We start from the raw sequence: 72089 nt of genomic DNA on the forward strand, positions 1-72089 counted from the left end.
ACAATTTTCTTTTTGTGTTCGGGTAGTCGATAGGGGCGGCTACGTACCACCACCCCCAGCTCGGTCTCAATGTGGTGATGGATGAGGTTTGTACATCCCGGTAGAGGGGAGAACACATCTGCAAACTCCTGTTGCAACTTAGCAACCTCCGCGAGTTGGCTCGGTGAGAGGTGGTCTCCGCAAGTGACTGGGGTGAACTGTTTATGTTTTGAACTCACCTCCGGTCCGAGCTCCGCCTTCTCGGGAACCACCGTAGCCAACGTCACGGGGACCGCCTCCCTCCACAATTTTAGGAGATTTGAGGTGGTATATTTGACGTGCGTCCCCTCTATCGGTTCGTTTAACCTCATAATCGAGATCTCCCACTCGTCGTGTGACCTCAAAGGGTCCTTGCCACTTGGCGAGTAATTTAGAGCTCGATGTGGGAAGCAATACAAGCACTTTATCTCCCGGTGCAAATTCCCTTAGCTGAGTTCCCCTGTCATACAGTCGGCGCTGTCGTTCTTGAGCTTGGAGCAAATTCTCCTGTGTTAGTTGCCCCAAGGTGTGGAGTTTTGCTCTAAGATCAAGAACGTACTGAATTTCATTTTTACTGTTTGAAGGTCCTTCCTCCCAGGCCTCTCGCATTACATCAAGCACGCCACGTGGGCGTCGCCCATACAGCAGCTCGAATGGGGAGAAGCCAGTGGAGGCTTGCGGGACCTCTCGTACTGCAAATAACAGGGGGTCGAGCCATTTATCCCAATTTCTAGAATCATCGTGCACAAACTTACGAATTATGTTTTTGAGGGTTTTATTAAATCGTTCCACCAGGCCATCCATTTGAGGATGGTATACACTGGTGCGAATCGATTTAATATTTAATAACTCGTACAGTTCGCGTAGTGTTCGTGACATAAATGTTGTGCCTTGATCGGTGAGGATTTCTTTCGGAATCCCCACCCGGGAGATTATTTTGAAGAGTGCCTCCGCAACACTGCGTGCTGAGATGTTGCGAAGAGGCACTGCTTCCGGATATCGCGTTGCATAGTCCACTAGGACCAATACAAAGCGATGTCCGCGTGCTGACCGTTCTAATGGTCCGACGAGGTCCATTCCAATTCTCTCAAAGGGGACCTCGACCAGAGGGAGAGGGCGCAATGGCGCTTTTGGGGTGGCCGGTGGGTTAACCAGCTGGCATTCGCGGCATGCCGCACACCACCTGCGGACATCGCCGCCAATGCCCGGCCAATAGAAATGGGCTATTAGACGGTTCAGTGTTTTCCTTTCTCCTAGATGACCTGCCATGGGATTATAATCAAAAGTTGGGTTGTATCCTCTTTGGTCCGAGTGTCCTGTGTCACTCGATACAACCGCTCATTTATAATTGCAAAATAGGGGTATGAAAGTGCAATGTCAGGTTGGAGTCGTTGACCATCGATGACTCTCACTTGGTCAAAGGCGTGTTTGAGGGTTTCGTCTCACGACTGCTCCAAAGGGAAATCCCCGTCAGGGAATTCCCTGAGAAGGGGAGGGGCTGCAGCCTCTCCCCCCTCTCGTCATCTTGACGTGGAGCTGTCGAGGACGGCCCCGGCTCCGCCTCCCTTGCCAGAGCATCACACATCACACATCTCCCTATTTTCACACAGGACCCATCCGCGCAAATTCCCTTTAATAAAACTCTAAAATCAGGCCAATCAGTCCCCAAAATCAGCGGATGGGTGAGGCGGGAACTAACCGCAGCCTCCACTCTATGCTTTTTCCCCCGAAATTTAATTGTCAGGGTCACCACCGGATACTTGTGAATATCCCTGTGTACACACTTCACCTTCACCGTTTTGGATGTGACCAATGCCTCGGGTTGAACCAGGCGTTGGTGGATAGTGGTTTGATTACACCCGGTATCCACCAACGCTTGGTGAGTACCCCCCTTGACACTTACCGGTATCCGGTACGCTCCGGCCCGGTCGGGGGCAGCCTGTGGGAGGTCAGAGACCCGCACCACCATCCCCAGCTCCATCAGAGGGCACTGATCTCGGAAGTGGCTCGGGTCTCCGCACCTCCAGCAGTCCGGCCCAGGCGCTACGCCCACACTTGCGTCGGCGGGCGCCCCCCCCTGAGGGGGAGAGCGGCGGGGCATTGGAGTAGGGGAAGGTGTTGCCTCCCACACCCGGGGAACTGGTCTCAGGGGCTGAGTTCCTCCTCGTCTGCGTGGGGCAGGAACGGGACCTGGAGAGACAGCAGATGAGAGAGAGAGAGGGGAGGGGGAAGAAACAGAGGGAGGAGAGAAAACGTAGGAGGGATCTTCCGCCCTCGGGATCGCCGCCATGTGGTCCTCCGCAAGTCGGATGGCTTCCTCCAATGACGCCGGGCGGTGGCACTGGACCCACTCCGTCCCTTTTGGCAGTCAAACTATAAACTGTTCCAGTACCACCTGGTCGATAATTCCCTGGACGTCGCGATCCCCCGCTAGCAGCCATCTTCAGCAGGCGTCACGGAGCCGCTGGGCAAAGGCAAACGGGCGGTCGGAGCTTTCCAACTTCAAGCTCCGGAAGAGTTGACGACTTTCCTCCGGAGTGTGACCAACCCGTTGCAAGATGGCTCTTTTTAGATCTCCGTAGGCCAGGAGGCTCGACGCTGGCAGTTGTTGAGCCGCGAGCTGGGCTTCCCCGGACAATAGTGGGATCAATCGGGCTGCCCATTGGCCGAGCGGCCAGCCCCAGATCTCGGCGGTCCGCTCAAACAAATCCAGGAAGGCCTCGGGGTTGTCCGCCGCCCCCATTTTCTGTAATGCTGGCGGGGGTAATGGCGTGGGTGTGTCCGGGGTCGCGGCTGAGGATGCCCCCTGGCCGAGGAGGCTCCGGATCGCCTGCTGGTCCTCGGCTTGAGCATGCATGAGCTCGACAAACCGGCGGTCTTGATCTTGTCGGAGCTCAAGCAGCGTTTGTTGGTTGTTCTGATGTAGGCTGGCGAGGGCTTGGAGGATCTCCGCCAACTGGGAGGACTCTACGGGACGACCTCCATCCATCTTCGACCCAAACTTCAATCCCGGGTTTCGGCACCAGTGTAAAAGATGAGGCGAGGAGCAGTTTTTCCTTCTTCAGGTGAGGCTTTATTTTCCGCTCTTGGCGACACCACTTTACAGTTTACCTTCACACACTAAACTGACACTAACACACACAGCTTTCATAAATAAACTTTCACTACTAGAAAAATCCTTGCTCTGGCTCGGCTCTGTCGTATCCAGTCTCTCTCGACTGAGTGTTGTGTCACTCTATTTATGCCGCTCTCCCCGTGCTCACTGAAATTAGAGACAGGTGTTAGACATAATTTAGCTCAGGTGTAAGCGCCCTTACCGCTTTCTCTCTCCGGAGAGATGCTTGACCACGCCCCCGCTGCCACAGAGTGATTAAAAAAAATTGTGCAGTAGTTCAACTGATTGAGCGTTGCACTCACGACCAGGGTACGAGTCCTAAAGAGCATGTGAGTCGACATTTCACCTCGGAACTGCCGTGATACGTGTAAGGAACCACGCAGTATCATTTTGCAAAAATGTCGACACAATCACATAATTTTCTGGTGGTAACTACACCATTTTGCCAGCAAAAGGCATGTTTCTCCATTGACGGCCATTTAAAAGTAGCTATGTATTCTGATGAAAACTATTTTTGCAAATAACTTATAAGTAAAAAACAAATTTATTGTATCATAGTAGATGTTTCAACAGGACCAGGTTTTTTGGAGGGCTCTTAACTGTGTGAAATAGACTTGTTTGATCAAGGGGTTCTAAATAATAGAGCTGTTCATGTTGTAGTCCATAACCTAGAAGAGAATTAGCATTTTTGATCCATGGGTTCACTCTTGATTTTCCTATGGGTTTTTATGATGGCAGTTTTGGATTTATAAGTAAAATAGTGGCTGTGGTAAACAGTACTTGAAGATACTTGGAGGTTTTGTCCTACAACACAAATAACACACAGTTATACCCCAAACATGAATTTTAAAGCCATCATGTGTTTTAAAAAAGTTTGTTGCTAACAAGTTGCTAAATAAGGACAGTTTTCAGTTTCGTCAGGTACGTCCACTCACATGCTTGTGGTAGTTGCAGTCCTTATTTTTGCAACTTGTTAGCAACATAAAAAAAATAAATAATTTATCATTTAGTGTGACAAAACGTCCAAGTAACGGACAAAGTAAAGGTTACCACAGACTTTATTTTACTTAAATCTCCAAAACTGCCCCAAGCTATAGGAAAATCCTGAGGCAACCCATGGCGAATTAGCCTTCCGGCCTCAATTTGAGGTCATGGCAGAACAGCTCTTCATTAGTTTAGTATTAGAACAATTGGGATGAGGCAGTATTGACAGTGGTCATGTGACAATTATGTGGTCATGTGACATCACTTTACAGAAGAGGGCCTGCAGAGGTCAGTAGAGGGTCGGGCTGCTTCTGATGAGGAAGAGGAGGAAAGAGGGGTGGATGAAGGACAGTGCTGCCTCCTGGAGGTGAAACGGTTGATCAACAGATTGCACAGCTGTGCCAGAGGGTGAATATATATATATATATATATTTCTTTTTTTTTTTTTTTTTTGTCACAAACATACATTTTCATGTTTGTGATCATCCGACAGTTTCATGTGCTTGTGCTCTCCTACAGGTGTCAGAAAACTGCTATCTGTCAGTGGCTCGTCTCTCAGACTTCAGCCCACAACAGAGAACTCCAAGGATCTTCTGGAATGAGAGAAACCAAAAGACAAGTGTGGATTCCTCGAGCAGATGAAAAGGCAAACAAACCTGTAAAGGTAAGAGCTGAAAAAGAAACTAATGGGCGCCTACACCACCATAAAATCTAATCTCTCTTCTTTAACACCATCTGTCCTCTCTGTCTCATCCTGCAAATACAGCAGAAAGAGGAGGACCATTTAAGACCAGAAGTTCAGATGGTGGAGACAGAGAAACGGCCTCTGCTGGAGGAGAGACTCACTGATGCACTCACTTTACTACTGCAACTACAAGATAAGGTAAGAGTTAAAGGAATAGTTCACCCAAACAATTACAGTTCTGTCATAATTTACTCACTCTTATGTTGTTCCAAACCTGTATGACTTTCTTATGCGGAACACAAAGTGACTCACTTTAAAACCTTAAAGGACACAAAAGTGTCATAAAAGTAGTCCATGTGACTAATGTGTCATATTTAAGTCTTCTGAAGGCATTCGGTTTGGTGAGAAAAGACTCGAAATTCATTCGAGTCATCGAAGTCACAAATCTTAATGTCCACTGCGCATTCATGTACGCTATGAGAGAAGCTCATTCACAGTGAGAACCTGCGTCCTTTAGTGCTAAAAACAAACTCAGATCTCGCATGAAAACTCATCCTGTGAATGAGCTTTTCTCATAGAGCTCATGAACATGCAACAATGTCAAGATTTCAGCTGAAAAATTACTTAAATTTCAAGTTGTTTCTCACCAAAACCTATTAAATGCAGAAGACTTGAAATATTAGCTACATTTTAAAGTCTGCACAAATGAGAGTTAGGAAGCACAAGTGTTAACGCAGCCGAAGACATATCGACTGACCATGTTTTGCTACTTGCTAATGCTAGTCAGTGGTAGATGGTATATAATTTAGGAGGAAGGGACATTCTTATTCTAGAGAACATTATATTAAATTTGTGTACACCAATGAAAACAAAAAGAGTCTTCAATATTTTTCCCAGAAGAGACTGTAAATATTAAAAGTTTATCTCACTGTTAAAAGTGGTAATGTACAATTGTTACCATAAGGATATTTCTACCTGATCTTACCCTTAAAATTTGTTTTGTTGGTGTAACCTAAAACCAGTTCATTTAGACTTTACCACATGAAGCACATTTTTAGATAAACATTTTTTCCCAGTGCTGCTTAAAGTTCTTCTAGTCAACTTTTAAGAGTACACTAACATACAGATGACTGCTAAGCTAACAGACATAGACTCAAAGCCACACTCCTGTTTTGATTTCATGAAGTCTTTAATAAGGTACACATCTACATAAAAAGATCACTGATAAACGATTGCTGTAATAAAGAAATATTCAATACACTTTGGGAATGAGTATGTCCACACTCTCACCTTGTGGTTTAAACTATATAATGCACTTTTCCTTCAATAACAAGTCTGTTTTGACCCTCATAGAGAGTCTCTCGCAAAGTCTTGGGGAAAATTCTAATCAACACGCTAGAGCTGTGTACCAGAAAAGGCCACGGTAAGTTCCTTTCCCTTCTATTCATTTAGACTTTTCCGAAAATCCTGGATAACACACTCATCCCTTCTTTTTCCTATAGAAAGCACCCCAGTTTTCATGGTAGTGGACACACTGTGCCAGCAGCTCATTTCCAGTCACCTCCTAGATGGAGAGGAGGTCAGCATAGGGGCGCGACCTCCTGTGACCCCAGGTCAACGAAATACGTCCAACACCCACATGATGTCCTGCTGAGAGCATCACAGATGTCCCATCACTGACAAAGGTCATAACTTAAACTGTTCTTTGGGGCAGAGAACATAATTAGTCTAACACTATGGTGTGTCTGCACTCAACAACTTAAGGAAAACATTTCCATGCAATTTAATCAAATTTTTTCATCAAAAACGAATATATTTGAATGAATTTGATCGTCATTTTGTACAAACTTAAATTCATTTTGTCACATATACTAGACATAGTCATTATTTTAATTACATTGAGGCAACTTTATACCACTTCTGTTTTTTGTTAAAAATGTGTTTTGTTGTAAGTGTAACAAGCTGTGAGCTTGTAGTCTCTGCAATAGGGAACGATATCTTGCCGATGAGTCTTAATTCAAGCTTTCCAACCAGGCATGCAGGGTCTTTAACATCCAACGCACAAACCACAATGACGGTGACACTCAACAATCATATTTTTGGAAACAGATGGATTCACATGACACAAAACCCAAAGGGACAGCAAACACAACACCACCAGTGCAAATACTGCAATAAAAAGCAAATATTAAGACATTTTCAGTTTTTACTCAAACTTACACAAAATAATATTTAAAGGTGCAATATGTAACAATTTTCTTTTTTTTTTTGCCAATGTTTGAACGGCTTGTAACGCAACTTAAAATATGAGTCCTTCCCAGACTTCCTAGGTTGCCTATTAAAGCCTGTAGACTGATTTTCATGTGAAGGGAGCGGGTCGCTTTTGCCAGGAAAATCCAAAGGATGTGACTTATGCGCGCTCCCGAGAGCCTTGCCTCAGACAGTAATAGTTTCTCTTCTGCTATTCAACAGCGACAACAAACTGCAACACTAGGTAACATTATCTTAGAGATGGAATCCAGCAAACGTCCAGCTCCCAGCACAACACCGACTCCTACACAAACTCAGAGTAAGCAAAAAAAACAAAACAAAAAAAAAAAACATTTATCTACTGAATCCAGTCTAGCTAAGCAGAAACATGATCATGGTCAAGTGAAAACTGGAATGAACACCGACAGGGCATTTGATTCCTGGAGGGACCTTCATTCAGTTTTGGGGATCAAAACCGACCCTGAATTGGCATTCTTCTTATTAGACAGGTAAGCTTGCATAACTGCAAAGCATGTGAAATATAGTGCCATGAGGATTGATCTGTGTAATTTTAGCTGACTTGATCTTGACTGCTAATGCTGATGAATTGCAAGCTACCTTGCTTCGTAACTTTCAAGTAATTTCAACGATCTTCTCTTTATATTAAAAGTCAGGTATACGGGATAAATTTAAGCAAATATGCTGGTTTCTTATTCGTAGTACAACATATGACATACAAAACATACAATAGTGCAACATAACTGAAGTGCAACAGTAAACTGTCTGGTATAGTTCGGTAGTATGTAGCTGTATGTGTGTAGCAGTATGCTATGTTAGCTGATAAGTAGTTTTCGTTTAGTCTCAAAGTCTGTAGTAAAACAATCATAACTGTGTAATTTTAATTATGCTACCTCATCTGTCAGCATGATGCTGGTGGATCACGTTCAGTCTCTTTGTACATTACGTCATTGTTTTGGTCGATGCTCGCTTGCGTCCGTATGGAGTGTGTGCACGAGCGTGAGCATGAGCAACAGGTAGCTGGCTGCAGTTCACTTAACGGCCACAAGTGTCATTAATAACAAGGGTTTCTGAATCTTACATACTGCACCTTTAAGTTGTCCAAACGCAAATGGATTAAGTGAACTTCCATTTTACAAATTTAAATTTACTGCACACTATGAAATTAGGTTGTGACCAAATTCAAGAATTGTGTTTCATTAGATTTAATTAAATTCAACAAGAAACAAATTAATTTGAGTGTGTGTTTGTTTTTGTACATACTGTATAAGTCTGCATCAGATATGATGTGTTCTCATGGCACTTAATTTGTTTAAATATTTATGTTATTATTTGATATATTTGATAAGCTAAAAGCAATTCTATTTTATTTTATACTTGTACAGCACATTGGTCAACTACTGTTTTAAATTGTGCTTTATAAATAGACTTGACATTGACAATTTTGTACAAAACTAATAAATATATATTTATTCCAAAATGATTCCAATATTCATATTTTACATCTTGTCAAATGATTCAGCTTGCAATGTGAATGTGTCACTGATATTTGTGGAATTGTCACAGTAACTTATCTGTGATGTTATTTTGTGTCACATTTCCATTCCTCACTGTTACAATGTGTCAATGTGTAGGCTCATTGTCAAGACAATGCATTTCCTTATGAAAGTCTCACAGACAAGGCACACTCTGTTCAAGACGCAGTGATACTTTGTGGATGCCAGAACGTAAATTCCCTAACTCATCAATATTCTTGAAGACAGAGCAAGAATCATTTATTTCTCTCGAAAAATCTGGAATGTTTGTCCAAGTTCACCTCCCAGTCCATGTCCATGCATGCTCATTGTTATCCGTGTCAATCCCATTTATCCTTCCAATCCGACTGAGCCTCTCTCATGCTGGAAACAAATCTGCTGAGTTATGCACCTCGATAATTCGCTTATGTTCCTTGAATTGATTGATATGGATGTGAACATTGTCGCTAGTATAAACTCTGATAGTCAAGAGCCAGTAGAGTTACATTGTGATACACCAGAAAAAAATTCCTGATGCAAAGTCGTTGGAAGTGACATCAATTTAATTGGTTCTTGTGTGAAACAACACTTCAAGGTTTACTCTTGTTATCTTGTGGGAATGTTTCGCTTACACTGCTTTCTGTAATCATTTTGATAGGCCAATTATAGCATTCTGTAGTTATATTTTTTTCTGCATTCTTTGGTAAACATTTTTTTACCTCATGCAACTGATATTATTCAAGTCAAAAATGTTATTTAACATGACTAAATCAACCTGAAAAATGAATTTACACCAACAAAAGTAATTTTACCCCTTTTTTTTTTAGTGCAGACAACCGATTTGCTACATACTGTAGCTGTGCTAGTTTCTTGTATCAGTCTGAGGAAATAAAATCAATATTTCAAGTCCATTTACAGTACTTATTTGTCTAATAAACAGGATAATACAATCGGTCGTTCATTATCCAAATAAAACTCTTCAGGTTTTTTTTTTTATCATCCCTAATTGATCCCTTAACCATTAACTGTAAATATCAGTAGGCTGTATGTCTCATTTTTTTTGTTGTAAATTTTGACATTTGTCCTTTTAATTTAATCAATATTTCATCAAGTCATTCATTTTAGTCAATTTTATCCTTTTTTTTATTATTATTTGTTTTTAATTTGATCCCCTTTTCTTCCAATTTGGAATGCCCAATTCCCACTACTTAGTAGGTCCTCATGGTGGCGCAGTTACTCACCTCAATCCGTGTGGCGGAGGACAAGTCTCAGTTGCCTCCGCTTCTGAGACAGTCAATCAGTGCATCTTATCACGTGGCTCGTTGTGCATGACACCGCAGACACTCACAGCATGTGGAGGCTCATGCTACCCTCTGCAATCCACGCACAACTTACCACGTGCCCCACTGAGAGCGAGAACCCCTAATCATGACCACGATACCCTCCCTAGCAACAGGGCCAATTTGGTTGCTTAGGAGACCTGGCTGGAGTCACTCAGCATGCCCTGGATTCGAACACGTGACTCCAGGGGTGGTAGTCAGCGTCAATACTCACTGAGCTACCCAGGCCCCCAGTCAATTTTATTCTTGACTAAAATAGCATTTAACTATAGACCAAAATTTCATTTTAGTTGAAAATAAAAAATTACAAAAACATGTATCAAAATGTAGTAGACCAAACTTTAACCAAATATTTTGGTTAAATATGCATAAACCACTTACAATTCTTCAAATGTACCAAACATATTAAAGAATACAGCTGCAATCAATGATTGGGGCCAATCCCTGCTGGCATTCACTAAGCACAATGCAAAGAGCTCCAGTACAATGTGAAGACTAGTTTATGCAGGCTTCAAACCAATCTCACCCAGTGTTCTGAACCGAAGTCCAGAGCTTAAACCACTGCACCACTAAATGTACAAGTCTGAAAGATGCCAAACAGAGAAGTATTCATTATGCAGTGAAGTACGGCCTACATTGTAGTAAGCTCAACATAAAGACTCAGATGTCAACAGAAGTACTACTTTTAAAACTGTTTTTTGCTGGACTCATAGTCCCATTCTTTTTACCCGTAACACCCGTAACAGTTGACATACCACAACAATAGCAAAGAGACATGACACTAGCGCGTAACTTAGTTCGCTTCTTTGTCAATGCAGATGTTTATGTTGTGGATTTAGCTGATCAATGTCACATATACAGTACAGGATGCATTTGAGTGAGGTGATTAACCCGTTAATAAAGTTGTACAGGTGTTCAGCTCACGTCCTTCGCAGCTCAAGTGGTGAAATCCTCAACATACTTTGACTGGATTATTTCCATCAATTCATTCGAGATTTTTCTTTCTTCAAAAAATAAATAAATTAAAGTGTTATTGCATTGTTAATATCTTACAATTTTTTTTTATCATTTTCGTCAACAGTATGTTTTAATTAAAACCATTTCATGCGTGAACGAATCAGCATTTTTGACAGTGTTTTGACGATCATTTGTCGCCACCTACTGGTGTAAATATGTAATATCACAGGGATGAATCAACATTCCCATCTCTAGCTCTCTGCACTGCTCTCAATACTCTGGTTTTGACGCTGACTACCACCCCTGGAGTTGCGAGTTCGAATCCAGCGTGTGCTGAGTGACTCCAGCCAGGTCTCCTAAGCAACCAAATTGGCCTGGTTGCTAGGGAGAGTAGAGTCACATGGGGTAACCTCCTCGCGGTCGTGATTAGTGGTTCTCGCTCTCAATTTGGCGCATGGTAAGTTGTGTGTGGATCACGGAGGGTAGCATGAGCCTCCACATGCTGGGAGTCTCCGCGGTGTCATGCACAACAATCCACATGATAAGATGGAGGCAACTGAGACTTGTCCTCCACCACCCAGATGAGGACCTACTAAGTAGTGGGAATTGTGCATTCCAAATTGGGAGAAAGGGGATAAAAAATAAATAAATAAAATTAAAAAAATACTCTTGTTTTGAATGCCACGAACACAAGTGGAGTGAAACAAACAGTAAAGCGTCCCAGCAGAGGTTGCGCTAGAAAAAATCTTTATCCGTCACTCTGGCAGACTGAGTTGTAAAATTTCTGTCATGGTCTATTTTTATTCGTCATACTTGTTTGTATAGTATTGCATTCAGGGGCGTATCATTCATTATAATGGCATATACATGACAGTGGATAGGCTTAAATTGTAGATTTTTTTACTCCCCAAGCACAAGTTCTACCTGTCAATCAACTGCTGCGCTAAAAAAGTTTTTTTAAACTTTGCCAGTTATGTGTGGCTTTAAAAGGAAATAAACGTCCGATCTAAAAATTTGAAAATGGGCATACATACATAAAATGTCACAGATGAGAAGTACACACATCTCTGAGGCTTTAATGCAAGTACTTGACTACAATAATTGATAATTATTTTGTGGAACTGGGGTAAGATGAGCCTGTATGTAATGGTGCATATTGTTTGTCATGTGACCTTGTAAGCAGGAAGTATCCATTATTTCTATATGGCTGTGAAGGGAAGCACATTAGAAATTAGTATGTTTTTTTTATTGTTTTTTTTTTTAGTACAGCTCTATGTTTGTATCAAAACATATTTGTTCCAATAACTGTTCTGTTTATAATGTTTGAAGTTAAAGGTGCACACAAAAGTTCCGTGCAAGGGGGAACAAGGGGACAACGTCGTTGGACGTACCGGCAGGTGGGGCCTCGCGGCGGGGCGGAGCTCGAGGTGCCACACCACGTTGTGGCCATGCTGAGTCTAGGGACATCGAAGCACTTATCTGGCTCCTTGTGACCACCCCCGGAACAGCCTGGGACGGGGGAGGAAGACGCCTGTCCTCGTAACCTGTGGAGACTGCCACATCGGGAGTATTTTCATAACTTTTGTCTTTGTGTCATCTTGGACTTGTAACACTGACACCTAGTGGCTTGGATGCAGCATAATTTAAAATCAATAGTTTTCAGTTTCAGATGCCATTGTAGACATGTAGTATTCACAGTCAGCCATGATTACTTTATCAATGAGTGAAAATGTCAAATAACAGGATGGTTACTGAGATTAAGCGAGTAGTATTCAGCTGGTCATGTGATTGTAACATGGCGACCCCCATGTGCGGACCCTCTCCATGTAGAATAGAACAGCTTTTATAAGGTTACTGATATGACTGGAGTCTTCATTTTAATGTTAGTTGTCATGATTTCCTACATAAACTCAGCAAAAAAAGAAACGTCCTCTCACTTTCAACTGCTTTTATTTTCAGCAAACTTAACATGTGTAAATATTTGTATGAACAAAACAGTTCAACAACTAAGACATAAACTGAACAAGTTTCACAGACATGTGACTAACAGAAATGGAATAATGTGTCCCTGAACAAAATCAAAAGTAACAGTCAGTATCTGGTGCGGCCACCAGCTGCATTAAGTACTGCAGTGCATCTCCTCCTCATGGACTGCACCAGATTTGCCAGCTCTTGCTGTGAGATGTTACCCCACTCTTCCACCAAGGCACTTGCAAGTTCCTGGACATTTTTGGGGAAAATTGTCCTAGCCCTCACCCTCCGATCCAACAGGTCCCAGACGTGCTCAATGGGATTGAGATCCGGGCTCTTTGCTGGCCATGGCAGAACTCTGACATTCCTGTCTTGCAGGAAATCATGCACAGAATGAGCAGTATGGCTGGTGGCATTGTCATGCTGGAGGGTCATGTCAGGATGAGCCTGCAGGAAGGGTACCACACGAGGAAGGAGGATGTCTTCCCTGTAACGCACAGCATTGAGATTGCCTGCAATGACAACAAGCTCAGTCCGATGATGCTGTGACACACTGCCCCAGACGATGACGGACCCTCCACCTCCAAATCGATCCCGCTCCAGAGTACAGGCCTCGGTGTAACGCTCATTCCTTCATCGATAAACGCGAGTCCGACCAGATGTTCCTCTAGAACTGGTCTCCAGGCGTGTTGTGGTCATGACAGACGCCTCCAAAATGGGCTGGGGTGCTGTTTGCAATGGGCACGCAGCCGCCGGCCTGTAGACGGGCCCGCGACTGCATTGGCACATCAACTGCCTCGAGTTGCTGGCAATTCTGCTCACCCTGCGGAGGTTTTGGCCGTTGATCCAGGGCAAGCACGTGTTAGTTCGGACAGACAACACGGCAATGGTAGCATATGTCAACCGCCAAGGCGGTCTGCGCTCTCCTTGTATGTCATAACTCGCCCTCTGTCTCCTCCTCTGGAGTCAGCAGCACTTCAAGTGGCGTCTGTTCGCTAAGTGGTGTTCCTCCTGACGGGAAGACCCCCAGAGATGCGCAGTCAGATCAGTGCTTTCCTTCCTGCAGGAGAGGTTGGAAGGGAGGCTGTCCCCTTCCACCTTGAAGGTGTACGTTGCCGCCATAGCAGCACACCACGACACAGTCGACGGTAAGTCCTTAGGGAGGCACGACCTGATCATCAGTTTCCTAAGAGGTGCCAGGAGGCTGAATCCCTCCAGACCGCACCTCATTCCCTCATGGGACCTCTCTGTAGTTCTTCAGGGTCTACAGAGAGCCCCCTTTGAGCCTTTGCAGTCAGCCGAGCTTAAGGCATTCTCCTTGAGTCTGCCCTCCTGACTGCGCTCACTTCCATCAAGAGGGTAGGAGACCTGCAAGCGTTCTCTGTCAGCGAAACGTGCCTGGAGTTCGGTCCGGGTTACTCTTACGTGATCCTGAGACCCTGACCGGGCTATGTGCCCAAGGTTCCCACCACCCCTTTTAGGGACCATCAAGCGCTGCCCCAGGAGGAGGCAGACCCAGCCCTGTCATTGCTGTGTCTGGTGCACGCTTTACGCATCTATTTGGATCGCACGCAGAGCTTTAGGATCTCTGAGCAGCTCTTTGTCTGCTTTGGTGCACAGCGGAAAGGAAGCGCTGTCTCCAAGCAGAGGATCGCCCACTGGCTCACTGACACCATAACTATGGCATATCATGCCCAGGACTTGCCGCCCCCGGTAGGGCTACGACCCCATTTTACCAGAGGTCTAGCAGCTTCCTGGGCCCTGGCCATGGGTGCCTCTCTAACAGACATTTGCAGAGCAGCAGGCTGGGCAACACCCAGCACCTTTGCAAGGTTCTACAACCTCCGGGTGGAACCGGTTTCGTCCCAGGTAGTGGCACGCAATACAAGCGGATAAGCCCTGGGATAGCCGGCCGGGTGTATCGCTTGCACATAGCGCCTTCCACCTCCCTTTGAGCTGAAGACGTGTGCCATTAATTCCCAGTAATGTTCACAAACTTTGTTCCCTGGTTGACTTCCTCCGAGCCCTGTGGCAGTCGAGTTTTCGGAGAGACTCACTGCTGGCCCAGTACACGTGCTAACTAAGAGTCCTGTTCTGGGGTAGGTGCTCCGCATGTGGCGGTTCCCTGTAAGGCTAACCCCATGTGATATATATCTTCCACTAATTCGTTTCCCTATTGGCAAACTGCGTCTTTCTTGGGCAGAGCCCCTCTGCCCCAGTCTCCATGTTTGTAGTAACTCCTCCCCCATTGGGTAGAATCTACCTTGAAGACTCTCCACATGGTTGGAAAGACCATGTGACGTCTTCTTCCACTTAAATATCCCCCCCCTTTGGGCGAGGTGTGGTCTCCGCGGTGTCTTCCCCTTGGGAGGGACACCCCCTGACTAGACCTGGCGGCCAAGTTGGATAATCCCCCTTCTTTTTTAGGGAGTGGAAAAAGAGAAGGGGAAAAGAGGCCACGACTGGGTTAAGCCTGTCTCTATCTCTTGAGTAGTCGACTTGTCCCCAAAGGGCCATTCGACACTCATAACTATGTTGGGGGAGGTTACGTGTCGACCTGGTGTGCTGGCTATGAGGCACACAGTAGTCTTTCCACCACACACCGCCAGTTCACGTAACACAGTTCAGCCAATTGTGGCGTTTCGTATAGGGACCCCTAGTGTCACTACATCAACACAACGTCGAGGGAACGTCATGGTTACTTGTGTAACCTCCGTTCCCTGTTGGAGGGAACGAGACGTTGTGTCCCTCCTGCCACAATGCTGAACTACCCGCTGAAATGGCCGGACCTTATATCGGCTCCTCAGCATAAAACCTGAATGAGTGGTTGCATACTAGCTCCTTTTATACCCGTATGTCCGGGGGAGTGGCATGCAAATACCACTTGCCAATTTTCATTGGCCTTTTATCAAAGACCAGAGGTGTCTCAGGCTCCCAAGAGTGACCCCTAGTGTCACTACATCGACACTGTTACACAAGTAACCATGACGTTTAAACCCTTTACAATAAAGATCTGTAAAGTTATTTGGAGTTTATATTGCAAAATTATAATTCATGTCTTTAGGAGTTAAACTTTTTTTAATGAGGAAAAAATGACTGAGTGCACCTTTAAAAAAAGACCAGGCCTTTGTTCAGGCAAAGGCTTTAGGCATTTACTGTAGGCTATGCTAAGTAATTTATCCAAATCATTCCATCATTTACTAGGGATGGGCACGAGTACTCGGGTACTCGAACATGGCAGCAATGATCGATCATGAAAACGATGTTAAGAACATGTTATTATATATACAGTTTTGAACATGTAATCGCCCCTCGAATACTCGACAAGTACTCAAGTAATTAGTCCGAGTACTCGAGTAGACAAAATTACCAAAATGCCCATCCCTATCATTTACATGCAATAACAATCATCAGTGCAAGGAAACAAGAGTAAGGTAATAAATAGATTATAAATTAAAATAGATACATTTGTGATTTGTGGAGTTTTATTCAGTGAATCACAGGGAAAATTCAACTGGTCAACTTACCCCAAGATGATTCATCTAACCCACTGACCCTAACCTGGGGCAAGTTGACCAAGGGATCACATTTTTTAAGAGGCCAGCTGTTTGTGGCTTTCTGTCACAACATCAAGTGATAGCAGACACCTAGAAATAAAGGTAGCTCTATATGTTTTACCTCTGTCTAATTTTTCCTTGTATAGGAGACAACATAAAATTTGGCTCATCTTACCCCACTCTCCCCTAAATATAAGTAAATCTCCCTTGGTCCTTGACAGCAGTGGCAAATTCTTTGACAAAATGAATAGAAAAGCAAAGGGCAGTGTTACGAAATATAATCTTTTATTTCCAGCAATTTACAAGTACCTCTGTTAAATCCCCTTGACAGTGTAAAATTGAAGCAACCTTGACAGAATTGGTGGGGTAGGGTAGAAACACATTGTAAAAATAATGTGCAGGCAGTGTAATACATCAGATAATCAGGCAGCTACAACTTCTAGCAGTACAGTCTAACTTTCTTTGGGTATTTTAGTCCATTTCCTCTATAGTCATATATGGGCTCAATTTAACGTAAGGAAGGTTAAATGTTCTTGTAGGAAGTTCAAATGACATCAATGTTAATCTGTTCTAAATTTGCAAAGGTAAATACAAGGGAATATGTGACAGATTAGACAAACCACTAGCAAATAATCCTAATTTTCCTTAATCTGGGATTTTCAGTGGTGTTGCTTTGGATAACGTTACCACCGGTACATTTGTCCTGCCAGAATACAGCACACAGTGTAATTAAATCAAATGAAAACAATATGAAAATCAACTCAATGAATTAAAAAAGATCATATACAAAAAAGAAGAAACCAGAAATCCTATACAATCTATGTGTCAAGTGCTTGTGATTGGTTAAGGCATATTAAAATCAAATTCACAGAACCAGGTTTGAGCGTGAGGTTTTGCTGGAAATTAGGCACCAAACTTTGATATATTTGTTAAAGTTTACCAAAGAAAAATAATTACTGATAAAGGTTCAGTAAACATCTCTACTGGTCCAATGCAAAGAAGAAAAAAAAAAAAAAATCATAAATGAGACTCTGAACAAAATGAAAAATAAACAAATTATTTATAGAATAAATATATTATGTACAAATAGCTTTGTCACATCTATAGAAATAAATAAAACAAAGCCTCCCATCCCCTGAAGAAATATTCACAAGTATAGAGAGCTGTCATGATACAATGGCAGCACCAGTTCAGCTGCACAGTAATATTCAGGATGTTTGAATGCATTGCTGATGGGTATGGATATTGGATATTTCTGACAACGTGTCTATGCATACGACACACATGATTTTGCACAAGTGCGACCTCTTGTGGCAAATCATGACATTACAGTACATCTTGTGCACAGTGATCTGCTGTATTCTGAAATTAAACATGCCTGTCAGAATGGAAGATATCACACTATAACGGCCTACAAACTAAAAAAACAAAAAAACAAAAAAACAAACAAAAAAAAAAAAAAAAAAAAAACATACATTTTCAGACATAAAAAGTTTCAGTTTTCCAGAGTAACAGACAAGGATTTGTCATTTCCAGTAAAAATAGGGGGATTTTTATTACAAACAATGCATTTTTAATGTTATGTGCCCAGCACAATCCATTTTGTTGGCCCCGTATTTGATATCAGCCAGAGTATCTGCTAAGAATATTTGATGTGTGCAAACTGGTGAGATACCAACAAATGGAGCATTGTTTCTATACAGCCCTTTAACAATGAGAGGCTAACATGACAATTAACAAACACATTGTACATAACTGGAGGTAAGTTGCTTTTATAAGGCCTGTCTAGTTGTTAAAAAAAAAACAAAACAAAAAAAACATATATACTGTACTGGCAACTACTATTAGGAGATTTTATTAATGGCAGAGTAGTACCAATTTACAAATTAGCTGTTAGCCATCCTGTTAGCCCTTTCAAGTGTTTCCGAGTGGCATTAATGTCCTAAAACAGTCAAACGAAATCAACTCTGCTTCCTTCCTGTATGAAAGGAAAGCTTTTAGAGATTTTAAACAAGGTTGGCTCCAAATTACATTCTGAGAGAGCTTAAAACAGCATTTCTGCAACTAGCCTATAGTATGCAATGGTACACTGATATAAATGTCAAAATAGCCCTTTTGCTAACAAGCATTTTTGCATAATTCTAAGTAAATTCTTCATTTTAAAAAAAGCTTTTAAAGCAGTGTTTCATGTTTCTAGTCATAGAGCAAGTGCTTTTTGTTCAAAGTAACTCAGGCCTGTTTCACACTGCATGCGTTAACTAGCGCGCAAGTGGTGCGTATATATTTTGGTACAAAAATGCACTGTAAACCTATTTATTTACACAATCTGTGCAATATAGGCTTTAATAAAGCAACAAAGAAGAAATGGACTAAACTACTCACCCATTGAAAACAGGCATCTGTAACGCTTGATGCAAGTACAGTAACACATGCAATGACACTGCTAATGTGCGCGGTGTGAAAAAGGCCTTAGAGTTCACAAATCGTAGGGACGTTCTCCCTGGAATAAACTTCGAAGTCTTGATTAAGGGCATAATGGTAAAAAGGCTAGTTCACAAACTATCCTTTTAACTGTCCCAGTATTTTGAGTCCAAGGAAAAGATGTTGTAGATTTAACAGACATGGACTTCAATATAATGGCCTTCGATGTGTGTACATTACAGAAATGTACCTACACAACTGAGGCAAAGTCTGTTATTTTATTCTTAAGGTGATGAGTGTAAAGAACCCAGAAACCTTTCTTAATGCATCACGCAACTTTAGGATTTTAGGGATTTCAAAAAACAACGATTAACTTATAGATGTTTTGACTATTACTTCTGTCTGTAACTGCTTGAAGAGTTGTGGAAGCAGTTTTAGACTCTGAAAATGTATTTTTAATCTGTTAAATGTCTAGGGGGATCAGTGCTTTGTAATTTTACAGTACTTTACTGTACATGCAGTGTTTTAACACAAAAGGTCACCTTTGAGGATTAGCGTCTGCTATTAAGACCTTCTTATGGGGATGTTACTCAATATGCTCCATCGCTAACCTGAACCACCATGCCAGGGCTGGAGGATTTGAAATCTTTTAGTCCTTGTAATCTTAAAGAGAAACAAACGTAATGCACGAAAGGTAGTCTAAGGATATTCAGGTCACTCTGTGATGGTCCAAAAATGTTTACTCTTTCATTAGTTAATGGTGAAGTGTGTAATTTCTGCGCCACCAAACAGAATCACAAAAATAATGGCCATTTTCAAACATATTTCCTTCTTTGTTTTCCATTGGTCTACCAAATAGATAGACCTGCCACCAACCTAACACCATTGGCGGAGCCAATGTTTCTGTGTTGGGCTGTTCGGGATGCTCAAACAATGATCTGAAAGCACCACAGAACCATTTTTTGGGGAAATCTACCTACAAATGGCTTACTTGTGTCATTTTATTTATATTAATTATTTTAAAGTTGCAAAAGGTACACACAAGGTTGTGAGTGCTGCCCTCAAAACACATCAAATAATTTACATTTTAATTTTATATCCCTAAACCATTTCATAGCACTTGGCGATTATGCATTCTTTTTGTTTTTGTTTTCTTGAAAATTTTCAAGTTTAGGTTGATCTCATCTTTACATACAGTCAATGCGACTGGCCATAAAACGGGACGAACAACCCCATTGAAAAATAATGAGGATCCTTGTTCTCCCACTAGCTAAACAACAACATAATTACTGTACATCTCAATACTAAAGCAATAATGTCTTAAGTCATCAATAGAATCATGGTAGCCCATTGTAGCCATAACAATATAGATATTATTTCTTTATGTGGCTTTCCTGTTGCTTGGACAGAGTCAAAGGGAAGCAGTGTGGATCAGTCACCCACATCTCCATCTCGATCTCCAATTAGCCACAGGATATGGAAACACAGAGCCAGGAAGCCCGTCCCCAGCAGGTCTCCCAGGGCTGTCAAGTATGGGATGGAGAAGTTGTCTGGGTCCATCCCTCGACGCCACATCCAGTTAACCATCCAGTCTGCCAGGTACAGCAGGATTATTACCTAGACGGAGAGAGAGAGAGAGAGAGGGAGAGAGAGAGAGAATGTGTCAATGTGGCATTATTCCTGCAGGGAATACAAGAAACTTGTAGGGTGATGACATCTGGACTTGTTACAACATAAGAGTTTAAAAAATAACAAGGACAAACAACTATGACAAGTGGGTGAATGCCACAAAAAACTGTCAAGAAAATGCAGGGCCATATTTCACCTCAAAATCAATAGGAAAAAAATAAGAATGAAATCTTGCATAAAGAAAAAGAAGCAAATTTTTTGCATTATGGCATTATCTTCATAAGAATCAGGCAAATTTAAACCCCCTCATCCAATTTCTTTAGTAGCCTACTCTAATGCTGATAAATCACATTGTCATTCTCTAAAATTATGAGAATTATTATATATTAATTATTGCTAATAGAATTATTAGAGCTGTCAGAATTAACGCATGCGATTTAATTGAAAAAGTTTAACGCGTTCATTTTAATTAATTGCGATTTACTGTTAATACAGCATAAACCAGTATAAACACTTGTTGGGAGGGCAAAACTTTATAATGTATCTGCCCAGAGTCATTACATTCACGCACATGTCACAATACACACACACAAAAGCGCTTCCCTGTCAGTGATACAATAATGGAGAAAGGACCTCTTAATGCTATTTGATGTACAAAACAATTCCAGATGGGACTTGTGATAGAACGTATCATGTTTTTTTTCAGTCTATATAAGGCACATTTTAGTTACCACAGAAGTACAGCAAGTCTTAAAGATGCACTCAGTAACTTTTGTCTTTGTGTCATCTTGGACTTACACTGACACCTAGTGGCTTGGATGCAGCATCATATAAAATCAATAGTTTTCAGTTTCAGATGCCATTGTAGAAATTTAGTATGCACAGTCAGCCATGATACCTTTAATCAATGAGTGAAAGTGTCAAACAACAGGACGGTTACTGAGATTAAGCAAGTAGTATTTGGCTGGTCATGTGATTGTAAAATGGCAGCCCCCATGTGCGGACCCTCTCCATGTAGAATAAAACAGCTTTTATAAGGTTACTGATATGACTGGAGTCTTCATTTTAATGTGAGTGGTCATGATTTCCTACATCTATTGCAAAATTACAATTCATGTCTTTAGGAGTTACATTTTTTATTGAGGAAAAAGTACTAAGTCAAGTCATTTTTCACAGCAGCTTTACAGAAACTGAGTGCAACTTTAATTATCACCAAAATGCAGAATGAGACGTTTTTGTCAGCAAGCGCTTTTCATGTGGAGTTCAAAGCGGTGCTTCACACTGGCGCTCTGACACAAATCATGAACGCGGCTTCACGATTGCTTTAACAAAGCGGACAGCCACGGATAACCCGCTGATTAATATTGTGGGGGATTAGCGTTTAAGAGATTTAATGCCTAATGCAATGAATATGCAGAATATGGGAGGACTAGTTCCTTCAATTAGTCAAACTCACACACAGACTTTGGGAAATGTTTAATGTTACTTGAATTGGTGCTATTTTGGTGCATTTCTATCTTCATACTGTCAAAGGCTTTGCTTGGAAAATGTTAATAAAGTATTATATTGTTACATATTGTTTTATTTTCTTCCCTAAGATGGAAATAAATGCATTTTGACAGGCAGAGAAGTATTATTATATTATTTAAATTAAAGAACATTTGTGACAATTGTAAGTATATATTTTGTTTATATATATAATAATTATTAATTATTGATTATTATTAATATCAAATTATTAATATACTGTATATACTGTTATATAGGGATGTCAATCTATAAACATTTTAATATACACTGGAGGCCAAAAGTTTGGAATGATGTACAGATTTTGCTATTTCGGAAGGAAATTCATACTTTAATTCACCAAAGTGGCATTCAACTGATCACAAAGTATAGTCAGGACATTACTGATGTAAAAAATAGCACCATCACTATTTGAAAAAAGTCATTTTTGATCAAATCTAGACAGGCCCCATTTCCAGCAGCCATCACTCCAACACCTTATCCTTGAGTAATCATGCTAAATTGCTAATTTGCTGTTAGAAAATCACTTGCCATTTTATCAAACACTGCTGAAAGCTATTCGGTTCATTAAATGAAGCTTAATATTGTCTTTGTGTTTGTTTTTGAGTTCCCAAAGTATGTAATAGACTACCAGAACAGAAACAGCTTTTTCAAGAAACTCGTCAGTCAATCATTGTTTTGAGGAATGAAGTCTACACAATGCTTGAAATTGCCAAAAAACTGAAGATTTCATACAAAGGTGTACACTACAGTCTTCAAAGACAAAGGAGTACTGGCTCTAACAAGGACAGAAAGAGATGTGGAAGACCAGATGTACAACTAAACAAGAGGATAAGTACATCAGAGTCTCTAGTTTGAGAAACAGATGCCTCACATGTCCTCAACTGACAGCTTAATTGAATTCTACCCACTCAACACCAGTTTCATGTACAACAGTAAAGAGAAGACTCAGGGGTGCAGGCCTTATGGGAAGAATTGCAAAGAAAAAGCCACTTTTGAAACAGAAATACAAAAAGAAAAGGTTAGAGTGGGCAAAGAAACACAGACATTGGACAACAGATAATTGGAAAAGAGTGTTATTGATCTTAACCCCATTGAGCTTTTGTGGGATCAGCTAGACTGTAAGGTGCGTGAGAAGTGCCCAACAAGACAGCCACATCTATGGCAAGTGCTACAGGAAGCGTGGGGTGAAATGTCACCTGAGTATCTGGACGAACTGACAGCTAGAATGCCAAGGATCTGCAAAGCTGTCATTGCTGCACGTGGAGTATTTTTTTATGAGAACTCTTTGAAGTAGTTTAAGAAGTTCTGAATTTTGTTTTAAAATTGTAATATTAATTTTTCACGTTATTAATGTCCTGACTATACATTGTGATCAGTTGAATGCCACTTTGGTGAATAGAAGTACCAATTTCTTTCCATAAGAGCAAAATCTGTACATTATTCCAAACTTTTGGCCGCCAGTGTAATTAATTACATGATATACCAATTAATTCATCACAATTAATCGCATACATCAATATTTGCAGAGAAAGGCCCCCAAATAAAAATAATTCAATATACTGTATAAGGATTAAATAATTATAGTCAAATAACTATACATACTTTATAATATAAGATAAATATAATAATTCAGATAATTAAAATACATTACATTATTGTGGTAGACGAGCAAAGCATTGAATAGGCAATACAAAAAGTGGCTTTAGAAGTCAATATATTGTTAATTTCCATATTACTGAACATAAGCCTATCATAGGACTACGGTCAACAGCAATACATTTCACAACTGAATTCGTCAATCTGTCCATGGTATGGACATAGATGCGTCTATGTATGTACAGTTGTGCTCAAAAGTTTGCATACCCTAGCTGAAATTGTGAAACTCTGGCATTGATTTAGAAAATATGAATCTTTTATTTAAGGATAGTGATCATATGAAGCCATTTATTATCACATAACCACACTGTCTTTTTCCAGAGCAGCCTGTATTTCTCCTGAGGTTACCTGTGGGTTTTTGTTTGTATCCCGAACAATTCTTCTGGTAGTTGTGGCTGAAATCTTTCTTGGTCTACCTGACCTTGGCTTGGTATCAAGAGAGCCCCAAATTTTCCACTTCTTAATAAGTGATTGAACAGTACTGACTGGCATTTTCAAGGCTTTGGATATCTTTTTATATCCTTTTCCATCTTTATAAAGTTCCATTACCTTGTTACGCAGGTCTTTTGACAGTTGTTTTCTGCTTCCCATGGCTCAGTATCTAGCCTGCTCAGTGCATCCACGTGAGAGCTAACAAACTCATTGACTATTTATACACAGACACTAATTGCAATTTAAAAAAACCCACAGGTGTGGGAAATTAACCTTTAATTGTCATTTAAACCTGTGTGTGTCACCTTGTGTGTCTGTAACAAGGCCAAACATTCAAGGGTATGTAAACTTTTGATCAGGACCATTTGGGTGATTTCTGTTATCATTATGATTTAAAAAGGAGCCAAACAACTATGTGATAATAAATGGCTTCATATGATCACTATCCTTAAATAAAAGACAGTTATTTTTGCATGATCAGTCATATTTTCAAAATCAATGCCAAAATTTCACAATTTCTGCCAGGGTATGCAAACTTTTGAGCACAACTGTATGTGTATACATCAATGAGCCAAAATATTATGACCTCTCACAGGTGAAGCGAATAACGTTGATCATCTCCTAACAAGGCCACATGTCAAGGTCAGGGTATATTAGATGGTAAGCGAACAATCAGTTCTCATAGTCAACATGTTGAATGCAGGAGAAATGGGCAGGAGTAGAGACCTGAGCGACTTTGACAAGGGCCAAATTGTTATGGCCAGACGACTGGGTCAGAGCATTTCTGGAACAGCAAGGCTTGTGGGGTTCTCCCAGTCAGCAGTGGTGAGTACCTACCGACAGTGGTCCGAGGAAACTATAAACCGCAAACCACAAACCGGCGACAGGGTGTTGGTTGCCCAATGCTCATCGATGTGCGAGGGCAACGAAGGCTATCCTGTCTGGTCCGAACTGACAGAAGGTCTACTGTGGCACAAGTCACTGAAAATTTTAATGAAGGTTACGGGAGGAATGTGTCACAACACACAGTGCATCGGACCCTGCTGCATATGGGGCTGCGTTGCCACAGACCGGTCACAGTGCCCATGATGACCCCTGTCCACCATCGAAAGCACCTACAATGGGCACGGGAGCATTGGAACTGGACCTTGGGCCAGCGGAAGAAGGTTGCCTAGTCCGATAAGTCCCGTTTTCTTTTACATTACCTGGATGGCCATGTATGTGTGTTTACCTGGGGATGTGATGGCACCAGGATTCACTGTGGAAAGATAACAAGCCGGTGGAGGGAGTGTGATGCTCTGGGCAATGTTCTGCTGGGAAACCCTGGGTCCGGCCATTCTTGTGGACGTCAATTTGACACATGACACCTACCTAAACATCATTGCAGACCAGGTACACCCCTTCATGGCAATGGAATTCCCTGATGGCAGTGGCTTCTTTCAGCAGGATAATGCGCCGTCACACTGTACACATTTTTCGGGAATGGTTTGATGAACATGATGAAGAGTTCAAGGTGTTGCCCTGGCCTCTAAATTCCCCAGATCTCAATCCGATTGAGCATCTGTGGGATGTGCTGGTCCAACAAGTCCGATCCATGGCGGCTCGACCTCGCAAATGACAGGACTTGAAGGATCTGCTGCTAATGTCTTGGTGCCAGATACCACAGGACACTTTCAGGGGTCTTGCAGAGTCCATGCCTTGGCGGGTTGGCACTGTTTTGGCGGCATGCGGAGGACCAACAACATATTAGGCAGGTGGTCATAATGTTTTGGCTCATCAGTGTCCAAGGTAGACTTAAGAGATGTTCTCACAGGACGTGTTCTTGTGGTCTGTCTGTACACATGCGTCAGATGGATGCCTTAGGTGCGTCTCACTGTGGTTGTATTGCAGTTCACTGATTTTCAGAATCTCTAGCCATAAACGCTGCATTTGTAAAACACTGTCAAGTTAAATGTAGTTTGAAACTTAATTAAAAAACATCTCTCAAGACCCTTGCACTTTGCTCTGTCCAGCTCGCTTTGATCAGCTGTCAGTTGTTGTCTTTACAGCTGGAGTTGCGCTTATTGCCCCCTGCTGACTGACACTCGCAACAATTGGAAGTGGCACTTCATGCTTCAATTGCTCCGTTGATAGGAAACAGGGCCACGCTAGCTATAGGCAGACTAAAGGATTGCCTAGCGCATTGCAACAAATCTTAATGTTCCAAAAATAGACTTTCTTTATGCAAAATATAATATCTTATTTTGTTTGTTTGATTTTGGTATGAAATATGATCCAGCTATTTCTTTGTACACAATTTCATTCCATTAGGTCACAATCATGATTGAGCAGTAACAAGACAGATACTTGGCTATACCTGGAGCAGAGCTGCGGCCAGGTAAAATGCAATGAATACGTAGGTGAGAGTGGTGTGCCCACCCTGCCCCTGCATAGAATTAATGGTGTACAGGAAGATCAGGTGACCAGGAGCGACCAACAGGAAGAGCACTCTCGCAGAGCGCGTGTTGACACCTGATTAAAGAAAAACAAATACGTCATTCAGGTGAGTCAGAATATGTATTGTTCTAGAAACATGACCAAAGTCACTGAGAGACAATACAGGCAAATACACAACAATCAATATTTACTAACACCTTTGCTAATAAGAGGACTGATGTGTATGTTCAGGGTATGTTTACTCTGAGTGCTATATCTTTTCACTCACCTGACCCGAAGAAGGTGCTCCAGGGAGTGGGACATTTTTGTGGAGCTGGGTTTGGCTCTGCTATGGGCAGTGCATTCATGTGCAGGTAGGTGGAGATTCGACTGGCTTGTACCGCTACCAAATTCCCACCCACACCTGAAGCAGGGCAAAACAAATACAATAGTACACAATGATCATCTGGGTCAAACCTGGCATAGTGACTCTTGTTTCAAAGTGTGGGCTAGAGCTTGGCGACATTGCTAAAAAAGCATATCTTTATATTTTTCAGCCTTTTCACAATATTCCATATCTCAATATTGATCTATTGCTCTGAAATGGCTTAAATGATGAAATGGTGATTTTTCATTTATCAATCAGAGGAAATATTATTTCAACCAAACAGTCATTGTTGGGAAGTAGATTCACAATGTTTAATGCAAGAAGTAAAAGACAGTAAAAATCTAGTTAAAAACAAACAAAATAATAATAATAATTATTAATAATAATTTATTTAAAAAATCAAAACATGGAAGTTATATTTTATCATTTTCAATTACATGCACCAATATAACAATACATAGTAATAAACAGCAATATTTGCCTACATTTATTTTTACTAAAACATTTAAAAGCATGTAAATATTCCACATAAGAACTTCTGTGAACATTTTTTAGTAATGACAAAAGAATGTTTAAATCAGAGTTTTAAATTGATTCATTGAAATGGATATTTTAAACTTATCAGCGATAAATCAAACTTAGCAACATTATTTCTGCGACTAAAGTTTAAATCTGTGGTGCTATTAACAGCAACTTTAATGCCTTTTTTGCTACTAAAGTTGAAATCTGAGACGCTGTTTACTAAGCAACTCTCATGCCATTTTTGCTATTAATTTTTACATTTGAGACGCTATTAACTTAGCAAATCCAACAGCATTTTTGCTACTAAACTTTAAATCTGAGACGCTATTAACTCAGCAACTCTAACGGCATTTTTTGCAAAAAAAAAAAGTTTAAATTAGCTTAGCAACCCTAACAGCATTTTGTGACAAAGTTCAAATCTGAGACGCTAATAACTTGGCAACTCTAATGCCATTTTTGCAACTAAAGTTAAAATCTGAGATGTTATTAGCTTAGACAATCTAACAGCATTTTTGTGACTTAAGTTTAAATGTGAGACGCTATTAACTTAGCAACTCTAACGCTATTTTTGCCCCTAAAGTTTAAATCTGAGATGCTATTAACTTAGCAACTCCAGCGCCATTTTTGCGACTAAAGTTTAAATCTGATTCGTTATTAAAACATCTTTGTTTTGACGCTCTCACAAATCGTGAGGTAGAATCCTGAAAATCTTTAGATCTTTAGGAAATTTCAAAAGCAATAAAAAGCACATTAAAAACACTGCAATATTCTCAATGTTGCCTAATGTTATGTTACCAGCAAAATCCTCATGAATATATCATAAATATTTGGTAACACTTTACAATAAGGTTCTATTCGTTGCATTAGGTATCATGAACTAACTTTGAACGATGATTTTTCACACTATTAATCTTCGTTAATGTTAATGTATCAAAATACAAAAAAATGTTTCATGCTAATGTATATTGCATTAACTAATGTTGACAAATACAACTTTTAATGTAAAAATATTATTAGTATGTGTAGAAATGAACATTAATCCACATTAATAAATGCTGTAAAATTATTATTCACTGTTAGTTTGTGTTAATGTATCTAACTAATGTTAGTGAAAACAATCTTATTGTAAAGTTTTACTGAATATTTTATATATCAGCCAGCCCTATTGTGGGGTAGTTTAAACAACCAACGGAAACACTGAATCATGTGACACAACGTCATAAGGAAACTCACCGTTGATTACAGGAGTGAATACCGCCATTCCAGCAAAGTTGGGGTTGGATACCGTCTTATCCAGAATGAGGCCCCCAACACTATTTCAAAAGCACATAGAAGATACACATTACAGTGTTACAAATATTCTAATTTGAACAACAAAAGATAATCACAGTTATGGCGTTTGATAAATGTGTTGATGAATGACAGATTGCTGTCACTCTCAAGTCAGTAATCTATCCATCACTGAGAAAGATGAAATGGGGTTTGTCCTACCTGCTGATTGCCATGGCGATAATTACAGGCTCCCAACCCGAATAGAGAACTTCCCTGGTGGAAGGTATTCGCCGGGCAATCAGTACCCAGATGGGCGTCAGGGCAACGAAGAAGGCACACACCATTGGGTTGGCATAATCATTGAATTCTGTCAGGAAAGCAATCTACAGTTAGCTTAATTGAATAAGCTTTCATTTGGCCTTATCCAGCAATGTTTAATCTATACATATCTACATCCTTGAGGCACAATTGTTATGACTGACATGCTCTAATTATGATACAGCTTAATTCAAAGCAAGGTCAGACAGTTACAAAACCAAAGTTGGTTGAGAAATCAACAATACTCCACAGTCTTTTATGTGTAATCTGAGAAACAATCTGGTGGAATTGGGCAATATGAAGGCTTCACCGAATATTGTCACTTCTGGAAACCGCGAATGTTTACATCCACAGGGTTTGGACATGTAAAGCTTGATAAGACATGTTCAAGAACACAAACATTCAATTATTCTTTACCATAAAAGTTTCCATGTGCTTACTCTCACTTTAGTGTCACCACAAAACCTCTGAACTAACAACAGATACATTACTGTGAACTTTCCTTGCCATGCATAATCAAAATGAACATATTTGTTTCAAGTATCTGAGAGTGGTGTCTCTTTACAAGCCAAACCACTTTAGAAGATGTTACTGTGCCTTTATCTCCAATGACAGCGTAAAGATCTTCAAGAAATGAGATGGCAATACAGTTGCATACAATTAACATTGGGCCACATATGCTGACGATATGGTGGCTGCCAAGCTAAAAAAGTCTCTCTAAACTGCTAAGACGAACTATAGTTCTTTATGTGCAAAAACGACAAAAAAATTACTAGTTCTGTGTAAAAGTACTTAAAACAGGCTTTAGTTCCTGCAGTGGGAAAGGGCCTATTGACACACACAGTCTAAGATCAGTTGTGTAGTGTGCGCACCAACACGTGTGCACTAACATGACAGAAAACAAGAGACTGCAAGTCTTTAAGTGTGCATAGGATGCCAGCTTTTAGTCCTGTAGTGTGTTTGGCTTAATGGATACTATAAGATACAACAAGCACCCTACGATGGAAAGCACCATCTGCACACCAAAGAAACGCAGGAAACAGGTGGCGTTCACAAGCCCAGACATGCCCCAACAAGCTCTGCTACGCTATAATATGACTCAGCATGATCTTTCAGGGAAATCTGACTCCACGTATTACTCATGAGATTTAAGAGTAAACAAAAACCACACGCTGACCCACAATAGATCCAAGAGGTGAATGACACAGATCAAAAACCACAGGGACTTTTGCGTTGGTTTCAGAGAATATTAAGTGAGAACCAAATAGTATTAGCACTACTAGAGAATATGGTACAACAGCTGTCTTGGAGAACAAGTGTATATAAAGTGCAGTGGCGATTTCTTTAAGACTTCACCTGAAGCACGGCTTCCCTTAAAATTTCATTAAAATTGCGCAATGGCATGTTTATCAAATTGAATCTAATCTCTCTATAATTCAGATAATTATTGTCCCAGTTCAATATTTTAGGTAAAAAATATCATACAACACTTTTGCGATGTTCACTCCATTAATGTTTAAGGCAGAAACAAGTCCCGTTGAGTTCAGTGGAGCCAAAGATCGATTTTCATTGGACAAGAGGCTCTAAATGCGTCATTTTGGGTCCCGCCCAGATACCGTGCTTCTCTGAGAGTCTATGGGAGCTACATGAGGGAAATGATTTGATTGTTGATTTGACAGTGGGCTTTCAATCAATGTATTTTTATCCCACCTAGAAGCCTGGCTTCACTATATGATGGTTGGTTGAGCTCTCAAACATGCTGAACCACATAACAAATTGGCAGTCATTGAAATGGTGGTGTATGTGAGTGACAGCATTTCAAATTAAAACACAATCGCTGTCATTCAGTAGGTGCAGAGTGATCTGTGGTGCAGAAGAAGTTGGTTGTGGTTTATTTAACAAATTCATTTAGTGATTATAAATCTTCACTTTTGCCATTGACATTTGTATATGTTGTAAATACAATTGTAAATATAAGGTTCGGTATTTTTGATATTTTATTTTCATTCAGGAAGTTCTCTAGTTATTATTTTAACAGTTGGCTTATGGGGACAAAATGGCAGACACTGCCAATGTTGCTGACTTGGAGAAATCAATCAAATCAAAAAATGATGCAAGTACACTTTTTTCAACCAACATCTGTGCTTCCCCTCTTTTGAAAAGATGTACAGTGGGGTCAAAAATCTGAGACCACATTAAAGTTATTTAGGAAATTTAAGATACTATATGTTTGAGTCAATCGTTGACATTCTCTCATGCTGTCCTAGTTTAGCCATTTTTTCTTTTATGAGGGAAGTTTAAGTAAATTAAACCTTTATAACCATTTCAAATAAAAAATCTTCTGAGGAAGACCTTGGGGTTTCCAACTAAGAAAAAGAAAAAAGTACCACAGTAAAGCTGAGTTGGTGAGCGGAAGTTTTAGAATTAGTAATAAGGTTGTTGAAGTGGCTTGGTGGGTTAAAACAGGTTATGGGAAGTTTTCTTGCCTAAGTGGGTTTATTGCAGTTAACCTGTAAAATGTTATGTTAGTAAACTAACAGAACTGGAGGACATCTAAGCAGAAGCCTGGCAACTTCATTTGGCATCTTCATTGAACTCAACATGGCCCAAGGATAAAATAATTTTGTTTCTAGGTCACTTGGTTTACCAGTTATTAGCTAAAATGGATGTGAAATTCGAACCGCTGGTGGTGCTAGAGAGTTTTAGAGAGAGAGCTCAAAATTTGCACCAGATATATTCTGACACACCCTTATTAGTGTGCCAAATTTCACAACTTTTTACCATACATTTCTATGCATAGACTATAGAATCCCATGGGAGAGGATGCAGTATTATTAGAAAACCAACAGATACAATAGATGTCCATGAACCTTGATTGCTTAGCTCCTTAACAGTCAATGAAGTGACCTTTCTTAAGGGCGCTATGGTAATAGTCAATGGATCATCCATTACAGGGTTTTAAACTACAAACTTTGTGGTATTAGCCAAGATATTTTATGACTTAGCACATTCCCTAGCACTTTCATAATATGGACTGACAGTAGATATCTGAATGTTCTAATGTATTTGAATAGCTGAGCCAAAGATTTGAGACATCCACTCACCAAGCTCTTTATACAGGCCCGTACTAATGCCAGCCAACAGGGCCAGGGTGATCAGGTCACCCAGGCTGGCAGCGATGGGGGTGGCCACGTTGTCTGGGTTGATGCCAACCTTCCTGGATACAATGATAACCCCAATCATGATAAGACCTTGGCGGAAGAGGAAAATAAAGATTTGCTGCATTAGTGTTGAAATGCTAGAATTAAAACAGGACATTGTGTTAATCCCAAACAATACAAAGGCTGAGCTTTTGATACCTCCTGTTTGGAAAATATATTTCCACTACAGTGTTGAAATGAGTCCAGGGAGCCGCTTTGTCTTTTCAAGTCTGGAATTAGCATTTTGGACGTAAGCCTATTAGCTGGTATTCATCCCAGTTAGCACATTGTAAACAGTTGTGTGAAAAAGTTTGTGATTACCCTACGTCCTTAATACAACAGATTGTAATTTTTTTAATCTAAATATATGTATTTTCATAATGTTGCCAAAACATTGTTGTGACATGGTTAGCACATTCATTTAAAAGTTTCCATGTATTTTCAGGTGGCACACACTAATACAGTTTCACAAAACTGTATTTATAACGTTTCTTGCACATGCGTGAAAAGTGCCTTGAACATCCATTCTAAAATGTATGTTTTTTTTAAAAACCTAAACAAAACATTCCACTAACATTGCAGTGTGGTCTGTTTTTGTTTTCTTAATTAAAAATACATTATGGTATTGATATTTTTAGGCTACTTTATATACCATTTATCAGAAGGATATTTTTACAGTGTTTTCACATTTTCTTTTCATTGCATTAAATTGAGATGTATTGCCAAAAAAATTTACTGTAACTTTTCTCAAAGTCGCAGTTTGTTCTTTTATGAATGCATTTTGGACATACGTGAACTGTACATCATATCTTGATTACATTGTTTTAACTTAGATGTGGTTTCTAGAATGTTTTTAAAACTTTAAGGCCATGTACACTTATCTGTTTTGTTTGAAAACTCAATTTTCAGTTTCCTAACATCATCGTTTTCTAAAGTCTGTCCACCGGCCTGAAACATGATGGTTTATCTAGTCCTGTCGGTCTCGGGCTGCACACCTCTATTACATGTGTAGAATAACCATATAGTGACTTTGGTATTCGAATAGAGGTGCGTTGAACGGTTCACCGAATGTCGACTATCTGTGCACATCGCTATCGCAAACTTAGCCAAATTAATGCATTTTCAGACTGTATTAGTGTGCATATGGCCTAAATCGTAACTCAACGGCAGACAAAATGCAACGTGAAAATGGTATGCACTTGCTGATTGCACGTTATTTGGTTACTCGTGACCCAGAGGTAGAATACTCAATCCTCTCACCTAGCAGCAAAGAAGCGATGAACGCTGTGGCCATGCTGCTAGCACAGAGCAGGACGGCGTGACCCATCTTAAAATTGCCCTCTGGAATCCAACCAAAAATGACTGCAGCGATGGAGGCCAGGAAGCCGACCACAGTGGCCTGAACCTGAAAACAGGAGGGTCACTATGAACTCAGACACCTCTTTTTTACTCATCACACAATCCTGCTAAAGATCAAAGTCTTCCGTTCTGTTCCTGTCAAGTTCACTTTGTACTCTTTCATCATTAGCGTGCACATGACATAACTGGGCTTCAAGGTCATTTCCAAGAAAAAGATCACTCGATCATTATTACATAATTTGTTTTGATTAATTTCACCATGCCATCTGAAAAAGACAAAGCTCGCATAATTTGAGACTGAATTAAAAAAGGGTAAACTGCAAAAACAAGATTGATATTTTTAGAATGTCTCAAACCTGAATTAGCGCGAGGTTTCCCATGATCATTTTCCCCATATCCTTGACTGTATCCATATGTCCAATATTAGCCTGGTGAGTGGGGGGCAGAGAACACAGGAAGTCCATTTACAAATGTTCCCGTTATATCTTAACCATAGCACACTTTCTTCTGAGTGAGCAGGACATTACTGTTCTGGCTTAGTCTAAGTGTTAATAACTGCAATCAGACATGACTTTTCTAAACTTAACCTTATAGACAGCATGAAATAAAATTGACCCTATTCACTTTCTTAATAAATCTCCTGTGTGCAATTCATTCTGTGCATGTTATTCTAAAGAAAACAAATCATAGGCTTATCTTTCATCAAAATGTAATAACTGCCTTCTGCCTTCTCAGTGTTTTTTTTCTTAAGTAACCAAGGCCAACGGGCAGGCCAAAACAATATTAATCAGTATTTATTTATTATAATAATACTAATTGAAATTATAATAATTATTACAACATAGCACAATCAAATCTTGATGGATAAATCAAATCTCAACATTATTTCCTAAGGCCACATCAGCACTAATAGGTTTGAAAACATTTTCGGTGAAGGAAAACACCATTCTAATGTGGATGAGAGGCGTCAACGTAGCATTAATTAATGTGTTTAAAAAAAAAAAAACTATAAGTGTGGACGTAGCCTTAATATTACTAAATATTCAATATCATTTGGAAATTACGGAACACATTACAAAAGCTAAATAGGGATTGGAATTAAAATTTCACAAGCCATTTGTGACCGTGAAGAAAACAGAATTGCAAATTCCCATCTGCCATGTTCGAAAACAGATAATCTCGCCCCCAAACTCATGCCATTGGTTGAGCTAATGTTGACATGTTGGGCCGCTTCAACAAACAGAGCGCAATGTTGTGACAGCACCACAGTGTTTATACATTTTTGGGAAATCAACCTACGAATGACTTACTTATAGTTCTTTCTGCACACATACTGTATGTAGTGGGATATAAGAAAGTATTTAACATTGAAAAAATTATACACATTAGCTTTGTGAATTATAAAATAAACAATAGTGTTGATAGAACACAATAATGAAGCGGTAATCTCTCCATGAGCATAAAACAATGAAACATACAATGCGGCATGGGGTGGGTATGTATGTATTTTGCTGGTAGTGAGAACATCCAGTGCTCAGGCGCCTTTTAGCGTGTCAGCTAGAACAAATAGTGGTCAGTTCACTGGACAAAAGAGGGTTTGATGAGCTGGACAGATGCATCTCATCCTCCTCTCTCTACTTATCTCATCCCTCTCAGCACACACACACACACACACACACACACTAATGTTGAGTGTTTCTGGCCCTACAGAGGGGCTCTGTACCATGGATGAGGCTCGGCCTGACCTGGACCCACTCAGCTAGGGCCAAAAGTACCTGCCTATAATCAACAGAATCTTTGTGTAAGACCACTAATTACACCCATGCATTAAAAAAATAGTGTTTAGTCCATGTATGTTAGCTTTCAGGTCATTAATATATGTTAGCGTACTCCTAAAAAGTGGACAAAATAACCTTTAAGCAGATATATACGCATTTACACAGTCTTTCTCTTCTGGGAAAATGGACCAAAAGAGTTGATTACATCTTGTACGCACAGCTATAGTATATACAAATTTTTAGGCAATAAAAATGTGAAACAGAATGGTTGTATTCAGGTTCAGGTTGTAGTCCAAAAACCCAAAAGCCAATTAGCATTTCTGAGCCATGGGAATTATTATTATTATTTAATAAATGGCAGTTTTAGACCACATCCACACTAATATATTTTCGTTTAAAAGCGCATTTTGCTACGATTACGCCTTGCATCTACACTAGAACAGCATTTCTCTCCACTGAAAACAGCGTTTCATAAGCTCTCTCAATTACCACATACTTTGGAACAATGACGTTAAAGGAAACTGAAAACCGAGTGTTAAAAAAAAAAAAACTGATTAATGTGGATGTGGCCTTAGATTTATGAGTAAAATGAGGTCTGTGGTTAAAATTACTTGAAAAGACTTCCAGAACGTAAACTTTGAAGCCACTGTGTTTCTTAAAAATGCACAATGTCACACAATGTTAATTAAAGACTACAACTACCATGACAAAATGGACAACTGTTGCAATCCATATTTATCGATGGGTTAGCAACATACGTTTTTAAAAGACGCAATAGCTTCAAAATCCGCGATTGAAGAGATTTGTTCTAGAATGTAAATTATACAGTCGTACTTTAAACATACAGTTTAAGCTGCTGTGTTTTTTTTTTAAATGAACGTAGCTGTCACAATGAAAATTAAGGACTACAACTACCATGAGCATGTGAGCTATGTGTTTGACAAAATGGACGACTGTTGTAGTCCTTATTTAGCGATGGGTTAGCAACACCCTTTTTTAAAAGACACAACAGCTTCAAAATCCACAATTGAGGTATGCATATGTGTAATTTATGTCCTAAAACAAAATGGGAAAGTCTCTTTAAGCAATTTTACCACAAATCTTACTTTACTTGCAAATTTAAGATTCCTATTCTAAAAACAAATCTGAAACTCCAGTAGGAACCCATGGTGAATTATGTGGCCTTTGAGTGGAGTCGGAAAAATCTTAATTACGAGTTCCGAGCACATGAATGACCAAGCGATGTTGTATTTATAAGTGGGAAACTTGGAATTCTAGATGATACCCAAGTTGCTGAGACATGTCGACATGAAAGATGATGAAAAGCAAGGATTTAGCAAATTATTTCAACTTCAGCGCTTTATTTCATTAATATATTTTTTGTTGTTACTGTATATACGACAGATATTATAGTTAACTAATGTAAAGCTAAAGACTCGAACTTTGCGGTTTGTTTCATGCAAATGTATTAATATTTTGCTATATACCATGTATTAATAAATAATATAGGTTGCGTAAAAGTCATGCAGGTGTATTCACTTTTGCTTATTAACGATACAATGGAAAAAAAATCTTTTACCGTATCGTAAGAACCATTTTGTCAAGTTTTTTTACTGTTTATTGTGTATTTGTTTTAGTTTTGCTTCTTTCAAATTTTGTTTTTGACTAGACTGCGAACAAGTCGTAATAACGAATGACCAACTTGGACGTACTGAAGGAGATTTCCAAGTATACGTGAAGGCAGCATTGTCCTTCCAGGTCCGCCCACAAATTGACGTCACGACTAAACAGCTCATTGACTAGCACTAACATGTAGCAAATCATGGTTAGTCAGAGTGCTCTTTGCTAAACATTGGTTCTTTAAACACTATGCATAAAAATGCAATTTTGATCATATAGACTGGCTGAGACTGCATATTTAGTGCCACTTACTTTCAGGTATAAATTCACAATTTCTGAAAATGTAAGCAACTTCTCAAATGCATTTCTTGGTACAACAGCCTTACACACAAGCGTGGAGAAACAAGAGCTTTTCTTAAATGAGACAGGAAGTAGAATAGCCCAAATACGTGAGTAGAATGCATTTCATAGAGGCAGACAGCCCAGCCGTTTCGTTTAGACATTCAGTCCAACTCACTGTAGCCTTTCATTATGCTTCAAAAGAGCTGTAGTACTTCTGAGCTTCCTGTGAACTCAGCCACTCAACTGCTTTAAATAAAAACTCAATTACACATTTTCAGAGTGACAAAAGAAACAACATTTTTGCTTGTGCTTGTCCTTGCGAAGTCGTAGCCACAATATTAGGGTGTTTGTGGACAGTTGCCAGGATGTTGCTATATGGTTGTTAAGCTCTTAGGAGTGGATTTTAGCATATTGCTATGCAGTTGTTAGGGTGTTCAGGGGGTTGCTAGGGAATTGCTAAGTGGTTGCTAGGATGTTTAGGGTGGCTGCAAGAACATTAAAAAGTGGTTGCTAGTAGGGCTGGGAGATTTGACCAAAATTCTATATTTTTTTATATTTTTTATGCTTAACTTGTAATGAACCCAAAACCCGAAACAATCCTTTCATTTTTTTCATAAGAAGACTTATGAATCTGGCCCCTGCTCCTTAAATATGGCTTGGATCCCTCCTTCAGTACAAGTCTATAGGGATTTTTTTTGTCTGTTTTATCATCCATCAAGCAAAAACCACAAATCCTATCACTTAAAGTAATAACACACCTCTCCTTAAGAAGCCACACTATTTAACGTACTGTATCATTAATGTCCATAGCACAGCGTGGGATGTGTTGTGCACCAGTGTTTAATAATTATGTTTAGAGGCTTATTCAAATCCCTAACCCGAAGTTTGAGCAATACAAGTTCTCAATACGTTTGCCTACAGTACAAAACAATCTAGTCTATTGCATGTTCAAGGAGGAAAAAACAACAGTTGCATTCTTTCTTTTTTCCTGCAATATGATTTCTGTTTTGGCTCAAACTACAATGACAGCAAATTAGCAATGCTACTACATTACAAATATCCTGCGCAACAGGATAAAGGAAAAAGCAGGCAGTAGAGGCCATTAGAAGGGAGGTGGTTGCCTATGTGCAAGTAAAGTAAATGCATTTATGTGTGTGTGTGTGTGTGTGTGTGTGTGTGTGTGTGTGTGTGTGTGTGTGTGTGTGTGTCTGTGTACGTGTGCAGGGGCTCTGGGAGGAAAGAGCTCTTGAGTTGGTGCCAACTGCCTGCTGCTCACCGAAGTGACCTCACTCCGGTGGTCACGGCGATTCTTCGTTCTCACACAGCGTGAGGGGAAAAAACAGAGCTGGCTCAGGACTGCGGCTACTTCTAATGCTGATGTCAGGTTACCAGGCTGTCACTTACTGATAAGTGGGGGTCTAGGCCACGTTGATAATCTCTACACAGGTCATTCTGTGCAAAACAAGGCAGGGATCACGCACAAAACACATTCGCAGGCCAATAAACCACATAATTCTGCAGTAGACATGGGACGTGCATTACCTGCACTTCTCTAATTTTGTCTACAGAGTACCGGCAGTTTTTCTTGCATACCACCACTTCTCAGAGTGTCCTAGTACGATGTAATGTCTTTATTTAATGTAAGTCGGTGACTTGATGCCAATCACTTTTTTCTGACCTTTTGGATAAAATCGCGGTAAACAGAGCGCTCGCTGCGCACAACTCAGCGGTGAGTTTTACAACTCTCAACGTGTGCAACAGCATTGGTGGTCAAAAAAGGAGAAAGGTGCCTCTGGTTGTTCCTTGCAGGGTACTCAGCCTCACAGGCTCCATATGGTTAGGATTAGGGTGGGGGTGGGGTTAGGGCATCTGCTGCCTCCCAGGAACAAACTGAGGCCCCTTTGTACATTGGGCATCGGTGGTCATCAAATGATTCGTGGTCCAGTTCTGGACAGCAGTGCGTGTGTTTAAGCTTGTCTGGGCTCATATGGTAGAAAAATCCATACTTTTATTACGGAATTTACATACGTGTCAGGGGGCATGATTAAGTGCGTTAATTAAAAAAAAAAAAAAATGTGTTATATAATAAATCACACTAAATTAACGCAATAAATCGACAGCTCTAAAAAAATATATAATAAAAGTCTCATTAAAAGCTTAAATTCTTCAAAAAAGAATGTTGGCATAAGTAGTTTTGAATACTCTTTTATTATTTCTTAAAAAAAAAGCAGTAAAACAATTTGGGTTTAAAATATTATTAATATTTATATATATATTATTAATGTATATAAATGTATATATATATATATATATATATATATATATATATATATATATATATATATATATATATATAAAATGCAATTTAAATAAAAAGCTCTTGAAATTCTCTATTGCATGTAGCAAATAATGGTTTGATGGTTTACCCTAAACTAAAGGCTATCGGCTTCAAGGAAAGTATGTCCTTTGGTATGTCCTAACTTCCTGTTCCAATATTATATACAGGAGCACTTTATTAGGAACACTATGGTCCTAATAAAGGGCCTGGTGTGGTCTTCTGTTTTTGTAGCCCATCCGCCTCAAGGTTCGATGTGTTGTGCATTCTGAGATGCTATTCTACTCACTACAATTGTACAGAGCGGTTATCTGAGTTACCATAGCCTTTCTATCAGCTCAAACCAGTCTGGCCATTCTCTGCTGACCTCTCTCATCAACAAGGCGTTTCCGTCCACAGAACTGCCGCTCACTGGATGTTTTTTGTTTTTGGCACCATTCTGAGTAAATTCTAGAGACTGTTGTGCGTGAAAATCCCAGGAGATCAGCAGTTACAGAAACACTCAAACCAGCCCATCTGTCACCAACAATCATGCCACGGTCGAAATCACTGAGATCCAGTGTTTCTGTTAGCCGGTAAATACCGGTTTTTGACCGTTAAAATGTTCTAATGTCCAACAAATTCAAACATAGTCGGACACAATGTCCAGTAAAAATATTAACAAGAAGCATCGGCTAATTATTTAGTTGATGCCACAAATGCACAGCGTGACACCATCCCAATGATTACAGCGCTTCACTGCCACAGAGGTTTAAACTTTCCCGAAGCTTGCAGAGTTCTAATCCACGACTACAGCGGGTTTTAAACCGCATGCTGGCAAAAGCAGCCTGCGTTATTCCTGTCTAACGTAACCACAATGAGAAGCTTTTCATTTCAGAAAAATTACATTAAAACACCCTTGTGTTGCCATCATCTGGAGGAGCTTTTATGCTATGAAAAATCTGAGGAAAATATTCATAAAAATAAAGAGTCAAGAAAATTGGCCAAGGTGAGAACTTATATGACATAACTAGGAGTGGGCGATATGACCAAAATCTTACATCACAATATGAGTAATTTTATATCACGATGATATATATCACAGAGTGCAGTAATTTTTTAAAACCAATTAAAATGGGTTTATATATTAAATAACTATATTGTAATGCCTATTTTTTGGGTAATCCATTCAGAGAATGAAATACTTCCTCTTATATAATTTTCCCTTTATTTGCAACTTGATAATAATAAAAGTAAAAAAATAAATAAAAATAAACACTCAACTTGGTTTTAAATCATTACCATAATGCTAAATTTCACATTATGCCACATTTCAGTCTGATATGTTGAGGACCTTATTATTATTAAAAACTTTCCTCAAGAAATTCAAGATCTTCCCAAAGCAATGGAACAAAGAAAATAATAGGCTACAAACATATATATAGGCCTATAAAAAACGGAAATAAACACTTCTTGCAGAAAGTAACCAAAATTATGTAAATACTTCTTTTAGAAAATAAATTTCAAATAATTATAAACCCTTCTTGCAAAAACATAAATGACCGAAATAATGTGGAGCACATCTTTTGCCTTTATAATATTCTTTTGCGTGCTTCATTTTGAAGAAGTAAAATAGATTGAACCCACACCAGATGTCGCACCTGTTTTAATAGCAAGCTCCTCTTAATTTTCTTGACTTGTTTGGGAGTCGTCCCATCTGTAGAGATGTTTTCCTCTTCAGGGTTTTCCCTGGGTCAAAAGTGAATAAGTAGCGAAAGTGATCCTGCTCTGGCTTTCCTGTAAATTTCGGGAAGCCTGCTGGACTCGCCCACGCTTGCGTGCTCCAGAGAAAGCGCATGCAACACATACATTAAACACAGATGCGTGTGTCAGATAGAAGCATATTATTCACAGCCCTAGACATGGTTTTAGTTTTTTTAATATTTCTTTGTAAACGAAAGGACATGTGGCAAATTTAGTTACATTACAGTTTAGTTGCATTGCCCATTTTTGCTCCCTGGTGAATTATTATTATTATTTTTTTAGACACTTATTCCATGACAGCCGTTTTTTTTCAAATACAAAAGCAGCTATATAGAACACACGTTTGCTGTTTTGTGTCGTTATTATATCACATTATTATGCATAGTGCATCGCGTTATGGCGCAAAATAAACACCTAAATGAATTGACCGGAATTCTTCCAATTTGTCCGGCAAACGTTATCATTCCTGGAAAACGTTGGCAGCACCAAAATTTCTTAACGGACACTCTGCTGAGATCACATTTTTCTCCCATTCTGATGGTTGATGTGAACATTAACTGTAGCTCCTGACCCGTATCTCCATGATTTTATGCATTGCACTGCTGCCACATGATTGGCTGATTAGATAATCGCATTAACAAGTAGGTGTACGGGTGTTCCTAATAAAGTGCTCAGTGAGTGTACATCAACATGGAAGAAAATTGTGTTCACCAAACCATTTTATGGACACTTTAAATGGGTCAAGTTTGTAATCCCTCCAAAATGATAGTGGACCAAGGAAAGGCAGAACACCAATAATACACACTCTAACTTCAAACACAAGGAGTCATTTTCAGAGGCAAGAAATAATAATAAAAAAAAAATTAATCATGTGGGTCCAATTCAAGAAAGAATTCATTATTTTTTTGATGTAAGAGCATTAGAACTGACAGTGTTCTTAATCCGCTGATAATTAGCAGAACAGTGGAACAACACTCCTTCCAGCTACAGTAGGTTTAGAACAAACCCTTACCCCCAAGTAAGAGCAATGCTTAATCGACATGTTTGCAAAGCATCACACATAATAATTATGGCTGATATGGTTACTTTTAATCCCCTCAAATGTATTGAATGAAACAGTTAACGTAGGTTGCTCTGAAGGATGGTATGATTAAACATATATTCTTGTGGTGGAACCACAGCCCAAAATAATGTATGGCTACCCCACAAACCAGGCACATTCAATTCTTGCTGAACTATTTGGGACAGGTCGAGTGTAGGACTACCAAGCATAACTAGAGAAAGTGGTCATGTGTGTAAATTTATGGGATTTTTTCGCCCGTTTTATTGCCCACTGAGCAAGTCTGATTAGAAAGGTGATAGCAAACTTCTCCTCACAAGCCACACAATTTGAGTTATCTTTCATGTCTGGAGCACATATTAAATCGAATACGTCTGTGCAATAGTCACGTGAAGTATGAACAATGGTAATAGTGATAATTGCCTTACCCATCACCACTCATAAATAATGGAACAGAATGCAGTATGTGACAAGGAGGAGGGCGTGGCCGGGCTGTGACGCCAGGACGCCTGGCGCTGAGTTGCCCCAATCAGCGGGAGAGAGATAAGGAGGAGTCAGGGACGCCAGTTCGAGAGAGAGAGTGACGGAGCTGTGTTTGTGTGTGCGCACGTGTTTTGTTATGCTGAAAAGCAGCTTTATTTTTGTGTTATTAAAGTCTTTTTGATTGTTCACTCTGGTTCCCGCTTCCTCCTCAGTAGGGAAGGCAGAGGTCTGCCATAGTGGTGCTGAAACCCGGGATTGGAGGAAGATGCGCCGTCAGAGAGCCCTCGCCGCTGACAGAGGGTCGCAACGCCGAAGATACACAATCCGGTGGTACTGGATAGGTTCGCCAGGAGGCGGAGGAGCCCGCTTCCTCCTTAGTAGGGAAGGCAGATGTCTACCACAGTGGTGCCGAAACCTGGGATTGGAGGAAGACGTGCTGTCAGAGAGCCCTCGCCGCTGACAGAGGATCGCGACGCCGAAAATACACAATCCAGTGGTACTGCAGCAGTTCGCCAGGAGGCGGAGGAGCCCACTGCTGTCTGCCAGGAGGCGGAGGAGCCCACTGCCGAAACCATGAGGCAGAGGAGCCGCTGCCATTGCCCGGCGTTGTGGAGGTACGCTGCAAAGCTGGCTGAGGACCGAATGGCAGCGTGGTTGGGAACCAGAGTTTTTTTTCTCTCTCTGGCTCTCCCGCTCTCTTTCTCTCTCCCTCCCCTCGTCCTTTTCAGGTTCCCAGGAGGTGGGGAAGACCAGCCAGCTGCGGAACGGCCAAAGTGGCAACTCCTCCCCTCGGGGCCTGAATTGGGCGTTGGGGGTATATGACAAGGAGGAGGGCGTGGCTGGCTATGACGATGGACGCCTGGCGCTGAGTTGCCCCAAGCAGTGGGAGAGAGATAAGGAGGAGCCGGGGATGCCAGTTCGAGAGAGAGAGAGAGACACACGGAGCTGTGTTTGTGTGTGCGCACGTGTTTTGTTATGCTGAAAAGCAGTTTTATGTTTGCGTTATTAAAGTCTTTTTGATTGTTCACACCGGTTCCTGCTTCCTCCTTAGTAGGGAAGGCAGAGGTCTGCCACACAGTACAATTACCCTCTAATTATTGTATATATCAACTAAAGGCTTGTACTCTAATCGCAGTTATACAACTATTTTCCTTCAAATGAGAATATTAGTGCCATTTTGGCACCAGGAAGAGTGATTCTAGCTGAGGTTACATAAAACTCAAACACCTTTAAAAGCTGTACAAAGACAAGGCTAAAGCAAAAATTAATCACCATCTAGACAAATGAATGAAAGCGTAAGTGAAGTTATATCATAAACTTTTTTAATTAAGATTGTATTAACAAGATTTTGAGTTCCAGTTATATTAAAATTTTAAGATTATTAGGAAGTAGTAGAAAAATACAATTTTTGTAAATAATATGGCTTAAACTATTTTTTTCTAGAATAAATGATTAAAGGAAATTATTTTTCCATGTAAAAAACGTTTTCTATCCCAGTTTAATGTGCATCGACAATTATAAGTAAGTCACTCGTAGGTTGACTTCCTGAAGACCCTTAATCGCATGACCCTTGGTTTCCCCTTCCCTCACCCCAAGCTTACTGATTAAGGGGGAGCACAAGAGAAACTGCATTTTTTTTTTTGATTGTCAGTTGAGAAGGTATTTTTTATAGGTACTGTATTTAAAAGGTGCTTTTTTTTCCATTATCATTGCATTTATTGTACTTCATATTTTATATTTGTTTTCTTTTCTTTTTTTCTGTCTGTTTGTCTTGTTGCAAACACCTATCTTCCAGTGACATTTTGTGTGAGAGAGTAAGCAATATCACTGTTGAAATGTCATTTACATGTTTTTGTCACAGTATTTTTTGAAAAGCAACAATAAAAAAGTTTAACTAGACTTCCTGAAGAGTGTAAACACTGTGGCTCTGTGGCACTTTCAACATAACTCACTTTTAAAAATGACTAGTTTGTTCAAGTTTCCCGACATACCAACACTGGCTCAACCAATGCCATGAGTTTGTGATGGGACTATCTGTTTTTGACCAATGGAAGATGGGGGAATTTTTGGGATTTGTTGTAATTCCATTTGTTGTCACTAATAACACAAACTTTTCACATATCATCCATCTTTACATCACACTTAACTTTGTATAGCATTGTACTATACAACTTACTGCAGTGGACAGTCTGGATGCAAGTGTCATTTCCAAGTTCCCTTTCAGGCCCAGGAGAGCAGGAACCAGGATGAATACTTCAGTCACCTCTGTAAACACTGTCCAATGCTGTTGAGAAATTAAAATTAAATTAAACCGTGACACCAACACATCCTAGACATGTTCTATATTAGCCATGTTGGAACAGATGGATTTTTCATGAGTTATATTGCAATCGTTTTGCTTTTGATCATGAGTGACAATTTGATAGTCTAATTACTACTTCTAGTGATTTCTCTAGTCAGACAACAGTGGAATTTAATCTACTAGCGGCTACATCTTGAAAACAGAGAAAAATAGCAATGTGATATACTCATAGGGAGGAAAAATAACAAATTAGATATCTTTAAAATCTCAAATGTTTCTCGTAGACACTTATGATACTAAATGGAGAACAAGTGGAGACTTTTGCTTAAGTTTCCTGCTTCTCAAATTTTTCTCCTGAGAAGCCCCTAGTAATCTTGCATGTGCCTCCTCTGAAGTTTCAGAAGAGATTTCAACAATCAACACAGGGTAAAATTCAGAGATTGAAATATGAACTCTGAGAAACATCTGAGACAAAGTTTATACTCCTATGAAAAACTAAATGAGAACTCAATTACGTCAACCAACAGATGAAAGCGCAACCTCTAAGCAATTATATATTTTACCCTAGATGCACCATTTTTGGATCTCCAAACAAAACTCAAGAGCTCTATACAGCCTCTTCACCAAAAAAAAAAAAATAAAAAATAAAAAAATAAATAAATAAATAAATGTATTGGTGATCATAGTGGATATAATCACCATTATAGACAATTAACCACCAGAATCAGTGTTTAAATCCTTAAATTAAAAACATTATCTTATTTTTAACAACCTTTCTAACTCTAACTCTCCAACTTTTTTAAGGGGAAGAGCACTGATAACATCAACTTTAATGACATCCTTCGCCAATGTTAAATTCAGGCCAATTATGCCTGCATCCATTTGAACTTCTTCCAACCGTCCTGCTTGATATGTCTGGAGTTGATGACTCTAATAACTGGTAGGCTGTTTTTTTCCCCATTAGGCTGCAGTGCTTAAGATGCAATGCAGTAGAAGGCTGTGAAGATCAATACATAGAATGAGTGCTTATCTTTAGACCCATTCCCACTGGTACACAGCAATTACAGGCCTGACACTGACTAGCTAAATCAATTCTAGAACCCTGTCAGCGCATAGAGAGAGGGGGAGAGTGCAGATGCGCGGCTGACTTAAAGGTGATCTGTGTAATTTTTTGATGTTGAAATACTTTCTCCTATCCAGGCTTAATATGCAGAGACAACTATTAGTAAGCCATTCATAGGTTGATTTCACCTAAAAGTGTAAGACTGGCGCTGTGGCGCTAATGATCTGGGGTCCGTTCTGGCATTTTTAGCCAACTATTGTCGCAAGTTCCATCATTACCTACATGCAGTAGTTCAAATATTTGCAGAAACTGTATTTCCAAGGAACATTTGCGAAGTGCATCGCAAAGTTGTATGGTTAAAACTATAGCGCTCCACCTGTGGTTAGAAACATACTATGGTCACAAGTTCCATCATTACCAACACAGTTCATCGATTTGGTGTTTCCCGAAACCGTATTTCCAACAAACATTCGCAAACTGCATTGCAAAGTTGTGTGGTTAGAACTACAGCTCTCCATCTGTGGTTAGAAGCATAGTTCCTTGTTAGTGTGCTGGGTGGACATCATTTGACTTCGCTGAGGCTTCTATATATTTTATACCATATACTGTATGTCTTTCATTCTATCAAGACTTTGACCACGTTTACATGTACTTAGGAAAACTGCTTATTCCAGGGTTTTGCAGAAACGTCACGTAAACACGAATGCAGCCGTTTAAGGAATTTAAAGGCTGTTAAGAGAAAGCACTTTAACATACATGACTTCTGTCGGAGAACACGGCCTATGTGTCCATGTTAACGCATAAGTGTTATATTTTTGAATAAACGTGGTTTAAACAATGGATGTGCGACATAGTTACTACGGTATCGGGAAACAGTCGTCACTAGCTAGTTAATTTCACCAACGATGCATCATACTATGGTGGTTAAGCAGTGAGTTATGTAGTTGTACAGGAAACGCACCCCTGTTTGTTGGAGCATCCCCACTAGCCCGACACAGCAACTTTGGCTTAACCAATGTTGTGAGTTTTAGGCGGGACTATCTGTTTGTCCAACCAATGTCAGTATAAACAATTCTGCCTGCTATTTAAAAAAAAAATAGTAAGTGAAATGTAGGCATCATTCCATGATATGTGTTTCAAGCAGTACAGTAGTTCGCTACAGTGTTGTCAAATGACCTCACAAGTATTTTTAATCCAATTTAGTTGAAAATGTCTTATAATGTATTATAACGAGTATTCTTTGCATACTGTTCACAGTATATATATTATATACTAGGGCTGTCAACAGGGCTGAGAAACTAAATTACAAATTTTCATGCTTTGGCCACTGAATTTTGTTAAGCACAGACCGAATTCAGCTAAAGAAAAGTCAACATTCTGATTCCGATTTCAGTGTGAGATCAGTCTGGTACTAATATGGTAATCAAACTTCAAAATACTGACGGTACTACAGTGTTTTTTATCAATTAGTGCTGCATGTTTGGTAGTAATATTCCCAGATAGTAAGGCTGTCAAATAAAAATTTTAATATTTGTCGAATTTTTGGATGTGTGCCAAGCACTGACGATGGCTTACATGCCGTTCAGACTGGTTGTGGTGCTAAAAACAGACACGATGCAATGAATTTAACAGAACACGGGTGTCTCGGGATATGTTTTCAAGGTTGAATTTCCTTTTAAATTGACACAACGTCTAAAAACACAGCGCTCCAGCATGAGACTAAAAAAACAGTGAGATGTGGTGCAACGGTTTAAAGACGTCTTTTCGAAATTCAACTCCTTTCCTGGCACAGCATTTAAAAATGCACTGCTTATGCTGTGAGACACTGATAAGAGAGCAAGAAGCAATGGCCAAAGACCTCCACCTAAGTCATTTTTGTGCATTTTTATCTTAAATTTGGCAAAATATTCAAATTTAGAATTGTATTTTGACAATCTTACTATATACTGCAGCAACAGTATGAGCAGTTTGGTAGGCTAGTATGCGATTCTGAAAATAGCCATGACTTTCGCAATTACGTTTGGTGATGTCAGTGGTGCAAATATTACACACTTTGCCAGTAAACATATAAAACAACAACACATTATCTACAAATAGCAGCAAAAGCACTAGTTATAACGTTTGAGCAGTGCAAATGCCAGGTTTAATGTCTGTTCCTTTTCCCTTGTGTCATTGGCAGTGCAGGGGCCACTTTTAAAAAAAGGACGAACAGCAATTGAGAGTTGGCGCTAGGCCACTTTGTCTTTGGTTTCATTTGAGCGAACCTCCTCTACTCTCTCTGTCTCCCTCCCCTAGTACGATGTTGTCTTCAGGGAACAGGGCAGCCCTTACAAATGCCTCCATGTGCCTCTCAGAGTTCCGTGAACTCGATGCACATCAGTGCAGGCATGCCACTGGGGGGGGGTCAAAATTGCAAGATCGTGTTATGTTGGCTGGCAACGCTCCTCGCTTCCAGCACCATTGGTCTCCAAGGCACAGCATATAAGATCACAGTGGAATTCTGCAGACACGCTAGCAACAACCTACAGTGGTGATATTGATGCACACTAATGCATGATAAACACACTAATGCATGCATGATCTTATTTAGGCCTATAATTTAAGTACTTAAAGTGATTAAATTAATTAGAAAATTGCTAGGCATAATCTCAACTGGAGTAAGAAAATTTGAGTAATGTTTGCCCGTGCAAAACTGTCCGGCAAGATGCCAAGGTGATGCTATGCGTTTACTATAGTGTTCTGAGTGTTTTTTTGTGTGTGTGTTTCTATGTGGTTGCTATGATGATCTGTGTGGTTGCTAAGGTGCTCTAGAGGGTTGCTAGGTGGTTGCTTACTGGCCCAAGTCAGATATGGCTCTGGTCCCTTCATCAATGTAAGTAAATGTTTTGTTTTAAACTGTTTAATTGTCCAGGTTGGGGAAAATAGTGAGTTTAATAGCTTATCGTTTTTTTAGGTATCATTCATGTCCGTAGCACACATGGTGTGGGATGAGTTACGTTTATTACTTATGGTTAGCAGATTGTTCAAATCGTTAATATTTCAATATTTATGACACTATTTTGTGTGTTTATTAAACTGAATAAATCATTAGGTTTATCTTTAAGACACTAGGACTGTCACCTGTTGTTGCTTACTACAGTTATTCCACAGGACGTCTCGCACAGAACCTACTATTCACCTCAAATCACTCAACTGCATTTGTGATATAAAATGAAATAATAAAATAGCCTAGATTATGGTCAAAAGATAAAAAGAACTATGTGGAAATGTACTTTAAATGGGATTGTTCACCCTAATATATATATATATATATATCTTAATTTTAAACCCATATGGCTTTCTTTTAAGAATATTTTAGATATTTCAGAAGAATATCCTGGACAATGTTTTCCATATTAAGAAAGTAAATGAGGACTGGAGCTGTCAAGTTCCAAAATAATGAAAAGTATTATACAAGTATCATAAAAGTGGTGCTTTTTGTGCTTTTGTTGTTGGTGCATTGATTGTAGGGCTGCCCTCGATCAAAGATTTTCCTAGTCGACTAGTTGGTGTTAATTTAAGCCGCGCATTTATGATATTAATTTAATTACTTAAATATATATATTTTGGGGGGTATGAGAAAATGGTTTGAGTTCCAGGACTGAGAAAGAATGTTATAAGTAACATTGCTAACACTGTTCTACATTACAGAGAAATATTAAACCGTAATAATGAGCCTTTAAAATATAAATTTTACAAGAGCACGCACGAAGCGAGCCGCAGCGACACTGGCAAAAGCAGTAATAATTCTGAATGTGTCGGAAAAAACCAGCAAGGAAACTGTCTGAACATTTTGTTAATTTATAGAGAGAAATGCACATTAGGGTTGTGCCGACAGACGATGATCTCAGAGACCGACGATGGTCAGAGTGATCGCCAACAGCTGATGCCTTTGACGATGCCAAGACGTTATTTGGCTCGTTTTCCCATGTATTAAATTATAATAATAATTATTATTAGGCTATTATTATTATCAAATTAATATTACAAATAATTTGTCCGTAGACACACAGACACGCGCTTGAAGAAACACACTTTAATATATTATTAAGAACAGATGACAGAAAAGCCGTCTATGCTCATGTATGTTTATACGGAGGCGTGCAGTCTCGTGGAATACGCGCATGTAAAAGTTTCTCACTCCTTCTTTGTTTTTGTCTTCTGATTTATTTTTGTTTTGTTGTTGTTGCAAGAAGAGTAGCCTATCGTCTATGAGAGTGCTGCAGATGACCTCTGACATCTCAGCTCAGGAGGTGCTTTGAGTTCAGTTCGCTTTATTTCCACAGAGCAGTTCATTGTGACCACAACTCTGCAGCCTATACAACTGCGATTAAAACATAAATAATACAAAAACACATTCACCTCGAACCATGATTTATATTTCAGTGATTATTATCATCATTATAATTATTATTTTTACATTTATACTTGTTTTTATGTCCTCATTTGTGTAAGTAATTTTCCGCCTGCATGTTTAGATGGATACTTGCCTGACGGTAAATGGAAAGGTGTATATATATTATTCTTTTATCACTTCATTATTTTATTTGCTTTTTTGTTTCATTTTTAAATCAATTAATTTAACTTTCAATGCAAAATCACTAAAGCAAGAATATTCACCGATCCCTCATCCCGGGTGTTGCCGATGTAATTGGATATTGCGAGATATACATATATATATATATATATATGGTGAAGGAGGGAACATTTATTCACACACATGATGTATTTTCCCGGACAACGAAATACCCGACCGGTAGAGAATGCACAGATTAAGTAGGTTCTTTGCCAGAGAGATGTTGCCCCTCACAACTGTTGTAAAGCCATCTTTCAACACACATTTTAATTGCACTTATTTCTTTTTCCTGTTTCATTTGAATTTTTTGTTAAAATAAATACAAAATAAAGTTCAAAGTTTCAAATCAAGGTGTCTTGCTTTATTGTGTAGGTTTAACCATAACCCTGCTTAACGAAAATTACGCCATAGTACCATCTAGCGTCCAACCAGTGGTAATACCAGTGCTCGTGGGTTTCCTGTGGAGTTTTTTCTGCGACCAAACGACCAATCAAAGCTTGGTCGACCAAGACTCTTCTCATCGACTAACGTTTGGTCGACTATCAGGGGGCAGCCCTAATTGGTTGATTCTACAACTTGATGGCCCCAGAGTGGTTACAAAAGTCAGGACAGGTTATACTTGTCTGTCTGCACCAATTCCTGTTAGAATAAGATGACAGTGTGGATGTGGTAGACCCTGACTGGCTTCCTGTCAAGCCTTAATGTTCAGTCTGTCCTTGTGGTAAAAATCGTCTGGCTCAGACTAGTCAGACACAAACAGGTCTGACTAGAGATTTTCTTCCACATCATCCACAAAGTAAAAGGCAAAATTGACAAGCCTCTTTAAAACAAGTTTCTTATGAAGTTCCAAACGTAAGTTTGGAAGGAGCTTGTTCATCTTGGACTGCCAATCATATACCAATAATTTATAAGCAGCTGCTTCCCTCACAAAAGTGTAAATTCTTCCGTCATCCTTCCACCTCCCCATTGACACTTTTATATTTTATAACGGCTACACCAATCATTATTCAAAGTTGTCTTTCTTTTTCGTGCTTTAGTCAGATAGTCCATGGGGTGGGGGGTTCTTCTGGGTTCAGATCCATTTGCCTTAATGTGCTCCAGGACTATACGAACCAGTGAACTCATGAATGCTAGTTAGGACTTTAAAGGGTGTGGAGTTGTTGTCTGTATTATGTGGTAAATGAATGCCTCATGGCAGATTCTAGATCTCAAGGCTAAACATCTGAATCTCTTTCACAAAATTGCAAACATTGTTACGTCAATGGGCCTACACCCTTTTCTCAGAAAACAATAGTAACTATTGAACCAATCACTCAAACAATTGCACTATACATTACATTTTATATATGAGATTTATATCTTTTCCAGAAAGACCGCAGACAAAATGCACTTTTAAAGTGCATAGGAAACAACAAGAAAGAAAGGAAATTATTTAGGTATGCTGGTTTAAACCGTGGTGAGTATTACCTGGAACCAGACTTTATCTTCATAGACGTGGTTCCCACATTGAATTTGGAAAGCCTCACAAAACTTATTATGGTTAGCCACATTGACATTTTTGCATCTGTATGTCCATCTGTATGTGTAGTATGTCTGTTTGTATGCCTAGCTCTTTCAGGGCGTCGATTATGCGATTTAGCAGCACTATGGAATTATAGTTAGCAGCCAAATGTTATTTTTGTGTGGAAGATCTTAAATACATGCTAAACACTGCATACGTACCACATAAGTTTCCGTTTGAAAATGCATTTATTTTTCTGCGTTTATGCCTCTCATCCACACAAGAACAGACTTTACCTCCACCAAAAACAGAGCATTTTAAAAAACACTCTTGCTTACCGCATTCTTTGGAAAACGATGACGTTAGGAAACTAAAAATGGTGCTTTCAAATGAAAACAAATCAGTGTGGATGTCCACACAATTAATATGTTTTCATTTGAAAACACAATCATTTCTCTACGTTTATGTTTCTCATCCACACTAGAACTGTTTTCCTCCACCGAAAACAGAGTGTTTTGAAAAAGCTATCATTAACACATACTTTGGAAAACAATGGCGTTAGGAAAACTGAAAATGGAGCTTTCAAAACCAATTAGTGTGGATGTCCACAGTTAATACGTTTTAGTTTGAAAACATACATTTTTCTACGTTTATGCCTCTCATCCACAGTAGAACTGCATTTTCCTCCACCGAAAACAAAGCGTTTTGAAAACGTTCACCTTTACCGCATTCTTTGAAAAACTATGACGTCAGGAAACTGAAAACTGAGATTTCAAAACCAATTAGTGTGGATGTCCACAGTTAACACGCTTTCATTTAAAAGCGCATTCATTTTTCTACGTTTACGTCTCTCATCCACACTAGAACAGTGTTTTCCTCCACCGAAAATTGAGCATTTTGAAAACGTTCACCTTTACCGCATTCTTTGAAAAACTATGACGTTAAGAAACTGAAAACTGAGATTTCAAAACCAATTAGTGTGGATGTCCACAGTTAACACGTTTTCATTTGAAAACGCATTCATTTTTCAGCGTTTACGTCTCTCATTCACACTAGAACTGCGTTGCAAACTAATTTGTGTGGATGTGTCCTAAGGCTCTTAATTCTGTATTACACTGGGAGAAATGATATGATATGGAAAGAGAAAGTTGTCTACCAAAGCAACGAAGTTAATCCACTCCAATCTTTCTAAACAGACACCAACAGTATCATTTTACACATCCTCTTCATCAAACACACCACCCTTCAACATGGTGTTAGGGGCTAGGAAAACCACTTTAAGCCCACACAGCGTGGAGCAACACGTGTTAGCTGCTTATTTGGACAGAACTTGTTATGTGAGCACCTTGACAGACATACAGGGCACTCTCCACCGCTTACAGTGTAAAAACATTTGTAAAACCCTGACTAATGGCTTTCTGCTTCACAAACATGCAAACCTCAGAATGAGTCACAATGGGTTTTACTACAGCATTTTGACATTTGTAAAGGATGTATGTTTTGACAGAGTCAGCTTCTTTTCAGAAATTGTAAGCTAAAATATACTGTGCATATGTGAAGTCCCTTTATAGATAAAATAGCCTGGTAAATTAATAAATATAAATTATGTACTTTTAAAGATAAGACACTTTATGATGCCTAAACTAAAGTCAGTTGCCAAACTAAATGGGTCTGAACACCAACTTTATATTGGATATTTACCAGAAATCAATCTAGAATTTGGAATATTCATAAAAAATATTAAAATACTGGAATATTTTCCATAATAATAATAATTTTTATTATTTGATGCTAATTTTGAAATAATTCCAATAATTAGCAATATACAGCAGGCAATGGGCTTTTACTCACCTGAACAATGTCCAGAACCATGCCAGCTGCAACTGTCCCAAACCCTGCCAGCAGGAAAGGGATTAGAACCTGGAGTCCAATAGTGAACGATGTTTCCTTTAGTGGAACCGGCGGCACCGGGCTTTGGTCCGTACTAGTGTCATCACTCTCATTACTTTGGCTGGCGTTCTCCAGGAGTGCGTCCTCTTCTCTCTGGCCCTTTGCGTTGGCCCGACAGTCGAGGACCACCATGTCTGGCCGCTCGTTCTCCTGATCACCGTGGTCCGGTAGGGAGGTCACCTCGGTGAGTTCGTACTCCCCAGAGTTTGGGGGTACCCCCTCGGGGTTGTCGGGAAGTATTACAGGATGAACCGACCCATTGGAGTGGTGGTATGCCGGCGGCGCTCCCTCCTTCTTCATCTCTATCCTCTCCGTCCCCGTAGACATGTCAGACAGTTTGTCTTGATCTTTCGACCAGAGTACCATGCGGAGGCCTTAGGATGTAAAGTGTGAATTAAGAAGAAATTAAGATGCTTTAAGGCTTTAGTTTAGTTTAGATCAGCGGTTCACCTGATCCCGAGAGATAATTTATCCCATTAAAGATTGCACAAGTTGGTGCCAATGAATAAAAATTGTGCGGAGCATCTACAGGTCAAGGAAGAGAGACAGGTGCGTTCCCCTTCTCCAGGCTTGTGTCAGATCCTGCCTGAACTTGGGTAGCATGCAAATTATGTTCTCCATTCAAAGTGACTTTCCTTTAAGACGTGACAATGACAAAAAGCCACATGTTAGTTTGTGAATAAAAAATCCAAGTGAATTATTCTTCACAAAAAGGCTAAAAGCTGACCCCAAAATATCACTTCTCAAAAATATCAGTGAGAATAATGGGTTTGTAGGTCTTGATCGAACGTCCACTGCTTGAGTCTCTTGTAGGCACTTGGCTTAAACTTTCCAACCAGCTCTCGGCAGTTGGACGGCTTGAGGCTTCTCACTTTACACCACGTGGCAAATTGGTTTTTGAAATGTATTTAAAGGTCTTTGGAGCCAGTATACTATTACAACTCACAGAAGTTCACGTGGCTGATAAAGTGGACTTGCCCCTTCACCTGCCAAAGAGAAGGACATCTAGTATAAGTTCCTATATGAGATTTTAGCTCTTAAAACATTCTTCCATGGAAAGTTACAGACAGACAGACAGACAGACAGACAGATAGACAGACAGATAGATAGACAGACAGACAGACAGACAGATGATAGATAGATAGATAGATAGACAGACAGACAGAAAGATGATAGATAGATAGATAGATAGATAGATAGATAGACAGACAGACAGACAGAAAGATGATAGATAGATAGATAGATAGATAGATAGGCAGGCAGGCATGCAGATAGACAGACAGACAGACAGACAGACAGACAGATAGACAGATAGATAGATAGATAGATAGATAGATAGATAGATAGGCAGGCAGGCATGCAGATAGACAGACAGACAGACAGACAGACAGATAGACAGATAGATAGATAGATAGATAGATAGATAGATAGGCAGGCAGGCATGCAGATAGATAGACAGACAGACAGACAGATGATAGATAGATAGATAGATAGAGAGATAGATAGATAGATAGGCAGGCATGCAGATAGATAGATAGATAGATAGATAGATAGATAGACAGACAGACAGATGATAGATAGATAGACAGATGATTGATAGATAGACAGATAGATAGATAGATAGATAGATAGATAGATAGATAGATAGATAGGCAGGCAGGCATGCAGATAGATAGATAGACAGACAGACAGACAGACAGACAGAAGATAGATATATAGATAGATAGATAGATAGATAGACAGACAGACAGACAGATGATAGATAGATAGACAGACAGACTGACAGATAGACAGACAGATGATTGATAGATAGAAAGATAGACAGATGACAGATAGATAGATAGATAGATAGATAGATAGATAGATAGATAGATAGATAGACAGAGATAGATAGGCAGGCAGGCATGCAGATAGATAGACAGACAGACAGAAGATAGATAGATAGATAGATAGATAGATAGATAGATAGATAGATAGATAGATAGGCAGGCATGCAGATAGATAGATAGATAGATAGATAGATAGATAGATAGATAGACAGACAGACAGATGATTGATAGATAGACAGACAGACAGATAGATAGATAGATAGATAGATAGATAGACAGATAGATAGATAGACAGACAGATGATAGATAGATAGATAGATAGATAGATAGATAGATAGACAGATGATTGATAGACAGACAGACAGACAGACAGACAGATAGATAGATAGATAGATAGACACACAGACAGACAGACAGACAGATAGATAGATAGATAGATAGATAGATAGACAGACACACAGACAGACAGACAGACAGATAGATAGATAGATAGATAGATAGATAGATAGATAGATAGATAGATAGACAGACAGACAGACAGACAGACAGATAGACAGATTCCTTGTGCAGTTTCAAAGGAAAACACGTTACAGTAACTTATGATGGCTCTCAAACGTTTTAATTTGAACGCTCATGACGTGATACTTTTAAACTTGACGAAATTCCTTCTTGGAGATTATGTACTGAGAAACCCTCCAGAAACATCTTTTAGCATGGCAAAAGGAAAAGCGGATACAAGCCAACAACAATTTGCTCATGACCTCCGCATTGAAACAGAATCCCTATTTAGTAGTCCGATCAAATCCAGCCCAGCATGATGCGACGTAAATTAAAACGGCTCGGTGTTGGTTCACTTCGCATGAACACCTCACTCCTATATCCCTCAGCATAACTCCATTTATTTAAAACTTATTTAAGAGTTCACATCGTAGGAAAAAAAGGGTAAATTAGTTTATTCTTATTTCAGTGTAGAAAAGTAAACAATTGTGGAATTGTAAATGTTCTCCCTTGTCACTAGGCTATAAATACTTTTTTGGTTTTAATTGGAACCTTTATTAAAAAAAAAACCAAGTTTATGGTTAAAATATTATATTGGATTAGTTTTAAATATTTTACCAACAGGTTATATTAGATCATATATACTTCAGTTAATAACTTCATTCTTAACATTAGAATAAAGCTAAAACAAAATTCTCCATACATTTCGCCATCGAAGCAATGCAAACCACAAATTGCAGTAAAAAAAAAAAAAAGACTTTCGGTCAGCTAACATTTAGTGACCCAGGTTAAGAAGTCATCTCTAGCGCCTACCTTGAATAGAAGACACAGAAATCTTCAATGCTGACCTGCTGTCATTCTTCTTAATTCATGCACGCGCAGAGCCTGAGGCTGATCTGCCGGTTCGCATGCCCTTATCTAAGGTTATGGACCTGGACCTAGATTAATGAGTAACCCCCTCGACTGAGGCTGTAAACTCAGATCTGTTACATTGTTCCATTTGACACACACGCTCAATCCTGCGCATCTATTTGATAGGAGGAAGTCGTGAGGCGGGCAACTCTGACGCGCTCGCGCTGCATTCTCACTCACACCAGAGCGAAAGTTACAAATCCTACTATGACAGGGGCTGCTCTCATGAATATGTAATTAGATCACGCCGACGTTGCTTGGTATCCTTTTACCAGCGTCTAGCCACGTAACCTAATTAATATTCATAAGCAAGAAGCCGTAACTATTTGTTATTTCGCGATGTGACTAGAACGTGTTCCTTTCAGCCAATCAGATATCCGTGCGTCACGTTATCTAATTGATATTAATGAGCCAAGCCTTCGCCATAGTAGGGAGTTTCGTTCCGGCGTTATGTGTATTATGTGTGCCGAAATGTATTAATTTACAAGCACTAGGATGCACAGTTGGCTTTAATTTAGCATTCAGTGCCCCCAATGCACTCATAGAAAGAATGTTTATATATTAATAGTATTATAAATTAATATTCAGAGGAAACTATTAATCACTACTGGGAAGTAGAACCATTGAAGAACCTCTTTTGACTAAATCCCTGATGTGTTTAAGCAGCAGGGTCTACTGGTAAAGTGGGACAAAGGAAAAGTTATTCTCTAGAAAATTTATATATATTTGAAATTATTTTTTATATATATATATATTTTCTTCTACACTTTCACATCATAACATTAAGTTAACTTTTACTTGTTTATAAGTTTAACTAGATTTACCTCAAATTTCTGTCATTTTCTTTACCATTGCTTTTGCCACCAGTGGTCATGAAATGAGTTCTGCCACACATCCCAAAGTAAAATCATCAATATTAAACCTTAAAAGGGATAGCTGACCAAAAAAATGTAAACTCTCTTATCATTTACTCACCCTTATACCATTCCAGATGTATATGACTTTTTTTTTTCTGCTGAACACAAACGAAGATTTTTTTGAAGAAAATTTCAGTTCTGTAGGTCCAATGCAAGTGAATGGGGTCTGAAACGTTGAAGCTCTAAAAAGCACATAAAGGCAGTATAAAAGTCATCCATAAGACTCCAGTGGTATAATTCATGTCCTCTGAAGTGATCTAATCTGTTTTGGGTGAGAACAGACCAAAATGTAACTCCTTTTTCAGTATACATCTTGCAGTTGCAGTCTACAGAAGCTCAATTACACTTACTAGTACAGTTCGCAAAGTGCTAGATGGCGCTGGGAAATATAATCGAGCTTGAAATCATGATTGCCAAGGAGACGGCTGTGTCAAGATTTACAGTAAAAAGTTAAATATTGATACGTTTCTCACTCACACCTATCATATCGCTTCTAAAGACATGGATTTAACCACTGGAGTTGTATGGATTACTTTTATGCTGCCTTTATGTGCTTTTTTGGAGCTTCAAAGTTTTGGACCCTATTGACTTGCATTGTGAGGACCTACAGAGCTGAGATATTCTTCTAAAAATCTTAATTTGTGTTCAGCAGAAGATAGAAAGTCATACACATCTGGGATGGCATGAGGTTGAGTAAATGATTAGACAACTAAAATTTATTTGGTGAACTATCCCTTAAATTGTTTATTTCCCAAAGATTAGTTTAGTAATGATTTATAATAATTTAATTAAATACAAATGGATTCAATGTGGATCAAGCTTAAATGTCTTTTGTCACTTTGCCCATATTCGCCCTATATTATAAAATTTGCAACATTTACAATCCACATTAAACATGAAAATACCACTAGATAGAGATAACACAAGACTGCCCAGAGAAACGTAATGATGTTAGACTTTTTAAATTACACCAGTAAATGCTCAGCTTTGGCACCCATAAAAATAGTCAAACTAAAACTAAAATAAAACTAACTAAACTGAAACTAAAAAACACTGAGAAAACGAAAACTAAACTAAAACTAACTGACAAACTGTGAAAACTAACGAAAACTAAACTAAATTGTAATGACAAATTGAATATAAAATAGAAATAAAAATGAAATTAAAAATCCAAAACTATACTAACACTGTCTCACAGGACCGGCACATTTTTAGAGTGTCAAGTTAAAAATAACTTCAGGTCTCAAAAACGCACATCGAGACACCTGCGTTCAAGTTCAGGCTGCAAAGAGGTGACTGTTACAATGTTTAAGATTATTCCAGGTTGTTCTGTACCAAGCAAATTTTCAGCGCTTGATAAACAGCAATGTTTTTTTTTCCTTCTGCTCTAGTGTGCTGAGGGGCTGCCATGCCTTGTATATTTACTTTTACTGTTACGAATATTGCCTACGATGCTAACATAAAATACAGCCTTTTGCAACATGGTGAACAATACACTGCAGCGTCAGAATATAAGAACTAGGTGAAAGTAAAGTAAGTAAGACAGGAATATATTACTATAGTATACAACAAATCCTCAAAGTAATAATAATAATACTGTATCATTCTGTATTATAATGAAAAACTGGACAACAATGAATAATTGTTGGGATATAATAATAATAAATAACTGAATTCCAAAATGTTAGTGAGTGAAGTAGTAGGTTTTACACACCCTGTTCATAAAAAAAAAAAAAAAAAAGTGTTTTGTAAAAAATATATGTAGGTAAATATTGCTACAATGGCTGATAGGATGAATTTAAAATTATGATTTAAAATCGATTTTATGCAATTTTTGATGCCAAATTTTCTAAATGGGGCCCCGGGTTGTTCGGTTGCTTGGGGCCTCAGAAATCATAAACCCGCACCTGGTCATACATGCTCGATGCAGCATGTCTTGTGTTGTGTTTGACTAATTGTGCAGCAGCGTGCTCACCTGCTTAACTCAGTATGTCTGTGTATGTTCAAAGTTTTCTAGCAAGTCAGTCCACTGGCAGCCATCTTTGGAACGCTCTCGGGAAGTTATTTCCAGTCATAAAAGTGCAGCTTCTATATACTTGTATGGGAAAGACAGAAATCTTCAAAACGGTTGATCAAGATTATGATCAAAGAACATATTTTAAATCAGCAGTAAAATCTGACAACATAAGTATCAAATATTGTGCTTCTTTACCTTAGATTACGGCAAAAAAAAAAAAGAAAATGCAATTGTTCCCAGCTTGTATAGCTAATGCGCACGTGTGTTCTCGAGATGATTGACAGGCGGTGTCTGAATCTAAAAGGTGATTGGCTCTTTTACCTGTAAGGCAGAACTTCCTTTCTAGATTCGTTGACTGTTGGGTATTCCAATTTCTCCCATTAATTTTAATAGAAGTGGCTTGTCTCTGCTAAATAGTCTCTAGTATATTCTAGCAGTAGCATGTCTCCATACTTGCTCTGCGTCAGCAGCAGCGTAGCAGATCTAGTCCGCCAAGACCAATATCCTATAAATATGTCATACCCACATTAACATGGTAAATCTTTCTGAGAGTTGTCATGACGGAAATATACAGTATATATATATATATATATATATATATATATATATATATATATGTATGTATGTATATACGCTTATAATATTTAGGAATGCACAAAAGAAATACAGAAGAAATATATAGAATATATATGTTATATAAGAAACTTTGAAAATTGAACTTTTCGAGTGTTTAGTATGGTATTATGATATTTCTTTAGCAAAGACAGTAATTAACACAAATTAAGTGTTTAAGTAATTTGACCTTTAAAAGCAAGAGCACATTGAAATGGATTATTAGTGGCCCTCAAAACACAGTTTTTTCCCCAATACATGAAGCATAAGCCACAGGACTGAGAAGTCACAAGGCATGATCTGGCTGACAGGAATGTTCTCGGCTGGCCGATCGGGACCAAAACATGCACAACCCCAAGGCATCAACACAAGACACAAACTGACCCCTAACAAGATCCCCTGGCGCTCTGTTCTCAGTAGTGCTTCTCAGGGGGCTTTAGGTTACAGGGAAACTATGTGCTTTGAGTTATGCTGTCATTACTGTACTTGCAAACAAGGTCCAAAGTAGTTGTTGAGAGAACATAAAAATTTAAACTATTTTCATTGAAGGCTTCTAGCCATGGCCAGAATCTTATTTACGTTCACTGTATGTCTGTATAACATTTTAACAATAAAAGTGATTGTGTGTTATCTAGAAAAGTGCAATTATCTTTCATGATTCATACATTAATAATGGAGTTTAATAAGAATCTAGCCATAATATTACAAAGAGCATTATGAAATCTACAGCATAGTATTGTTGAAAGCAATGCTTGCCATTCTCATGAGAGTGGACTAAACCATGCAGATAAACAAGTTAATCCGTCAGAGGAACAAGGTGGGTTTTGAAATGCAGTCATATGAAGTTCAGTAAGTTCACATCCGCTGATAGACGGTGAGAGAATGTATTGAAGTGGGCTGGAGACTGGCCTTAATTAATGGAATGTAAAGTCATTGGCTTATTAGAACAAGACTCATAAATTAAGAAAAATGATTGACTATATGTCATCTGACAAAGTGATTTTGAAAACTTGACTTTGTTAAACAGGGCTGTTAATTCATCCCAGTTGGAATAGAATAGAATATTTATCTAAATGCAAAAATATTCTGCTAAAGTACATTTGGATATAAGTTGTACTGTATAACAGAAAGATGTTTTATGAAAGTAATGCGAGTAATAGCTAAGTATATGTCTTTGACAATTATGTTGTGTTGCTTAAATGCAGCGTTTTCTCTTATAACTTCATGACATATAAACGGAACATAAAACATCATATAGCATTACTTAGAGGAGGCGATTATCTTTCAAATGAGCCCACACACAAGGTAATCGGGATGCATAGATCATTAGATAACCCACACGAAGCACAATGTTACATATGGCCACCAGGAGATGGCGCCATGTAAATGACACATACTCAAATGATGCAGACTCATCGAGTCAAAAGGCACTCATTCTGTGAAATCTCATTACTAAAGTCATGTCTGCTTGCTATGCAAACCTTTAGTCATTGTTTTGTTTGCATGTGTAATTAGTTCTTATGTACAATTATTATGTTTTATTTGTTTGGGGAGGCTTTTGGACACATGGAGGCGTTTTTGTACACTAGGATAAATTACTTTTGTAATGCAATATCTTTTGCTTTGTTGTATCAACACAACATTTTTCTTAGATACAGTTGACATGATTGGGAACAAAAAAAAAGCAGTTTTTCGGAGCCACCTTATTTACACCCAGAGATATATAATGTCAAATCAGAAAAATAAGAAAAAATTACATTTTTGGCTCAATTTTGTTTGTTATTTTTCATAGGCTGAGAGTCTCAGAATGTATCATAATCTATATCATTAAAAACAATAAAGAAAAGTTTTCTCTACAATGATACCAAGCACTTTACCCTCCTTGTTTTTTTATTTTTTATTTTTATTATTTTTATTTTTTGTTATATATAAGTTATACATTTTGGGTATGTCACTGAAACGGGAAATCTTAAAAAAAACAAAACAAAAAAAAAAAAAAACCTTCAGAGCTTAAAGGGTTAACAGTTTTTAAAAAAAATTTTTTATGAATGTATGAGTCCATACATTCATGTTTATTTTCAGATTTCTTGTTTTTATGTGTTTGGCCGCAAACCATTTGGCAGATATTCATGCTCAGTTGGCACAAAACTTTTGTAAATTGGATTGAACTATTATCAGAGTACCATTGTAAGATATTTGTTTTTTTTCATACCTATAGCATCCCTTACAACAAAATGGGGGTTATATCAGTTATATTTTTGTATTGTATTCATATGGTATAATCTTGCCAAATAATGTTTGGAGTTAAACTAATTGTGGAAACTTTTCATTTTGGTGATCAAAAGTCACTTAATACCAAGACTACATTGTTTTACTGATTTGGATATTTTTGGATCATTGGATCTCAGACAAAGGCTGACTATGATTCTCACAAAATCAACCATTTGAACCTTAATCTAAAACCAGCTGGCTGTTTGCAAACTTGTTCGTCATTATGGATGCTCAGAATGAGCAAGGAGTGTTTTCTTCTAACAAGAAGCGAACTAGAGATGAGCCGACAAAACAAATCTATCCATAGTAACGACATCATGACAACCACTCTCTCCTGGCAACTCTTCGGATGTCTCTGCCAGATCTGTTCGCTGTGCCCTGTGTTTTCTTCCTTTTTGGACAGTCAGTAAGCAAAGTGTACAATTGTACACTGTCCTAGTACGCTACATTTTCAGATCAAGAGTGCCAACGCCTCTTAAATTTTATACACTTTATATGAGATTTTATGCTCCTGTAGCTCAACTGGTGTAGTACTGCGCTTACAACACCATGCTTATGGGTTCGATTAAGAAACAGGTACTGTTAAAATGTATACCTTGAATGCATTGTAAGTCTCATGGATAAAAGCATCTGCCAAATGCGTATACAGTATGTAAATGTATGCCAAATTATTACGTAACAGATTTCTCTATTTTAGAAGTTGGTACATCTCACATTTGACATTTGGCACAAGGTTCAATGCCACAAATGACTCAATTGCACACATTTCAAATAAAATGAAAGAACAGAAAGAATTGATTTTACAGATTATACAGCATATCTGTTTATTCTGGGCCGTAGTTCACACACCAAGTTACGAACATCAAACGAGAGACATGATATTGCTGTCTCCTCTTGTACATTACATAAATATGTTCCAACTGAACAATTTTGCAATGCACGGTGGCCACACAAAGTTTTATACACTTTTGGATGCTTCTAAATGTGTGAAATTCATTGATTAAATAACACAATATCAAACCAAGTGGCTTTTCTCAGAACTAACTTTTGCAGTGATTTTTAACCAACTGTGCTATATTTCTTTAAAATAAAAGCCACTTGGTTCAATATTTTGTTATATAATGCAATGACTTTAAAGGTGCACTCAGTAACTTTTGTCTTTCTGTCATCTTGGACTTACACTTACACCTAGCGGCTTGGATCCAGCATCATTTAAAGGTGCACTCAGTCATTTTTTCCTCATTAAAAAAGTTTAACTCCTAAAGACATGAATTGTAATTTTGCAACACATGTAGGAAATCGTGAGCACTCACATTAAAATGAAGACTCCAGTCATATCAGTAACCTTATAAAAGCTGTTTTATTCTACATGGAGAGGGTCCGCACATGGGGGCTGCCATGTTAGAATCACATGACCAGCCAAATACTACTTGCTTAATCTCAGTAACCATCCTGTTATTATCAGACACTTTCACTCATTGATTAAAGTAATCATGGCTGACTGTGAATACTAAATTTCTACAACGGCATCTGAAACTGAAAACTATTGATTTTAAATGATGCTGCATCCAAGCCACTAGGTGTCAGTGTAAGTCCAATATGACACAAAGACAAAAGTTACTGAGTGCACCTTTAAAATCAATAGTTTTCAGTTTCAGATGCCATTGAACAAATGTAATATTTACAGTCAGCCATGATTACTTTAATCAATGAATGAAAGTGTCAAACAACAGGACGGTTACTGAGATTAAGAATAGTATTCGGCTGGTCATGTGATTGTAACATGGCAGCCCCCATGTGCGGACCCTTATTTAACATCTTTGCCATTATTTCGGATCATTGTCAGTTCGGATCGGTACTGACTTATAAATGGTTACCCGTTGGCCTTGTTGACATGCCCTGCTTTTTGCCTTTAGTGACACATCTTACTGGAAACAACAACAGTTTATTTTGCTCACCTAACAACAAAACGAGTCATTGCCCATAACTCTGTTGTGGTTTTCTCTCTTCAGGTGTGTTTCCACTCAAAAAATGTTTCTCTTGACTTTGTTTATGCTCAAAGCGCACATCACAAAAAAGTTGGAATGTAAGGGCTGGAATATTGAGGTAAACTCATTTGTTTATGGCTATTCACAATCAAAATAACATTTTCTAAAAAGGTTTTTGTAATATGAGAGCCATATGCTGTTCTAACTGCTGAGTTAACATCTTCCTTTTTCTCTTGTTGACTGGTTCAAGTACAGTAGTACAATTTTATAGTTATGCAACTTGGGGACAGACAAGCTTATCTAGCAGTCATCAAGTTCAGTCTCCAAACAATGTTACCGTGAACAAGACCCTCGGTCATTGTCCATATTAAAACAGAACATGCAGAGAATAACCTCCATGTGTTGGCTGAGCAAATATAAATGTCCTTAAAGGAATAGTTCACCCAAAAATAATTTACTAACTCACTTTGAAGTAAAATCTTCATCTGAGCTCAACAGAAGAAAGAAAGTCATGCACATGCACAGCTCTGTAGGTCCATACAATGCAAGTGAATGGGTACCAAAATTTTGAAGCTCAATAAAACACAAAAAGGTAGCATAATAGTAATCCATACGATATGAAAGGTGTAGGTGAGAAACAGATCAATATTTAAGTCGTTTTTACTATAAATATCCTCCCTGGCCAGTAGGTGGCATTATGCATGAAGAATGTGAATCGCCAAAAACAAAAGAAGAAGAAAGTAAAAGTGGAGATTTATAGTAAAAAAGGACTTAAATATTGATCTGTCTCTCACCCACACCTATTATATAACTTTTTCTCCCAATTTGGAATGCCCAGTTCCCACTACTTAGTAGGTCCTCGTGGTGGCGAGGTTACTCACCTCAATCCGGGTGACGGAGGACAAGTCTCAGTTGCCAGTCAATCCACGCATCTTATCACGTGGCTCGTTGTGCATGACACAGCAGAGACTCTGCATGTGGAGGCTCATGCTATTCTCCGCGATCCACGCACAACTTACCATGCGCCCCACTGAGAGCGAGAACCACTAATCGCGACCACGAGGAGGTTATCCCATGTGACTGTACCCTACCTAGCAACTGGGCCAATTTGGTTGCTTAGGAGACCTGGCTGGAGTCACTCAGTACATCCTGGATTCGAACTCGCGACTCCAGGGGTGGTAGTCAGCGTCAATACTCGCTGAGCTACCCAGGCCCCTATTATATCACTTCTAAAGATATGGATTTAACCACCAGGACCCATATTCTCAAAGATTTTTATCTTACCACTAGGAGTTCTCCAAAGAGATCCTAGCTAGGTGTTTTTGCTTAAAACCTATTCACAAAACTGCTAAGAGCAAGTTTTACTGAGGAAATCTTAAGATACGAGTAAGGCGGAGTTGCTCTGGATGATGTCACCTTTTATGAGCACAATCTTTTAAATCGCCCACAGTGATTGGTACACATTGAACCGCTATTTGTCAGCTAAGACAGACAACGACATATATACAGTATATATATATATATATATAGATAGATAGATAGATAGATGGATAGATTGAGTGATTCTGCTGATGCATGACAGTAATTCCTAAATCATCCACGCTACATGGTTTATTTTGCCTGTGGCCAGGGAGCGCAGAGTTTTTAAAACCTTTATCTCCGGTGTAATTGGGTTTTTTATATTTTTGGGAGATGTAACTGCATCTCTAACTAATTGTTACAATAATGAAAACACCCTTGTGATTCAGGTGATGCCTTTTTAAATGGTCAATGGCATAATAATATTCTAATACATTTAATGTGGATAGATAGCAGCCATGCTTTGGATAGTTTGTGAGTCATGTTTTCTCTCCAATTTGGAATGCCCAATTCCCAGTGCTCTCTAAGTCCTCGTGGTGGTGTAGTGACTCGCCTCAATCCAGGTGGTGGAGGACAAATCTCAGTTGCCTCTGCATCTGAGACCATCAATCCACGCTTCTTATCACATGGCTTGTTGAGCGCGTTACCGTGGAGACATAGCGCATGTGGAGGCTTCACACTATTCTCCGCAGCAACCATGCACAACTCACCACGCGCCCCACCGAGAGCAAACCACATTATAGCGACCACGAGGAGGTTACCCCATGTGACCCTCCCTTGCAACCAGGCCAATTTGGTTGGAGTCACTCAGCACGCCCTGGATTCGATCTCGCAACTCCAGGGGTGGTAGTCAGCATCTTTGCTGGCTGAGCTACCCAGGCCCTTTGTGAGTCACTCTTAAGGATTTAGAAATCCTCAGGATGACTTCTAAGCTGTCGTGGGGTTAGGAGCTACTTTTAGCATTAAAATGCTTCATGAATCACTCTTAGAGTCCTAAAATTAGGAGTGACACACCCCTAATTTTTAAGAGTTGCTCCTAAATTTCCACGTGAGGAGCTACTTTTAGCCTTAAGATTTTTTGTGAATACGGGCCCTGGTTATCATGTTAAATAAATGTTGCATAGACTTGTAGTGTAGGTACATTGTGGTGAATGTGATTTTCATTTGTTTTTACAAACTGCGGGACGTGTCAAAGTTATTGTCTGGGGTAAGTGACATTATACCACAACAATTCTGTCAATAAATCTTAACTTGTATGCCAGTCCATAGACATTAAAATACATACTGTTTTAAAAGTATAGTCGCAAGACATTAACATTATATGTGTTAAAATGATTTTAGTGTGACAAAATCCAAGATTTACTGGCGTTACAGCGGCATTGCGTCGTAATGACAATGAAGCTGTAATGTTGGATATACAGTAACTTCACACAGATATGCTTATTAACCAATATTATCACACAAAATTTATTTAAACTTGTATAATATTTATGTCTTGTGGCAATACTTTGAAACAGTGTGCATTTTAATGTGTATGGACTGGCCTCATTCACTTCCATTGTAAGTGTCTTACTGTAACTGTGATTTCTGCTTCTTCTTATTTTAATAAACGAGGGGGACAAGTTTATTACTGAACAAACTCAGAACATTCTCTGAAAAATTCTTTATAACACCAGCCAACAACTTTTCATTATATACTGTAAAGTAAAGCCTGTAAAAAGAATAAAAATGACAAACTTTCAAATGTAAAAACGGTAAAATGTATTTTTTAGCTGAAAGTGGAGATTTACAGTAAAAAAGGACTTAAATATTAATCTGTTTCTCACCCACACCTATTATATCGCTTCTGAAGACATGGATTTAACCACTGGAGTCATATGGATTACTTTTATGCTGCCTTTATGTGATTTGTAGAGCTTGAAAGGTCTGGTCACCATTCACTTGCATTGTATGGACCAACAGAGCTAAAATATTTTTCTAAAAAATGTGTGTTTAGCGTAAGTAATTAAGTCATAAACATTTGGCATGAAATTAGAGAATTTTCATTTTTGGGTGAACTATCCCTTTAAGTGTGTAGCAGTATGCTTTTATTTGTTTAAAAATTAGGAATGTAAATTGTGTTGAATTACAGCGTACAGTTTATTATTAAATATAACAGAACATTGTTTCAACCCTGCCTTTTGCAGTGTTCTCTGAAATACCCATAAAATCGTGTAATTTGTTCCTCATTCTGGCAGTAAGCGTGCTAGTTTGGTGCAGAGTGTATTTTCCACTTCAGACAAAGGTCTGCTAAATTTTTACCCCATTCTTCTTACAATGCAACATCATTAAGCCTCTGCTTTAATACATTCAGGGCTGTGCCGCAGATAGCTTAACATAACTAATGTGGAAAACACTCCATTAAGGCCAGGCGCATGGTGCAAAAGCCATCCCCAACGGCACCCCAAGGGTCTGCTACTTTGCATTGGTGGTCACCCAGTGGTCTGGGGCCCAGAGAGGTCACGTGATCAGAATACGGTCCAGGTGGATGGAGCCAGGAGGCACCATGCTCAGGAAGGCTTGGTTACAGAGTAGCTTGACTGGTACTTCAACCCCAGAACATTTCACCCTGTGTGCCCTTAGGGAGCCTGGATGTCCAGAATAGAAAGTGGTTCAAAAAATGAGAGTGTAAAGATTTCTTTTTCTGCTAGAAAAACTTTAGACAAACACCACTGTGTGCCTGTTAAAGAATAATGCAAACTTGCTTATATAATCTAATGATATGCAGAATTATGGATGGTGTACACTGTACAGCTGTCCTCAGACTTGGAAGCTGGAAATTCAATTTTAATAATCTGGCCTGACTAATTAGGATATAATATAACTCCACGGGAAATGGATATATTTATAGCATATGGCTATATGGCTGATAGGCTCTTCACAGTGGGATGCTTGAGAATGGCTGGAAGAGGGAATTCACTGATTAACAGTGCCATCAAGTGGCAAAATGTATAACTGCAGCTTCTTGGACCAGCAACTAGCGTTGAGAAATCCGAGTCATTTTAGAGAATCGGTTCGTTCGGACGGTCGTTTGATGCTGTCAGTCTAACCATACGTCTCTGTTATGTTTTGCTCCAGATAAATTCCGTACCTCATCAAAAAAATATTTATTAACAATGTTTGTGGTTCCAACATGTTACTCACCTCTCAGTTTCCCAAATGTTTAGGCCACGCCCACTCACCTCACAGAGTTCCCAACGCTCTTCCGTGATTTGCGAACCGGTTCGTCAAAAAGAATCGATTCATTTGCGACTCGGACATCACTACCATGGAAAATGGAAAATGTGATGGAAAAAGAAACTTGAAGGAAACCTCCTTATCGAACTCAGAATGCTTATGAACAGTGTTTTTGATGCAGGTGATCCCGCATTTTAAGCAATCTTTTTTCTTTCTTTTTCATAGGCGACATGGGGGCTAGTTGTCTGTTGTTTTTACTATTAAAATACTAATTATTTCAAATTATTCAACACAATCCAGCAATTTTTTTTTTAAAGGGTGACATTTATGAAGAAAAAATAATAACAAAACAACAACATATTAAACAATTTTTTGTTGATCTCATATTGTAATTGCTAAAATGCATAATTATTTATGACATTAAATATTATTCCTTTAATTAATTATTATTAATATTAAATTAAATATTATTAATATGTATGACATTCAAAAAACATGTGACCTTTCCTGTCCTGAGCAAAGTTGCCTAAATGGATATATATATCAATCAAAATGAATAATTGCCCAATTGCTAACACTTAATCTATTCAATGAATACATGATTTGTATTACACATACCATAGATAAATAATATTGTAAAATGTTCATGATGTAAAGCCAGAGGAAGATGGGTCATCAAAGCGAGCATTAACACAAATTAAGGCCTAAGTAAAAAAAAAAATTATGGATAATTTTAATTACAGGTCTCTCAGTCAAACTCCTACAGTATCATATCAAATAATCATCCAGTGAAGACAGGGGCGGGGCCAAAAGGGTGGCACCCTAAAAATGAGCTTTGCCACCCCAACTCGGACCCCACTCACATCCTGGAGACGGTGCACAACAGCTTAACCCGTCCAAGTCGCACATGGTCCATAACAATGTTCTGCCCGTGTCTGTCAGGACACAGTGTTCCTCCTCATTAGACACCCCCCCCCCCCCACCCCAGACGAACTGGATGCCAACCCTTACTCGACTCTTGCCACCATTTGCCACCCCTTTCAAAAAATCCTGGACACGCCCCTGCTTGGAAACGATGGGGAACCTCATGTTGTCATTGTGGGTTGACTTGTCATGATCCAGTTTCCAGTGTGAAGCGCGAAAATGCACAAGATCGCAATTGCTGCATATGGAAAGCCAAAGATCTATTTATTGTATTTCTTTAGGCGTAACGTACAGATGTAAAGACAAATTTCGTGTAAAGACGACATAACAAATGATTGACACGTCTGAGTGCAGCTTGAATAGTAGATGGGGATATTTTACAGCTGCTGCTAGTGGTAGGTCATACTTCATTGTGCTAAGTCTTAAGAAGCCCCAGCAAGCCCAAAAAACACTGACTGAATGCTGGAAATAAGCCCAAAAATCTGCAACCCATATTTGCAAGTGACTTTCTAAAAAGTCCAAAGTCGCTAAGCGGAATTGTTGCATTCTTAAACCGTAATGATTTATGGGCGTTAGTCAGGGTAGATGCCATTTTGGTCTGTTCCAAAACTCACTGTCTCCTACCTACATAGTCAGCTTCTATGGCAGTATCCTAACTGAAATGGATCTTCAGAGACCGATTTGGAATGCTCTACAAAGGCGGCAGCTCTATGTGTCTTTCAAACAGTGCTCCTCACGCTAGGGAGACTCGACTAGCAACTAATTTCAATACAGGTGATGCGAGAGGAACTATGTGATACTCTAATGAGCACAAATGTATAGCACAATCAAATTTTGGGTAAAGAATTTCAGTTTTTTATCATATTGAACTATTTTTTATCGGTACTTTTCAGTATGCAAAATATTAAAAGTATATTTATTATAAAAATGTATCTCGCTTCGTCCGCAATCTTGGATATATTTTTCCACCGAGCTCATCACAGTGCATTCTGAGATTGCCTACCCACACAAGGAAACATGCGATGCTACCTTAGAATTTGGCCAAAACAAGATAGCTTATGAGGCAGCATATTTAAGATGCCTTTTGGAACAGACTTCGTGTCGGGAGCGCGCCTATGATGCCTTAACCTCGTGCGAACCCATGTCCACATGTGTGGACGTTGTATTTTGGCTTGGCTCTACGCAACATATAATTTAAATTAA

General features: G+C 39.0%; 2 protein-coding genes across 4 annotated transcripts in view; one reads left to right on the forward strand and one right to left on the reverse strand.

Annotated features, from left to right (window-relative positions):
- LOC127426082 (EF-hand and coiled-coil domain-containing protein 1-like) overlaps positions 1 to 8553 on the forward strand; it is a 16220-nt gene extending 7667 nt beyond the window's left edge. For 2 of the 3 annotated variants that reach the window (XM_051672590.1, XM_051672592.1), the window contains exons 4-8: positions 4390 to 4525; positions 4637 to 4781; positions 4884 to 5000; positions 6156 to 6225; positions 6305 to 8553. In XM_051672590.1, the coding sequence (XP_051528550.1) occupies positions 4390 to 4525; positions 4637 to 4781; positions 4884 to 5000; positions 6156 to 6225; positions 6305 to 6456 (620 nt within the window). In that variant the 3' untranslated portion in view covers positions 6457 to 8553. The remainder of the gene's footprint in view (positions 1 to 4389; positions 4526 to 4636; positions 4782 to 4883; positions 5001 to 6155; positions 6226 to 6304) is intronic. The other variant, XM_051672591.1, reaches the window with a different exon arrangement.
- An 8124-nt stretch (positions 8554 to 16677) lies between these two features.
- Positions 16678 to 57633, reverse strand: LOC127426087 (solute carrier family 41 member 1). The gene is made up of 11 exons (XM_051672602.1): positions 57484 to 57633; positions 54245 to 55329; positions 45089 to 45196; positions 33908 to 33979; positions 33453 to 33597; positions 32097 to 32243; positions 28894 to 29041; positions 28636 to 28715; positions 26782 to 26916; positions 26434 to 26588; positions 16678 to 20447 (listed from the first exon to the last, which is right to left on the reverse strand). Exons 2-11 carry the CDS (start codon positions 54707 to 54709, stop codon positions 20262 to 20264), a joined length of 1641 nt encoding a protein of 546 aa, XP_051528562.1. The 5' UTR covers positions 54710 to 55329; positions 57484 to 57633; the 3' UTR covers positions 16678 to 20261.
- Positions 57634 to 72089: the final 14456 nt, after the last annotated feature.

This window comes from Myxocyprinus asiaticus, chromosome 35, assembly GCF_019703515.2.
Source record: "Myxocyprinus asiaticus isolate MX2 ecotype Aquarium Trade chromosome 35, UBuf_Myxa_2, whole genome shotgun sequence".
Lineage (NCBI taxonomy): Eukaryota > Metazoa > Chordata > Actinopteri > Cypriniformes > Catostomidae > Myxocyprinus > Myxocyprinus asiaticus.

What these genes read in the sequence shown, in the direction of transcription:
- LOC127426087 (XM_051672602.1), bottom strand. Translation starts at nt 54,709, where the DNA reads ATGGTACTCTGGTCGAAAGATCAAGACAAACTGTCTGACATGTCTACG. An exon ending in TGGTTCTGGACATTGTTCAG is followed by an intron (nt 45,197 to 54,244) that starts GTGAGTAAAAGC and finishes ATTTCTCAACAG; the next exon opens with CATTGGACAGTGTTTACAGA. An exon ending in ATTCACTCCTGTAATCAACG is followed by an intron (nt 26,917 to 28,635) that starts GTGAGTTTCCTT and finishes GCCCTGCTTCAG; the next exon opens with GTGTGGGTGGGAATTTGGTA.